This window comes from Corvus kubaryi, unplaced genomic scaffold (assembly GCF_017639235.1).
Source record: "Corvus kubaryi isolate FWS band 111438036 unplaced genomic scaffold, C.kubaryi_AGA036_p1.0 split3-73, whole genome shotgun sequence".
NCBI lineage: Eukaryota > Metazoa > Chordata > Aves > Passeriformes > Corvidae > Corvus > Corvus kubaryi.
In genome coordinates this window covers 13,190,300-13,262,388 of record NW_024582091.1, presented here as the reverse complement: position 1 = coordinate 13,262,388, position 72,089 = coordinate 13,190,300, and the positions used below count along the sequence as shown (strand labels likewise).

At 41.5% G+C, this 72,089-nt stretch overlaps 1 protein-coding gene and 1 long non-coding RNA gene across 2 annotated transcripts; both read right to left on the bottom strand.

Annotated features, from left to right (window-relative positions):
- Positions 1–24,943: 24,943 nt before the first annotated feature.
- SH3BGRL2 (SH3 domain binding glutamate rich protein like 2) lies at positions 24,944–64,426 on the bottom strand. Its single transcript, XM_042016650.1, has 4 exons — positions 64,252–64,426; positions 43,694–43,879; positions 30,305–30,385; positions 24,944–29,202 (listed from the first exon to the last, which is right to left on the bottom strand). The coding sequence occupies exons 1-4, from the start codon at positions 64,294–64,296 to the stop codon at positions 29,188–29,190; spliced, it is 327 nt and encodes a 108-aa protein (XP_041872584.1). The 5' UTR covers positions 64,297–64,426; the 3' UTR covers positions 24,944–29,187.
- LOC121658984 lies at positions 30,435–40,612 on the bottom strand. The gene is made up of 3 exons (XR_006014128.1): positions 40,521–40,612; positions 39,615–39,748; positions 30,435–36,761 (listed from the first exon to the last, which is right to left on the bottom strand). It is a non-coding gene; the product is annotated as an uncharacterized LOC121658984 (long non-coding RNA).
- Positions 64,427–72,089: the final 7,663 nt, after the last annotated feature.

The window sequence follows — 72,089 nt, the reverse complement described above, 5'->3', positions numbered from 1 at the left end:
ATAGCCTGACTGCTTATGCATGGGTATTTTATTCACAACGGTGCAGGTACCTTAGTGTTTAGAGACACCAGATTTGTGAGAGACATTGTACATATTACAGAAAAATTCATTCCCAGAGATTTTATATGAACTGTGAGCACAGAGGGAATGAAGGTAATTGTGAGACAGGGTAAAGTGGCACAAAAGCAAAAGCCATGTTCTGCAGCTGCAAAAAACATTTTAATTGTTGCTTTGGAGACATCTTGATACTGCAGTTGTGACCGTGAAATCAGCTGAGGTTTAGAACAGAATAACATAGTAGAAGGATAAGAGGATTTTGTGGGCTGCAATTTATTTATTTGAACATTTCATTGCTCAGAACTTACCCCCAGAGCAATCTAATATTGCCTGGAATAGCGGTCCACATAGACTCAGCTCAGCTCCATTGTATACCATGATTTAAAGAACAAAGACAACATCTTAAAGGGTATTTGTTACTGCTGCTCTAACACAGCTAAAAAAATAACATTAGAGAGGTTAGAGATGCTGCTTGATAAAATGGTTTTAGGCTCAAAGAGGGCAGATTCAGATTTGATATACTGAAGAAATCCTTTACTGTGAGGGTGGTGAGGGCACTGGAACAGGTTGCACAAACCTTGTGGATTCCCCATTCCTAGAAGTGTTCAAGGTCAGGTTGGACGGAAATTTAAACAACCTGGTCTAGTGAAAGGCATCCCTGCCCACAGTAGGGGAGGTAGAACTAGGTGATCTTTAAGGTTCCTTATCAATCCAAATCATCAGGGTTGTTGTTTTCCATTTGCAGTGTCCTTCCCATTATTCCCCACATAAATTGCCTTTACAGAGAGATGGTGGTTCACACCATGTCTCTGATAATATGCCATAGTCAAGCCGTCTGCTATGCCACAAAGGTCAAGTTTTCATATCTCCCACACCAGAAAGCACTGAGTTGATCAGACCTGCAAAAACCCAGAGGGAACACACCTTGATCTCTGCAGTTCAGGGACAAAGGGAACATGTCACGCAGCTCTTGCCTGGGTGTCTAACCCAACTTGCCCTGCTCCCTCTGTAGGGTAGAATATGGCAACAGAGAGTCTACATCACCCATTGCTACCTTCTTCTATGGTCTGAACAGGCCCCTTTTTGACTACTGACTGCTTCATGTTTATTTCTCTACTAATTAATAAGGATAGATACTTGAAAAAAGAAAGTTAGGATCTTGGCTCTCTGTAGTTTTGCTTTTGCTCTTGTTGTTTGGGGGTCTCATTCCAGATGATGGAGATGCCTTCTCCTGCCACCAAAAATCTAGTTCATCGTGTTCATGCTTGTGAGCAGGCTGCAGGAGTCACAGGAGGATGGAGATGGCCCCTTTTTTTTCACTGGGATACTGAACCCAAAGTACCAGAAACCATGGTCCCAGTCCAGTGCATTCGATGTCAGAAAGGACAGAGAATAATATCCAGCTAGAGCATCTCCTTCTGACTTCAGGTAAGGCAGGACTTTGTCACTTCCTGAGGGGTTCAGGGGGGGCTCTTAAATACACACATGCTTGAGCAAGATTCCTCCTCTCTCGTGCCCTTGCAGCAAGCTCACCCTCAGGCCAGCCCTCTGTAAGATGCTCAAACTCTCTGTGCCTCAGAAAGGCTGGAAGCAAGACCAGCGGTGCCTCTCTGCTGCTGCAGGCATGTTGTGAAGATAAGTTAATTAATGTTTGTGAAGCAGGCACATTACGAGGTAATGAGTGCCACAGGAAAAAATGTATTAGGAAATTAGCATTTGAGAACAGGGCTTGGCTAGCATGCAGTAAATAAGGCCTGGAGCCACACATTCAACAGCAAGGAAAAACAAAATACTGAGCAGCTTGGTCCCAAAGCAGGGCTGGTACTTCCTCAGTTGAGAACCAGGCTGCAGCCCAGTGGGAAAACCAAGCAGGAGCATCGAGGGCCTGGCACAGGCAGCAGCACTGCCCAAGAGGGGCCACTGCTTCTCCTCGGAGTGCTTTTAATGCAGCTCCACCTGCATGTGGCTCTGCATGAGTGTGTGTGTGATGGTATTACCCAAGGAGAAGTAAAGCAAAGCACGCTGAGATGAAGCTGCAACCTCCTACTCCCCACGAGCCAGGGGACAGTGCCAGATGGTGCTGGAGGTCCACAGCAAGATCTGGCACTGGCATTCTCTGTATTCCCATTCACATCAGGGCTGTCACACAGCCTTAAGCACTGTTGGAAACTTATACAAGAGAGGGTAATTTCAGCCTTCATCCTGTAACTAGTGTTTTATTTGCTGAAGGGGCTGAGTGGGGAAATGAATTCCAGCATAGAAATGTATTTCTGTGATGACGAGAGCTCACGGTGAGTTAATCATGCCAGCAGCATACTTTGCACTATTACCCAGCAGCCTTTGTCTAACTACCACAGCATTTTATTAGACTTGGAGCTTTCCCTTGGAAATACTGTTTGTATGAAGAAGGGGGGCAAAGAAAAGTGTTGTGACTGCAGTGAGCCAGATGTCCTGATTTACCTCTCATGGGAATCTGGATATCTAAAATGGTCAAGGAAATACCATACAGGTGCCTCTGAGATTTATTTAGACATTTAATGTGAAAACCACATTTAAAATCAGAGAGCGGAGGAAGGGAGAAATACTCTAATTTAAGTCATAAAAGAACACGGATTTGTTTCTGTGTCAATCTCACATGCAGGGGGACACACAGCTTCCCACTGGCACCTCAGTGCCAGCATGGAGTGGATGTTAAAGGCACACAAATACCTTCTCAGCAAAAGCTCCAGCTGGATTTAAATCCAATGAAGCCAGCTTTTGGGAGGAGTGCTGAGAGGGCAATAACAAATGATTCTATTAGCATTAATGCAGTCAGCTTGTGCTACTTATAATGTAAATATCATCTGGCTATAAAAGTTGCCTTACTGGCAAAACAGAGGTAAAATTCCCATTCATCATGCTTTAAAATAGCCTAATCACACAATATATATTTGTGATTAGGCTATTTTAAAGCATGATGAATGGGAACGATGTTCTTAACATAAAGATGATTAATATTGGGCAGGTATCTGTTATGTGTTTTTCTGCTGATGGAAAACATAAATATTTTGGCCCAAACATAAAACCTCTGAGTGTATAAGGAGGTGTAATCCACCAAATAATTTCTTCTATTCCGGCAGGGATTAGAACCTTTAAAAGCACATAAAGGAAATATGATTTTATCTTATTTACTTGAAGATTGAAACATACTACAAAAGCCATACACACACTTATGTTTTCACACTGTTGCAACAAACAGCCTCAGGGGCTTGAACTACACCAGTCCAAGAATAAAGCCTGACCACTATCTCCAGTCCTCAAATACTGGCATTGTTTTGATTTGGGATACTCAGATGCTTTTATTATTCAGATTATATTCTTCCAATGTAGTCAGTGGAAGAGCAGCCAGAAGGTGAAGGAAAGAACTTTTTCTGGAGCAATTCCGTGAAATAATAAAAATATCTCCTTCCCAAAGGCTATTTGAATGTAGGACTGTGCAGCAGATGTAACCCCCAAAGAACAGCTGCCCAACCTCCTGTGCCTGTCCCCAGCACATGTGGCACAAGCACTGTCCCAGTCACCACTATCCCACCCTCCCCACAGTCAGTGCGTTTCCTCTGGGGACCTCATGTCCCATCTCATCAATGGGAGGATTTTCAAATCAGCTATTTCCTCACCTGCCTTGTCTTCAAGATTCTACTAACCCAAGAAACTGCCTCAGAACCTCTCTGCTGAGCCAAACAGAAGACACATGTGCTCACTGAACATACAGAAGCATGGTTTTAAAACCCTGGCTTCCCCAGCTCAACCTGAAACACTCATCCTTAAAAAAATACCTTATTCCCTGCTTATTGATGAGGGTGAACCTCCCCATCAGAGCACATGCTGCTCTGCCTTAGGGATCGCTGACACAGAACGTGTCTTCCAGGAAACTGTGTGATGTGTTCTTTGCATCATGACTCAGACTATTGCATGAAAAATCAATTCCAACACATTATGTCATTGCAAGTAGGGCAGATTATGTATCTACTTAGCTCATCTCATCCCATCCCTATATTTTTTAATTCCTCTTTGAAAGCAGCGGGCTTTCTGCATTCAGCTGGAAGTTATGCCAGAATTTATATCACACGTGGGTAGAAAGCAGTGTAAGTTTGTTCATGGCCAGTTTGCATCACTTGTCCTTGTGCCCATGTAGTCTGTACTGGAATAACTCCATTCAGGGAGTCCCAGGAGGGATGAGAGTCCCATCAGCGATTCTTTCTCTCCCATTTTAACTCATTATTCTCATAAGTAGGGAACAAAGTTTGACAGATACCATGAGTATCACACAAAACCAGATCATTCACACAAATCACTTGGAATTATTTAGATTTCAAATAATGCTCGGGAATAGTGGACTATTGTTCTGAAGTTCATGTCAGAATAAAACAGCCCTTAACACCACTGTACTGCTCTAGACAGTGACACTTAGAGGCACTTGCTCTACAAACTACCATGCCTTGTAACTCTGCCTTCTGTGCCACTGAGTCTCCCCCTAACTCAAAGGACTCAGCACAACTCAGCAGGATAAGCAAGGCCAGCTGGTAATGATGTAAGTAAAAATAGCAGTGAGTGATGCCACTTCTCCATTTTGAGCACACCCTTGTTCCCCTGCTCAGTTCACAGAAGAGGTTGAAAACCACCCACTACCAGGCCCCACACCTGCTTTTTAAAAATGCAGCATGTCACATTCCCCTTGAACCAACAGGGTTGGGCAGACCCCAGACCCAGTGTCCCCTTCAGACAGCACACAGATGTGCCTGGTGAGGCTACCACATACCTGAAGAGAGGACAGGACCCCAGAGGCACCTGAGCCTCCCTTTGCTGCATCAGCCCTCCAGGGATCTTCCAGGGAACCATTGCCAGTACTGAAGTGGAGTTTGTTATGGATCTCCTGCAATTCCCAACCCAAAGATTTTCAAAATCTTCTTTATCATGTGGCTCACCATTATGGAAACAAAATGTTGTTTCAGACTAGTTGTTTTTTTCATGCAGCCATGTCATCCAGCACTTCAGATTTTCTGCAGGAAGGTTGGCTGTGTTTTCTTTGCTTTCATTCTCAGTTTACATCATATTTATTGTGTCAAAAATGTTCTTAATTAAGAGCTTTATATATAACGTCCATATGCAAAGGACTCTACCTCACCATGTTTGACAAAGCTGCTGACAGTAGGCAATAAAAGGAGATTACAGTGTTACAGAGGACAGAACTGTCACTGCTACCACTTTTCAGGAGTATGAGAATACATAACCAAAGCCTTACTCTTCAATAATCTCTCTGAAACAGATTGTTCCCTCTAACCTATTACATAGCCTAGAAAAAATTAACTACGTCGTTGATGTGGAGACACTAGAAGGATCACCCTCTGCTGCCCAGGGATTCCTCTGCACTTTACAGACATTTGTGCCAGTAATGCCTACTGCAGGGATGGAGAGGAAAAAGAAGGGTTTGAATATTAGGAGGCTCAGATAAACATATTCCTGGAGAGGCTTTTCTTATCACTATAGTCTGATAGAATAATTTTTACAAATGAGAGAGAGAAGGGAGGGAGAAAGACCATGATCTCTACCACCGACACCCCTGCAACTACAGATATAACTGATACAATTTTCAAAAGAGCATTAATAAGTATGGTACAAAAAAATATATCTTTCAGTTTGGCTAAATTTGTTCTGTACAAGGGCTCTCATAAACACTGCCTAGCTTCCAATAGATACAGCCTTACTGTAAATTTTTTTGCTCCTAAGACACTTGTGCACATGCCTCTGCCACCTGATTTGAGACAGACACTCTGATGTCTGTACCTTTGATGATAACTCTCAGCAACACTTCAGGTGTTTTCCTGGCTGAGGCTGGAGAAGATCCTAAACACCCACTGCCTTGGCAGATGGGGAATTCATTTGCTATTTCATGTGCTAGGCCTGGCCCAGAGGCATTCTGGAGAACACCAGCTGCTTTGAGCCTCTGCGAAACCCCACCGCAGAAGTGTTGCAGAGGAGACCATCTTTCCCATGCTTGGTTCCCCTTATGAATGAAAAGCACCTGAAAACCTGTAGGTATATGCTTAGGTAAATGCTTGAACCAGGACATGTCCCAAATTATCTCCCTGGGTCAAAATTGTGTGGTGGCACACATATTACCTCCCATGGTTATTTAAGGGGTGAAACACACACATCCTCATTGCCTCAGCTCCATGCCTAAGGTATCATACCTTCTGTCTCCTCCTTAGCTAGATGGATAGGTGTCACTAGCAGACTTCCTACTCTTCACATAAGCAGCAAAGAAGCTAATATTTATCATGCAAACAAAATTGTATGTGCCACTGCCCTGCTTTCCAAAGGTGCTCCTGTATGTGCTATGATTAATTCCATTTATCTGTAATTCGAAAAATTAGAGTTGAGTAGTGAAATTTCTCCAAAAGAAAGAGAAAAAACTCTGGGCTTTGCACTGAGGCTATTGTATTATAGTAACTGAAGATGAAAAACTTGTTGTAGTTGGGTTGGTAAGGACAGCCAGATACAGCTACAAGTCTTCCAGGCAAAAGAAGGCCAATGCTCCTCTAAAATTCTTGAATCTTTCCTTTGCTTCTTTCACTAGGAAAGCAAAAGAAAACTTGAGAATTCAAAAAGCGCATCTAAAGTCACAGTGAAATGAAATCCAGAATTGCCACACTTTATAGCTGATCACTGGAAAATAAGCTAAAATAACAGTATTTGGAATAAAAATAAGTATTGAAATAGGCAGTATGGAGTAAACTTTCCCTTTTTTCTTACTATCTCAGAAATAAGATACTTTACAAGGTGGTTGTTGCCTTTCAAGGAAAATCAGGTTCCAGCATTGCCATTTCTTTGTGACTTACCAGAAAAAACCCTCACAGGAACATCCAGCAAAGCAATCTGACTGTTTTCCAGCAGAGATAACACATCTTAATGGGGCAGTGCTCTCAGAAATGCTGAGAGCAGGTTGTATGCCCTGCTTTTATGAAAGATACCTTTCAATCACACAGCTTCCTTTTATGCTGCTTTGGCCATGGCAGTCAACTGAAAATCGTGCCAAATGGATTAGAAGAATAGAGTGACATAGATCCAACCTGAGAAGTGACTTTTTGAGCTATTTGGCAAGAAATGGAAGGTAGGACTGCAAAGATAACTGAATTTAATATTTCAAAGTTGTAATTATAAATGATGAGTGCACTCGGAAAATGGAAAATACTTTGAGGGAATCATCTGTCAGAGGAGGAAGAGAAGAGTGACCCAGCAAGAGCACAGGTGTCAGTGAGTTACCCAAAAATGAAAACAAGGGCAGGAGGATACAAAAACAAATATCTAAAAGACACTGACAAAGAGAAAGGGAATTACTCTTTCTCATTTGTCCTTGTTCCTTCCATCTAATTGCCTTTTTACACTGGCTTGCTTGCTGGGCTGTCTCCTTTCCTGGGCAATGTGCCCAGGTGGCCAAGAAGGCCAATGGCATCCTGGCCTGTATCAGCAATAGTGTGGGCAGCAGGACACCAGATTGTCCCCCTTGGCACTGGTGAGGCCACACCTCGAGTCCTGTGTCCAGTTCTGGGCCCCTCAATTCAGAAAGGACATTGAGGGGCTGAAGTGTGTCCAGAGAAGGGCAACAGAGTTGGAGAAGAGTCTGGGGCACAAGTCCTGTGAGGAGCAGTTGAGGGAGATGGGGTTGTTTAGCCTGGAGAAGAGGAATCTCAGGGATGACCTTATCACTCCCTACAACTTCCTGAAAGGAGGCTGTAGCCAGCTGGGGGTCAGTCTCTTCCCCATGTAACAAAGAACAGGACAAGAGGAAATGGACTCAAGTTGTGCCAGTGGAGGTTTAGATTGGATATTAGGAAAAAATTATTTGAAAGGGTTGTCAAGCACTGGAACATTGGCTGTCCAGGGAAGTGTTGGAGTCACCATCCCAGAAGGTATTTAGAAGCTGTGTATCTGTGGCAGCTGGGAACATGGTTTAGTAGTGGACTTGGCAGTGCTGGCTAAATGGTTGGACTGGATGATTATATAGGTATTTTCTAAACTAAATGACTGTATGATTCTAACTATCTGATTTTTTTTTTTTTTTACTGTTGCTTTTCCTCTTGATGCCAGGAAAGTGAAACATAGAAATACAAGATACTAAAATCATGCCAGAAATACAAATCTGGTAAACAGTCTCATGGAATCTAGAAGAGAAGTGAAAACACAAACATATAAATAATGTTGTATATGATATAGATAACATAATGTAAATAATAGAAATTATATACAGTGTAAAAAATAGATATATATGTGTAATTTTGGTCTTTAAATTATAGATTAGAAATAGAAAATTATTGAAATGAAGCTATTATCAGAATTAATTCAAATGAACCAGACTCACAGATGTATAAAGCTTTCTTTCCAATGGACAATTAAGAAGAATATCACTAAATAAATTAGAACTGTGAGGTGCCTGCAAGAAAAGGCCCATTTCTAAGTCCTGCCATGATAACCTCTGGAGACAGTTCAAAATAAATGAATAAATAGAACTAATCCATATGCTTTTGTTCAAATATGAATCTTGCATTGCTAAATAGCTCAGGGTCAGTAAAAATCAGTGGCTCCCATCTCAGTGTGTCTTCAGGGGAAATCTGTGCGAGGGGACCCTCAGGCGATTGGGGGAATACATGATAGCATGGCTTGGTCCATCATGCACACTGCTGAAGTGCTGGCAAGGGAGGAACAGTGACCCCTGAGGAAAAGACGTTGGAGGGGAGCAGGGATGGCATTGGGGACAAAATACTGGAAGGGCCAGAGGTCTGCTTAAGTATCAGAACTCGTATCAGACAGCTACTTGTGCCTACTGAGAAGGGGTGAACTGCCCTGGTAGATTGTGTACGGGTTTTCCCCAGGGGGATCTCTCAGCAGCTGTGCTCTGCAGTGATGCCTGGGTGAGTTGGCAGACAGGGAAGGGATGAAGTTTGCTACCAGCACAAACAATTCAGTCTCTTTATGAAGGTGAACAGGGTAAGACATGGTGGTACTTTTAAATTAGGAAAGGAGTTTTAACAGTAAAACTGTTACTCAATCTTTCACTAATCTTTACCAGATCCACCTTAAAAACAAACTCGGGCATTCCTCGGTTCCAACATAGGGAAATCTGTCCTTGTTCTCCACTACCCACACATGCTGGTTTCTCATTTCAGTGTAAAATGAGAAATAGAGTATGATTTCATTTCACAACAGCATTATTTTTTCTTAGGAAAAACCAAGAGACATCAGAAAAACCAAATAGGATAAAACCAACCAGGGACAATATCATTTCAAAGCCAGGAAAAAAAGTCACAGCACAGGTGGAAAGAGAGGTGGACAGTTAAAACTCTCCAAAGCTGAATCCAGTGAGAGACATTATGCAAGGGGCTTTTTCAACTGTATCATCAATAAAAGAAAAGCAGGATAAATATGGGCCTGCTGAGCAATTGTACAGGAGACCTGGTGACAGAGGAAATGGGAAAAGCCAAGCTTGATGCCTTCTTTCCTTGGTCTTTATGGGTAAAACCAGTCTTCAGGAATCCCAGGTTCCCAGGACCAGTGGGAAGGTCTAGAGCAAGGAAGACTTACCCTCTGTGAAGGAGGACCAGGTCAGGTATCATTTCAAGGAATTGGACACACACAGGTCCATGGGACCTGATCTGATGCATCCATCAGCGCTGAGGGCATTGACCAATATCATTGTAAGGTCAAGCCTGACCACCTTTGGAAGGTCATGGCAACTGGGAGAGGATCCTGAGGACTAGAAGAAAACAAATGTGAGTCCTGTCTTCAAGCAGGGGAAGAAGGAGGATTCAGAAAATTATGGGCTGGGCAGACACATCTTCATCTCTGGGAAGGTGAAGAAAAAGGACAGTGTCCTTAATATCTTTTTTGCCTTGATCTTTTCCAGTAAAACCAGACCTTAGAAATACCTGGGATTGGATGTGGCTTCCTCCTCAAAGGGAAGAGGAACTATAAAAGACCTAATATTACACCAAGTAAATGGTCATTATAGTGTCCATGTCTCAAGTATAAATAAATATTTAAATTGAGGAAACAAAAGGTTGTATAATGAATATTTTTAAAGATAACTTGAACAAGTATGAAAATGCATCATATCACACTGACTTTTCAAGATAGAGGCATAATTCTATTCCACTCCACCCAGTCAGTCCCTTAGAATTTACACTCATATATATATTTCTTTTTTTAAAAATCTAAATAAAATATAATGTATAGGAAAATTTGTGCTTCAGGGCATTCAATGAGCACCATGGAAAAGAAATCCCTGGCCTTTACCTGAATTTAGTGTTATTAGTTCTGCTGAAAAATGCACATTTGTTTCCTCCTGCAACCACTATTTGCCTTTTGTCAATTTTGTCAAACTCTCCAAATTACAGCGGATTATCATCACTATTACACCCATATTTCTTCTAAATGCTCACACAGACAAGGCAACCACACAACTATGATGCAGTAACAATAATTTTGAGCAGGGCCAGCATGCTGCCTTTGCAGTCTGAGACCTCTGAAATTTGTGTGGTCTCAGATGACCCCTTGGGCAAGGTCAGCAGAATCTCAGCCACTTGCTTCCCAACCAGCTTAGCCAGTAAGCAGATTATGGATGCACTTGGAGAGTTTCTGAGTGCTTAACCCAATGAGAGCCCTGCCGTGTTTTGCACTGCCTGGCCCATGAAGATGTGCAAGGCTGCAGAGGCTATGCCATTTTTGATGACAGTGCTCAGTGCTCAACTATTATCTGCCAGAACAGCTGGTTAATAGGGAACCATCCAATATTATTTGCTTATAAGCCAGCTCATAAATGATGAACACTACTCAGTCACTTTCTAAATCCATACATGTTTCGTCATCATTCATCATAAAGAGGAAAAGCCAAGTTAACGATGTATCTGTCAACAAATGTTTCACCTTACCTGCCCCTGCATTAAGAAACACCTATTGAATGCAAAGATGTTTTTTTCACAAACAAAAAGAATGTTCAAAGCCTCATGCAATACTTATTTTCTTTATTTTTAGCGTAGGCAATATGAACTTTATTATATTTATATTTAGGATGGATGATAACACTATGATTTTTTCCATTGAATGACTGCAGTTTTATCTACCTGTTTATAAAGCTGAAAAATGTAATGGGAAACTCTAACAGATTGACAGATTACACCTGGGTAATTTCCAAGGTGTTCCAGTTCTGCCACTCCTCCCTGTGCCCTCCCACTCCATGTGTCCCTGTAGTATGCTTCCACTCTGCTCTTCCCTCCCACACAAATCCTTTTGACTGATGGGAAGTCCAGTGGGTTATCCAAGGTGTTTCCTTCAGCATCCCGGTGGGCTTTGGATGTGCCCATCATCTTCAGCACTACCTGTAGGTGTCCATGCTCCTGCCAGTGAATTTCCCACCTCCTGATGTTCACAGAATGCTTTGTTGCTGCCTTCTCCTTGTTTTTTTTCCCCCCATTTCTGCTCTTCTTTTCACCACCCTTGCCTCCCTTTCTCCACCCAGTCTCCTCCCAAGCAAATTACCTGGTTATCCCTGTTTTGCTACATTTATTTCCAAATGCCTGACACCACTACATGTGCAATCTCAGCATTAAATGTCATTAATGATATGGTTTCCTAGGCACAGCTGCCCTTACAAGGCTCAATTCCCCAGAAGATCTTGAATTCCCCTTGAATTGCCTGGTTCATACTAGTTTCAGTTGGCTTGTCTTGGATGCTTTCTGAGACACAATATCTTGCCTGTGTCTCAATTCCCCCATTCAGCTTCAGGTAAGCTCAAGCACTGTCTTGTCCCATATAAAGTTTCTCCTGTAACATGTTTTTCTCACCTTGTTTTGTGTTCACGACACATCCTGCTCTCCCTTCCCTTCCCAGTCACAAGTCATTAGCCTGAACATGTCCTTGGGACACCATCCTGCTTCCTGCAGAGGCACCATCTCAACACCATCCTTGTCCTCTGCAACCCACAATGCTTTCCTGGTGTTGGAGGGACACCCAGTCTGAGCACTGTGCCAGTCCAGGCAGTGAGGCAGGGGCAGGGCACCGGGGCAGATACAACCTCCTATCGACTGGAGGCTACACAAAATGTCCCTGGGACTCAGGTCTGTCCAGATCTGTCACTGCTGGAGGTGGGTTTATCTGCACCAAGGTTTGTCCTTGAACAGATGTGCACGCTGCTGCTTTGTTTCAGGGAGGAAACAAATTTTCTGGGTGATAGAGCTTTATGGAATGAGGGCACTGGTGGACCAATGCCGCATTTTTTCCCCAGGGTCCCCCATGGAGGCACTTAGGCGGCACTCCAATAGCACCTATGCAGGCACTCGATCTCACCCTCGCAGGCAGTCGTGAACAGCCCCTCACACACACAGGCTGTGCACAAACCGGAGACAGAGGCGAGAGGGATTCTCTGCATGCAGTTCTAAGGCCTTTAATGCAACCAACACACTTGAAAGGGAACAGAGGCAAAGAACCAATAACAAACCCCACGTGTGTTTTTATCCCGAAGGGTCCCAGGGGCAGGCAGAGCATCAGAAGCCAATGGTCTGAGGGCCAGGGGCAGAGGCAAGGGTGAGTGACATAACAGGGGCCAATGGGAGAAGGGATGGGAGGGGGGAGAGAGCCAGTGACCAGTGGAATCTCAGTAAAGGGAGAACTTTCTAGCACAGTAGTGTGGGGGGAGACCACTTTGAAGTAACATGGGGGTTATAAAGTGGACTTAGCCAGTGTAATACAGCTTTACTGAGAATTGACCAAACGTGGGTTGGCTAAAAAGGGGAGTAAGAAAAGCAAAGCATTGTGCCACATTACTTGACACCTGATGGGGAAAATGCAGTTTTCCTTTGTAAGTATCTGGGAAAAGTATTTTCTATTGGCAGATATCTTGCTCAGAGGTGATAAATAATTTATTGTAGTAATTTTAGTAGGAACACAAGTTTTGGGAGACCTCTCTTATCCCTGCAGCTGGTCAATTCCCCTCTTAGGCACCTGCTGCAAATTCAAGACAAGCAATTTTGTAAACACGAAAATAGGATGTTATGATTGGGACACCTGATGGAAGGGTAGAGGAAAACATAGAAGAAACCTGGACTTCCTTAAGTGCAACAATTAAAAACAGGTGGTGATGTTTCACTACAAAAGCACAGGTGAACAGGACTTCATTTTTATTCCTATAATTTATAAAACATTTTATGAAGACAGCTGGCCACTGTGAAACAAATGACTTGCTCCATTGATTGATCTTCCTTCCTAACAGCTAAACTAGATGAAATGCCAGTTGAGCAGAAAAGCCTGAGTAAGCATTTTCCGTGTAAGAGGTTTCATTGTATTATCTGGTATCAAAAAAGACCTGATTATGTTCTTACCTAATATCAGTAAAGATCTGATTATATTCTTTCCTGATCTCTACTTCATAGGAAACATTTTTAAAGGTTATCATTGCTCGTGTCAGTGATATTTCTGCTAAGATCCGTGCCTCTCCTGCTCCCTCCTTTGGTGCCATGGCTGCATTCCCTGTAATCTCATCTAAAAGGTCCTTCTGTGTTGTTTCTAGTTCCTTAATCTACTGTGGTAACAAACCAGGGACAGTGGTAATATTTATAGAGGTAGTTGGAAGAAGGAGATTAATTAAAAGCCATTTTGAAAGGAAGATGGTCCCATTGCTTTAAAGACAAAGATATCAAGACCTTGCAGCTGTAACTGCTTTGGAAGGTTTACTTTCACTTTTAAAGCAGATGTCTCTGTTGTTATTTAATTAGGAATAAACTGGAATAGCTGGATGCTATGGGAAATCTGCTCAAAAGCAGATGTCATCCAAACTGTTTTAGTTCATGCAAAGCACTTGCAAACTCCGGAGGGTTATGGCCTCTTTTAGTTAAACCACAGAGCCTGTAACATGTAGTGCTTATTGTTTTATTTAATGCAATTCGTTAAAAACAATTTATCAGGGAACATTGAGATTGTCCCATTCCCTGACTTGTCTTGTCCTTCCCTCAAGAACAATTCGAGGATGTTCTGCTCTTTTTTGATTTGTAAAATCAGGCACAATCAGGTAGTACCTTATTAGCACTAAGCACATTTTCAGTCGAAAAGAAATGTAATGCAAATGCACAGGTTTGGAGAAAATCTTAAGCACAGCTGAGACCTTCAAAGTTCTTGTAATACCAAATTGCTTTGACTGGCCTTTCATTCTATGCTGAAATGAGTTTTTTTCACTGACAGATGGAACTTCTAAAATTACTCTAAGCAGACTTTTTCTAATTTCCCTCCATCCCCAAACTCTTGCCTCACAATGACTACAGCAAAGTTTTGGGCCATTTTAGTAGAGTAGTGAATTGAAGCAGGAAGAAAGCGTGTCACTGGAGGTCTGGGAGCTGTGACACTGGTGCATTGGAGATGGACATGGAATAAAATATGAAGAACTGTTATCTTTTCTAGAGAATACAGGATTTGGGTCCAGGATTAGATAGCCTGCATTCAAGTAGCCTTCCCTAGATGTCCATTTGCAATAATGAGATGCCTTGTTCACATAAGAACATTCATTTACTTATCTTAAATTGAGCTAAGCTACATCCCACCATTAGTATGTTTTCTAAATTGAATAAAAGGCTAAAGGATGAATTCAGTTTTTGGACTGTAATTAATGTCCACAGAATGATGACACATTTATTCAGTAGTAATGCGAACTGATGAGGTGGAGGCGTCTATAGAGTTGCTATGATCATGATGGAATTGTTAATGTTGAAGGGTTGTAACCAATATTTAAACAATTGAGAACAGTGCTGTTTATGCCTTGTGGCTGCTCTGACCATGGTTTGCTTTAACAGAGCTTGTGCTTCAGCTGGTTTGGGTTGTGAGAAAGCACACTGCTATTTTCAAGATGTGCCTGTACATCTATTGGTCCCTCTGCCTACATGGCCAAGCAAGCTTGCAGGGGCACCATTTATGTAAAGCTTCTGCTTCCTGCAAGTGCATCTTTGAACCCAGCAATAAGGAGGGCTAACTTTACTCCAGGAATTTTGGTGAACTTGTGTCTTTCTACATAACTTCAGTCTGGCTGTTCAGTAATGTGTGTAGGGGAAGCAACAGAAATTCAGAGGGGCCTGTCTAATTGCAGCCTAATTTTCTGTCTTGACAGCAGCAGCACTGAAATTCTCTGAGGGGTTTTTCCCATTTCTGTGTGCCTGTGCAAGGAGAAGCATTTCACTCTGCCTCTCCCCCAGCGGCACAGAGCTCCTGTCAGCCTCAGCAAAACAGCTGCTTCCCTGGAGAAACCACTCCTAGGCAAGCACATACTGCTGTGGAGCAATAAGGCAACTGGCTTAAAATTGCATTTTTTTACTTGAAAAATGTTTGGGGTAAATACTTCACTCTGCATATAATTATTAATCTGTATTTCAGCTTTTCTTCAATCTATTTCTAGGCAAAGTAGGGATGAAAACAGGACTTTATATAACCCTGATGAAAACATCTGTCAAGTAACAGGAAAGAAATAAGTACAAAAGATTTGTTAATAAAACAGTAAAACTATCTAGAGACATAGCATTACAACGAGGGAGCTTAGTGCTCTAATTAAACCATCTGCTTTTAGAATTGATTTCCTTTAGCAACTGGCTTGATTGCTGGGGCATCCCTGCCTAGCACTGAGCTGAGCCCCCAGACTTGCCTCAATCAGTCTTCCCTGGCTGTGCAGGCACTGTCCTTCACACCAGCTGGCTCAGATGGTGCAAAACGGCCCCCAGAGCCACCGTTCTCATGCAGGAACACTCCAACAAGGTGCCTCCTGTCCCAGGGGGTTGATGTCCCCTAAGCTGGGGCCATTTCTACCTTGTCCATATGCCTCCTTCACTAGGGTCTATGCTGAAACAGTAAATGACAGCCCCATCGTTTGGGAGAACAGGGAGGAGGAATAAAGTAACCTTCCTCCATCCACTGAAGAAATTTCCTTGGTTTAAAGATAGTGGCTACTGACTGGTTTATGACATGGAACAATAAATATTTTGGAGTTTTCATCCAGAGCTTAACTGGAAGAACTTTGCAATTTTAAAGCTTTGTGAAGAAGTCAATCCCTGTGCCATTCAGCTCTGCTGAAACATCATCAGGCGTCCACTGCCCAATTTCTTTTCCAAACATAACATGCTTTCACTGCAGATGAACAGGTTTTCCTGCTTTCTTTTTTGTTGTGTTTGTCTGCTTTTCCTGGCATGGTGGGCAGGAGAAGCAGAAATGCCATTTCTATTACCACAGGCATGAGGATCATGCTCATAGTTGACTTCTTTTTACTGAAGATCTTTCACCATTTAATGAAATAAAGTAAGTCCCTGCAAATGTCAACCACTGGGATCCAATGCTTGCAAAACAAATGTGCAGGAGCCTCCCCAGCAGGAAAGTAGGCAGCAGTGGGGGTGGCTGGCCAGAGCCAGTATGCAGAGCTGCTGGGAAGCAGTGGCACAGGTTACACATACTGCCTTACCTGCACTCACTGAACTCAGCCTTGTAAATCCAGAGAGCAAAGCTGCAAGCATGGGAAAAGCTAATTAAATGCAGCACTCAATTAAAATCCCTCTAAAAATTTTTATTAGTTTTGTGCAAAACAGTTTACTCATCCTTTTACTATTCTTCTCAGTTTCTTTATGAGGACAGACTGTTTAGGTGAGCTGAAAAACCAATGTGTAGGGTAATCCCTGAGCCTGGGCAGTTAACCCTTTATGTGCCAATTTGATGTGGTCTAAGCAGAGTGCTGAGCTCTGCATGCATGCTCAGCTACCCAGAGAGGAATCATAGAACCATAGAATACCGGGTTGGAAGGGACCTCATGGACAGTCTGGTTTAACCTTTCTTGGCAAAAACATCATCTAGGCGAGATGGCCAAGGACACTGTCCAGCCAAATCTTTAAAGTGTCTAATGCTGAGCAATCCACTATTTCCCTGGGGAGATTCTTCCAATGGCTGATTGTTCTGATTGTAAAAAACTTTCCTCATGTCTCTGGTCAGAATGTCCCCAGGAGTAACTTTTACTCCTTACCCCCAGTATTTTCAATGTGACTCCTTGTAAAAAGGGAGTCTCCATCCACTTTGTAGTCACCCTTTAAATACTGGAGCATGGAGCTTCTCAAGGTTGAACAAGCGCTCTCGGCTTTTCCTCATGTGGAGTCTTCCCAGTCCTTAAATTATCTTTGTGGCCTTTCTCTGGACCTTCTCCAGCCTGTCCACATCTCTTTTTGCCTAATGGGGACCAAAACTGAACACAGCATTCCAGGTGTGGTCTCACAAAGTGCTGAGTAGGATAATGACTCCTTTACTGCTGCTGGTGATGCCCTTGTTGATGCAGAAGCTTCTTGGCTTGAAGTGATTCCTGACCACTTCCTGGGGTGAAAGAACCCAGCCTAGCCCAAAGAGCTGCAAGCAGTTTAAAATAATCCCTCTAAAGCTTCCTGGAAAAGGGTATGAATTGCTGTTTGAGCCCTTTCTGTTGCTTTCTACACAGTGTTGGCAGAAAGACACACAGAAGGTGGTATGTCTGTAATAACTTTTATTTTCTTCCCCTTCAGCTGTGCCAAGAAGAGGAGCCTAGTGTGAAAATATGTCTCTAAAATTAAAGCTAATTTATCAGGAGCACCCCTAGTTATTTTCTTTAATTTTAAAAGCTGCCTTATGTTGCATTAACAGAGGCTTGAACAACATGTTCTTTATAGGCAGGCATAGAGTGCTTGTAACACAGATGGATGACGACAGGATCACACAATGCTCCTGGATGCTCCTCCAACCAGAGGGATCCCATCCAGCCCCCAGCCAGAGTCCAGTGGGGCAGGGGACACACCTTGTGGTGGAGCTTTTACCCTACAGCACCCAGCAGCACCCCACAGCCTCCTATCCACACTGCAGTAGCACAGGGTGCCAAGCAGTGCCCATGGACCCTGGCATTAGAGACAGAGGGCTCTGCCAACCCCTGACCTATCTCAACTGACTGAGTAAAGCCCATGGGCTTCACAGCCACAGTGGGTGATGGCTCTGCCAGCATGTTGCCCGTGAGGAAACTTCTGTTGCTGCGAGTTGGTTTGGTCAATCTCAAATTTTGTGTTTGCTGCGGAGAAGACGATAAGGCACGCACAGAAGACAGCAGTGCTGATGCCTCACAGACTACAAAAGATGCCATGTCAGTGTTCACACTGGGTAAAATGCTTAAAGGTGGCATGAGTTTGGAAAACCAGCAAGTTCCAGGTGCAAGTATCTCTGTGCCTGTGAGTGGTGCCGGGCCAGGGGAGGCTCACCATACTCAGGGTTTGGTTACCTCATGTTTCACAATGTACAGACTGTCTGTGCTGTCCTCTAGATGTCAGTGACAGCACATCCCAGCTCCCTGCTTCCATCCACACCCCATCATGGCTGGGCCAGGCTCTTCCCTCCTTCCCTTTCCCTAGCTTCATTGTCTCTGATACAGGACTGACACTCTGTGGCAGCACCAAAGGAGATCATCCTCCAAAGCACACCGAGATGGAAATCTGTGACTTCCATTTTTTGAAAAAGCTGGTTTCCAGTTTTCCTGTGGGTTGCCACTCCTTGGTAACACAGTGTCTCACTATGCACCAGTGGACCATCCAGATGTCCATGATAAGATGGCTGTGCTTTCCCAAAGCAGGTATGCTCTCCTCAGAGGTGATCAGGTGATCCCTGACCAAGATGGGGAATGCCACACCAGTGTGTGCTGATGGTGTTACAGCAGGACCTTCCAACAACGGATAGCTAAGGAGGTGCAGGAGAAACAGAAGGCTATTGAACAACTTCCTGTGCTAATTTATATGAGGCAAACTTATTATTAATGGAACTGCTGGTAAAATAATTTTCCATCAAAGCCTTTCTCAATGAAAAATGAGGTGAGTGAAAGTACACATAACCAAAGTCTCTCTTTGGGGCTTCTATCTTTCAAGAAAAATGTGAAAAATAATGATTGCATTGGCTTGTTTTCCATCTCAATATTCTACAAGGAAAGTGGGTGATGTTTTTCTAAACATCTCTAATGTGAAGATCTTCAGTCAGCACAGCGTGAAGACCATATTCACTAGAGACCTCATTCTCTAACTTCAGCCTTTCTTCAGCCCTCCACCTCCCTTTTTATTCCCCAGGATGTGAAAAAGGTCTTCAGAAAGGTACAACAATTACATAGTTTGCCTTTATTGATCCCCTATAGTGCTAAGTCTCTAAGAGCATCTTTTATAAGGACTGCTGCTGATTGGTTGAAGATATTGCTAAGATACTGTAATGCAGTTGGGTGGGATAGAGGAAGCTAAGAAAACCTGAAATGTTTTTCTAGTTTCAACTATCACCATCTCTGGAGTTGTATAAATTTTAGGTCATCCTAACCCTGAGAGGATGTTGAGCAAGTCTTCATGGTAAAGTAGATCCTGTAAAGTTACAATGATCAAAACTCTCCCCAGTCTTTATCTGGGAAAAGCTGCTGAAGCAGTCACCATTTCATGTTTTATTTAGGACATATGCAACAATGTTTTTCTTCCTATTATTATTGTTAAACATAAGAGCATACGTCCCATTGGGGTTTGGAGAGCATGAACTCCACAGCACCCCTTGGAGCAGTGATGCAGCTACTCTGGGGGCTTTTGGCTGCCACAGTGAGAGGTGTTTTCTCATGAGCAGTGCATTGCAATGGCAATTGATTACCCTGGGAAGAAGACCATCAGTATGTTTGTTACATTTCCCTTATAAAATATCCCAAAACTTCTCATTCATCTTCATAACCTTTCAGCTGGTGACACAAGGCAGGGAGAATGATGTGAAGCTGGGGGTGGTGGCAAAGAGAAGACACAACAGCACAGAGATTGCATTTGAAGGTACAAAAAGGTGTAAAGCAAGGAGAAAAGACAGGAAAATACTCTGATGAATGTGTTGGAATTCCAGGTAGGATAGTACAACAAGGGGTGGGGGATTGAGCTGTGGGAGCCTGCTGAGAGATGCATGCAGGGAGCAGGTCAGAGCAAACACCACAAGAGTGATTTTGTTGGGACAAACCCAGTGATTTTGTGTTGACATTAGGAAATCTAGGCAGCAGCACTGTGCTGGGGATGAATGAGAAGCAGCAGCAAAATCTGCCAGAGAAGGGGAAAAGGGGAGAGCCTGAGCCCTGTGCAGAAACAGAAGGCAGCATTCGGCTGCTGAAAGGAAGGAGACAGACTGTGTATGTGCTTGGGGAAAAGTGGCCATTGCCCTTGTCTTGCTCACCACAGCCCACAAAGAGAGCCATGACCACAACAGATCCCAGGCCCCTCACATACAGGGTTTTATGTTGGAGTAGCTGCTGTCTGCCAAGGGTAGTCATGTTCCTTGTTCAAACTAGTGGGGAATAGGGATTTGCCTTTACAAACATTTTTTAATATATATGTCTATTAAACTGAAATAAAATTTTTAAAGTTTTTTAAAAGCTAGCTGGCTAGCCATGGTCTTTCCAGATCTGTATTTCACTCCTGCAGCTGTTGTAAGTTCAAGGAGCGCATCCCTGGCTATCGATTTTTCTGACACCTTTGAATTAACTGAAGGTTAAAGTCTGTCAAGAGAATGTTTAATTCATGTATTTAGCAGGCACAGTTCTTTCATCTGCCAACACAATATGCCAGGAAATATGCTAAATTGGAGCAATAGCTCAATCAGGGCTAAAACAAGAAACTGTTAAACAGCAATGCTTCTGCCAAGACACTGAGAGCTAGTATCAGGATCATCTCTAATTATGAATTCTGCTAGCTGAAGTAATTAAAGAGCTCATTCTGGACTTGCTTCATGGAGCTTCTCCATGCTATTGACTAGTGGGAATCTCCTCATCCTGGCAATCTCAATTGGCCCTGGATGTCAGTGGTGCCATCAGGAGAACTGGACTCTGCACCAACTCAGCCACTTCTTCTACCTGACAAAAGCACAGCTAAGGCAGAAGAAACCAGCTCATATGATAGGTAATTCCTGCAAGGGAGACTTATTCAAATGAAAGAACAACCAGGACAATGAAGACAAGCTGGCCACGAATAAAGTTCAGCTGGAATTTGGAAGAAAGTTTATTTTTTGCTGCAAGAGAAGCAGGATTTTGAGACAACCTTCCAACTAGCACAGCAGAGCCAAAAAAAACACAGGAAAAAATATCAACCCAGACCCAATGTTGTGCCTTTAGCTGGAGTTGGGTAGTTTTATGAAATAGACTCTGTGGCAACATAGGAAACAGCATAGGTCTTGTCTCTGTAACCCAAGAATCTCCTCTAGGCTGATTATTTAATGCAGACCATGAAAATTGTTGCACTAAAATGCCATCCCCTGTGTAGGTTTCAGTAGGTTTCAGTGGGTGTGATGGATAACCACACTTTGCTCAGAGCAAGAATGTTCCAAAGGACATGAAATGGCCACTTAGGGCTTAAGTATTATAGTCCAGCTGGAGCAGCACTGATGCTACAGCAATTTACCTTAATGATTCAAGAGCATATTTCACAGCAATGCTGTATAGCTCTTTCAACCTAAAAGCCCTTTCATGGCTTAAACTCAAATTTATGCCACTCACAGAATACATCTAAAAGAAAAAAAAAAAAAAAAAAGCATATCCACCAAAACCAGGAAGAAAAACAGAGGATTTAGAGCTGTGAAAACCCAGAGGTTAAAATGTGCTGAAGGAAAATTATACAAAGAGTGCCAATGATTATAGAAGTCTCATAGTAGGAAGACCATTACCTCAGGGGTCAGCAGTGAAAGCCATTAAACAGACATTACGGGGTACAGTGTGGTAGGGCAGCAGCAGGATGCCCAGACTCTGCAGCACCAGTCAGAGGCAGTGCTTGTGGGACTTCAGCCAGCTCAGCAAGCAGCTTTGCTGTCCTTTGGAGACGGCACATGGCTGTGTCACTGCTGCAGGCAGGTGATATCACCAAAGGACTCTGCGAGGGCCATTCCCAGCAGACAGCCATTAGGCAATAGCTGAAAGAGGACAATATGGGTGGGTGGGCAAAGGAAGCTGAAGCAGAAAAACTAGAGCCCTGTCCAGATACAGCTTTAATTAGAAAATCTACCATTAAATGATAAAAGTTATGTATCTGAACACATTAGTACGCTGTTTGTATCATGCTCAAGACTGATTCAGCTTTCTTAGTTCTCACACCTGAAAGGCTGACCTCTTCACAGCCACATTCTTCCCACCTCCCTCCATGAAGCATATAAAACTGAAATTCAGAGAATCTAAAGAAAAAAGAAGGGAAGAGCTGTTAGCCTTAATATCAGGTTTCATGGGACAGATTTTGCAAGTGAGGGATGGACTGGTGCTTATGTGCTGCAGACTGGAGCCCGATGGTGGCAGCACCCATGCCATATCCAGCACTGTGTGTGCTTTCCTTGCAGCTTTGCCCTGTGAAAGAGAAGTTGACACACAAATTTGCAGGAAAGAAAGAAAATTGGCTGAGGCTATCTTGGAAAAGCATGCAGAAACCATCAAATCCGATAATTAGCCTTTTCCTATTGGGAAGGTGTGAACTGGAAGTATTTAATGGAGAGGAGTAATGGGGTAGTAGCAGGTGGAGGAGCAGAATGGGACAAACCTGAGCCATTATCTTCAGCAAACCTCACCTGCTACAGCTCCATGTTATTTGTCTGGACTTGCCCCTGGGCTCCTGATCACCTTCTGCAGGTTTGTCTCCATGCCAGCACTGATCTGCTCCTCACTCCTCCACTGGTGAAACAAATCCCTCGTGCCTAGGTGCAGGCAGTGGTGGTCTGGTCCCTTTGGGAGTCAAAAAAGTAGTCATGGCTTTTGCTTGGCATCTGGGGCTGGAAGTCCTCTTACACCCTCAGCTCTGGCACTTCACAGTGATGTGATTGCAAAATCTTGCTGATACTTAAAGTCACCCAAAGAAACCAGGCAAAAAAAGAAGCTACTAACTTTTTTTTCCTTTGGGTTCCCAGCAAAGTAACTCCATCTGCCAGGTTTATTTGTGGAAGATGCTGTAACACAGAGAGACGTTGTCTCAGCTCTTATTTTACCCATCTTGATATTCATTGATTTCAGTGGAATTGGTCTTGATCTCCAAAGAGTTACAAAAGAATGATAAGCACTGGTTGCTGTGCGGGATGGTTGAAGGGGATAGAACCCGGACCTGGAACTGTGTGCTTTCCCTGGAGAGTGAGGTTCCTCTCCTGAACTAGATGTGTGTACTGTGCACAGCTAAACTGGATAGGGCAACCAAGCAGCTAGAGATTGGCACACATTTCTCAAGGTCTCTGCTTCTCAACTCCCTGTTTCCAAATCAGAATGTAACAATTTCTTTCTTGTCTTCTGAACACAATTTTTCAAGGCTCCAGATGACCTTTTCTTTACAGTACTAATTCCTTAAACCTATAATTTTCTGTTTCCCAAATTCACCAGGGGATTGAATCATATGCAGTGGGAACCTGTGAGGAAATCATATAGAGGACTTGCACCCAAAATGTTTGCTTGTGCTGCACCATGCAGCCTGAGGAGGCTACTTCATATGAAACCATCAAGGCACCTCCAGTTACAGCTTGGTTGAAGTCTATGGAATGAACAAGGCAAGTCCTTCTGGCACCTAAAAAGCAAATCAAGCAAATGAAAGTTCAGGAGGACCTTGTCACAGCCCAGACTGACTGCTCTGGGGTAGGAATGAGATGCAGACAGACTGGCACACACACACGCTTGTATGTGTACAAACACAGCCAGGACTTTCAAGCACTTTTTTCCACTGATGCTCCCCTGGCACAGGGAGCAGACGCAGAGCTGGGATGCACGGAAGGATGACAGCCAGTGGCAAAGCATCCTGCACCGTGTGACCTTTGCCTGCTTTCTGCTCTCAGTGCAGTCTGTGGCAGCCAGGTGGGAGGAATGGCAGTGCCACTGGTTTTCACAGAGTGCAGGCTGTGATGCTACATGAGCAAAGTGACCCAGAACATCACTTCCTCTGCAAATCTAGAAGCTCCTGCCCCCCCCGTGCAGCAATATCTGCTTCTACCCACCATGACATAAGAGCTGAGCTACTACAGCTCCACTCACTTCAGAGCAGTGCTACTGATCCTACATCAGCTGAGGACGGCACTGCAGGCATTTCAGGTTTTCCTGTTCCATCTGTACCTCTTTTATGCATCCTGCCTAAAGCAGGTGGCACAGAACCTCGCTCCAGGGTGCAGCAGAAGTCACAAATGGAGTTTTCACAGCAGCACTCACAATAGACAGTGGGCAAGTTTTAGACAGGAACAATAAGGTATTAAAAAATATTTACTAGACTGAGAATCAAGGAAAGACTGTAATGATAAAACCTGTACCTTTGGTTAGCCACTTAACTGGTAAAATGTATTTAATTACCTTCTATGGATTGGCAAAGTGGATAGGCAAACCAGGAACTCACATTCTTTTCAGACAATAAAAAGCAGTGAAGGTTTTAGCCCTAGGAACAAAACTTCATTGTGTGAAAACTTCCTGGCTCCCAAGTCCAAGCCACCCCAAAGGATCTGCCCTTTATTTCTGTGGTATTTATCAGCTAACCCAAATATAAAAGCTGGAAGACAATAAATCATCCCTTTTTTCTTTTTTTCTTTACTGCTCTTTACCTGGGGAGACTCCAAAGCAGCAGGTATTCTGGACACATTGCAATTCCCATGCAGCCCCCGGGGTTCAAAGCCAATTAACATCTTACAGAATCAGGCTCACCCATCCCAGGTGAAAAGTTCTGCAGTGCTTCCACCTGCAGAGGCTGCCCAAACCAAAGCACCAGGCTGTCACCAGAGCGAAGTGCAGCAAGAATAAAGACTCACATTTTTTCATTGTTTCTTTTAGCACATACAACACAGTGCAAAAGTCTTTTCTGAATTACAATTTTTTATTAGATGAACACAGTTTAATACATAGTGTGTACATGACCTAGGATGCAACATGCTCCCTCCCCTACCGAGTTACAGAACATTGATGCTGTGAGGGGGAACAGCAGCTCTGCATTTGTGACCTCCCAGGGGTGTTACAGGTGGCCGGGAGTGGAAGCTGTGCACACAGGCAGGTCTACACAGGACAGGATGACACACATGAGGAGGAGAGAAAGATTAGGAAGAAGGGAGTAAGCTGGATCTGCCCTGGCTGAAGGACTGCTCTCAAGATGATGTTCTCTGTTCTCCCTCCCAAATTCCTTAGGGAGCAGGAGGGTGAAGCATAGGCCATGATGCAGCTGGAGTCCTGGAAAGCAGTGCTGGGTGGTGTCACACATGGCACTGCCAGCCAAGGGCCCCTGTGAGAGCCACTGCTCAGGGTGCCAGAACAAGCCGTGGGCCATTCTGCACTGGGTCTTCCACTCCTGCTCTCTGTGCAGGGTGAACATATGGGGTTCCATCCTCCTCCCATTCATGCCAAGACCTAGTGAAATCAGTGAATAAGTCACTGAAGATTAATGAGACTTGGCATTTTCTTGGTGATCACTCCACTCTTGCACTCCTGTGAAGGGCCACAAGGCCGTTTCAGGGTCCTGCTTCTGAACCATGGTATTGCTTGAACAGGACACCTCAAATAAATGGCCTGATGATGGAAAAGGACAGGGAGGGACAACCAAGAAATCCACTGAAAGCTTGGCAGCTACTCTTCACTTCAGTGAGTTGGGCTGCTCAACATTAGAATCAGATACTTATCTTAAAGTAAGTGTAAACTTATGGGCTTTAGTCCAGGTTCACGTCCCTTGGAAGGTTTGGTTCTAAATAGTCAACAAAAAGGAAAAAAAAAGAAAGTCACCTAGGAAAAATCAAGAGTTCAGAAGACTCATCAAAAACTGTTTCAGTCTTACAAAGCACGTGCCTTTTGACTCAGGCCTCAAAATAAATTTACTGTGTTATTAAAAAAATAGCAATATAGAAACTACCCCTTTTTCAGTTCAAAGTTTAAGCACATCTAAGAAGACCCTACAGAGACAGTCCTTTTTCTGGCAAGGCACTATCCAGTAGTGTGTGGCACAAACAAAAATACCTCTATCAAAGCCACTGATACAGTGAATGTGCATGTGCATGTCAGCCCACACAGCAGCTTTAGCTAGGTACAAAGATTAACAGTTTCACTCACACTGCTCTCCATTTTAAAAAGTGGGGTAGTTATCAGTATTAGCTAGACATTGGGATCATTTGGTTCTTAAGCATAACTTTGTATGTCAAAATTTTAAACAGAATTAAGGATTTCCTATTTCTTTCAATAAATGTCTCTAGTTTCCCCAGACCTTTTCAGTTACCTGATAGTTACATTTCTTTACTACAAAACTGATTTAAAAAATTCCAGACCATCTCACATAACAAACTAGAAGTCTACTTGCTTTAGTTACAAAAATAAGGCTGTTGTACAACAGACAAAATTCACATCCAAATATATATACTTCTTTTTTTTTTTTTTTTAAACTAGCCATTTATAATTCAAAAGCACATATTCTAAGGGACTTACACTGCCAATCCATACAAGCAAGCAGGATATCTTTGGAGCTAGTGTTGCCCTTCATACAACTGATTATGCCCACATGTGTGCTCCGAAATAAGCCAGGTTTACTTAACAGCTGAAACAAGACTAACTCTCCACTAAATGAGAGCCTTCTATTCTACAATTATCAAAATTCAAAAGGAGGTTTGTGAAACTGATTTCACCCCTGGAGAAATCAGTGTGGTTTTTCCTTTCATATCAGTAAGCCTGGGATTTCACCCAGGATTACTCATGTGCATATGCTTACACACTTCAGTAAGTTTTTCAAACCTGGGACTTCAGGCAGTTCTCAAAGTTTACAATGTATCAAGTACATGATAAATCCAGGATGGCTTCTCTGTAATCAACTGCAAAATTACATAAATTTATATCTGTATTCATTTACAAAGTTAAATACTTTTTTTTTTAAGAATAGTTATATTGAACTTGGTGAAGTTAACAATGTATAATTACACCTCATGTCATATTCCCTTCCTATAGTTCAAGTCTCATGAAAATATGGGATTGGTTACAAGAATGTCACAGTACCTTAGCACAGACAACATAATTCTTAAAAATGCACGTACATATATCAATGCCCATTCAGGATTCCTTTAGAGAAGGTGCTCTGGCAAAGATTTGGACCAGTAAATACAACCATGGACTTCAAATCTGTGTGTGCTCTTGCTCCATCCAGCCCTTTAGATGAACTGAGGAGCCAGGTTTGTTCAGTCAGGTAAGAAGAAGACTAAGAGGTGATCCAGTGGTAGCTTTCAACTATCTTGAGGCCATTAAAGAAAGAATGGTGCCAATCTGTTCTTGAGAGTGCCAGAAAAACACAAAGCAAAGACAGCAGCCTCAAATTAAAGCCTAGGAGTCAAAGCTGGACTTCAAAAAATAAAGTTTTCACTAGGAAAGCACTGCAGCAATGTCACAGATTACCTAGAGAGTTATGAGATCTTCATCTCTGGATATTCTTAATGCTCTGCTAGACCAACCCATATCTGATCCAAGCTAGTGTGGTTCTTAAGCCTGATTTTGACAGTGCTGGACCAGATGACCTTCAGTTGTCCCTTCCAGCTGACATGTCTAGTATGCCATGGTTACTGACATCAACAGAACAGGTGATTTTTTTTCACAGTGTTGCTTCTGTTGTGGTAGTGTTGCTTTCTGACATTTTTTACAAGTCTGGCTTCCTTCAAACCACATGGTCTGAGTGATGCTGTGATTGCAAAGAAGCTTTTCCACACAGGGTTGTCTTTCATTCACCCAAATACATAAGGACATTGACTGTGATGGCACTACCTTGCCAGTATGAAATCCCTTGAGTAAAAGCTACATTACAGGGTAGGTGTTATTTATGTAGCCAGACTTGATTCGAAATGCGTGATGCAATTTTACTTCTGTCTAGAATGCATCTTGTAATGGTTATTGGCAATTCATGGGCCTAAGTTCTGCTATGTGGATCAAAGCAGTCCCACTGGAATAATCTCTACCTCCTTTACTGGGCTCCTGTTGCTCAGCTGAGCAACCCCTGTGGCCTCACTCAGCAAAGCACACACTCAGCTTTCTCACTGTCTTGGAGGCACCTCCACATGACCACATCTGGGGATACAACCGGGACAACAGATAGGCAGGTTAGGCATGCTCTTGAACCACAGTGGAGTGTTTAACCATCATGGGACTAAAACCTGGCTCTCAAAGCATCCCCCTGACTCTCATGTGGCTTGTGGTGGAGCTGTGTGTTATCGAAGGTAAACTGAAGGTTTTGGCAAAATTTCATTTTAAGACAGTCCAACTCTAGAGCTCCAACACTGCATGTTAAGACTTTCTCAGTTAAGAGAGAACTTCATATTATCATTAGCTATGAGACCCCTTTAGTTCTTCAGAACTCCCCAGTACCACCAAGTATTTTACTGAACATTTCACCTGCATTTGGAAACATGTCAAAATATTTCACTTTGGCACCTCCTTCATGATAGCAACTTGTTTTAAACAGTCAGTTGCAATGTGCATCATTAGACAAATCAAGTCTTCATTAACGAGATTAGCAGCCCATGTCTCTTAAAATAACCATGATCTAGAATAAGCATCACAGTAAATAAATGTAGAGCAAAAATACAGCAGTTTTTGGCTTAGACTGAGATCTCAAGATTGATACTTTCTATCTTCTGGGTCGTAGCCAGCCCAAACATCATAACAACCACCAGCACTTTAACTATCATGATGAGCTAATTTGAACTACAGTAGTGGGAAGAATTAAAAAAGGTAAGGAATATGACTATATAAGTATACCCATGAGTGATAGAAGCCCTACACTTCCACTCATTCTCAAACATACATGTCTGTCAGAATATCAGGGCCAGTTGCAAAAGCAATCCAAAGACAAAAGTGAAACATCAACAGTGAGCATTTTTACAAAGGAAGATGAGTAGCCCAGCCTTAATCCTATTTCATGTGAGTGTTATTAGCTCCACATTATTGGAGAGCACCATCTCATGGCAAGCAGACTACTACTAATGATACATGTTTGCTCTATCACAGTGATCCATTAGGGAAGCTGTTATGTGCTGAAGAACGGAGTCATTCATTCAGGAATGTGCTTGTTGATACTTCATGTGGGCTTTCTAGGGTTCTGACTCCTATTGAAAAGAGAAAAAATAAAGAGTATTATTTATTATTCTTAACATAATATTAATGTTATGAATACATTTTCATCTCCTGTACCTGTGACCTTTGCATATAAGGTGACCCTAACCCTGGACCACAGAGGAGCTGAGGATGCATCTCTCTGAAGTACCACCAGACTGAAGCAGAAAGTTTATAAAGACACCCCTCCAGGCCTCCAACATCATATTTTCTAGTAACAGAGCTGCATAGAAGCTGCTATTTCAGATTGCTTCAGAACATCATCTTTTTCCTAGGACAAGTTCTCCGAGCTATAAAGTGAGGCAGGCTGCCAAAATAACCTGCTTCTGTGGTTCTCTGCTGAGGCTCCTTCCTACTCCTGTCCCTCAAGGGGTCCAGAAATAAATGAATTCCTGGCAGAAGAAGAACTCTATAGATACCCAAGAGCTACCACCCAGGCCTGAAACAGGACTAGTACCAAATATATCTATACAGTATCCAAAGGCAGAAAAATCCTCCCCTATGTGTCTCATCTACTGAAAAAAGGTGCACCATGCAGCCTGTTTGAACAAGTGTCCAGACTTCCATATGGCAGTAAAATTTCCTCTATTATACTGCCCTCAACAGAAAGATGTTACCTGGCTTTGTGTTTTGACCTGTATATATGTGTTTGCTAAAACTGAATTCAAAAAAGTTAATATAACTTCTGACTGCTCCAGCATTTCAGCATTAAAAAAAAATTAATTAATGCCTAATGAATAAATGCTGAGCTATTATGCCAGGCTGCAGACAGTCCAGTGATCAAGATCCTAGTTTTGTCTCCTTTTATAATTAAGCCAGTTGCTTACAATTTAGATTGATCATGTGAAGGAGAATGTAGTTTTTAAACTTAATTTATCTACTGTCCCAAATTACTCCCACATATATGCTTGTTTTCATTTAAAATGCTTTACTCTCCTTACAACCATTTTGATTACTTCATTAGCATGAAGCTGATATGGACAAGGTATGGATCAGAGCAGCAGTGCTTCCAAACACACAGGGTTCCTTCCACTCAAAAACATTCAATCTCAACACTTCAAGAGTTCCATGAAAAATCTGCAATACTACACTGACCTTTGATGCCAAAGTTGGTTTCAGTCCAAGAAAGGAGAACACAGTGTTGCTCTCCTTTGATTCAAAAAAACCATCATAATCCTAGAGAATTAAAAGAAGATGAGTCAACATTCGTATTTGTATTTTCCTAATTGATATTACCACACCTTGTATTAGTCTAAAGGGTGACATGTAATAATGCTCGGAAAAATACTGATACAAACCTAAACTGCAATGATATCACAAACTACAGACTACAGTGGCAAAGAAAACCACATCAATTCTCTAACTTCAGCATCTCTCACTTTGACAGAAAAGTATAAGCATGTACTTGCATCAAAAGAAACTCTATTGTGGGTATATTTTAAAGGTATGTAAGTGCCTGGCAATGCAATAAGTTTCTGACCAAGTTTTTGTCTTTTAGCAAACAAAATACTTCCTAACATGGAAACCCCCAAGAAGTCTTAAGGCAGATGAACTCCTCATTCCTTCTGTGGTAGAACACAGACTTCATCATCACTGTATCCCTTGAAATCATCAATTATATCTCAGTCTTGAACAACATAGTTAAATATGTTACCATAAATAAACTCATTATATATAAAAATAAAGAACAGGCTTCATTATCAAGTTACTTTTAGGAGTTTTGATCTCAAAGTGTTACTAATACTTTTACTGTTTTGGTTATTACATTGGGCACCTCCTACTCTTGTATCATCAGATGAGCTGACAATACTCAGTTTTCAAGGGGAAAAAATAGGGAAAATCAGAGCACAGTTTAGTGAATGGATTTGGCACATGGCAAGAAGCTTCATGTGCTCCTCATGGTTTGGCAGAGATTTCTTCTACAACCACTAGCAAACGATAAAGCATCCAGCTTAGACTCTTTTCCTCCACCACGTAATTGCAAAATGGAAATATCAATCCTTACTTAACCACTCCTGACATGTAAAATACTCTGTAAATGTTTGGAAATTTCAGGTATGTGCTTATCACTTCATAGCCATTATCTCTTAAATATTCAAGATTAGTAGTTATGCTTAACTTGAAAGTATTCAACAAGATATTGACTGTGCACGTACATGCTTTCAATATAGAACAAGAACAGGCAGTCTCAGTGCCTCCACATGATTCCCATCTGTGCAACAGCCATTCCCAATGCACCTGACCCCCAAAGTTAGCACTTCTTTGGCTCCTAAGATCTATTCTCATTACTTTTTGAGAGCTCTTCTCTCAGTGTTAATTTGTCCTGGATTTGGCTGGGACATTAAGGTGCTTTCCCTGAAATTAGACCTCAATTTTCCCCCAGCAGCAGCTGCTTTGCCCACTTGTCTCCATCCACTCCTGCATTCTCTTAAACCTCTAACTTCTCAAAACAGCCCACAATTACAAGAGACCATGGGCAATAAACAGAAGGTCTAACTGAAAAGAAAAAATCTTTCTCTGACCTGGTTAGTCTTGGAAGGAAATCACAGGATATGCAAAGATTAGGAACCTTCTTTTATCTTCCAAGCAGATTGCCTAACCAATATTCATTTGTGTTTACATTTTGGCTTCTCACATCCTAAGCAAGAAGCAAAAGTGGTCTGGGAAAGCTTTCTGCTTCCCAGAATTCCTTTGGATTTCCACAGTGTAGTGTGAATCCCCAACAGCTCTTCATTCCACCTGCCAGACCCAACTATAAGATACACCAAATTATGTCCTTGCAGAAGAGTGACAGGTATTTCATTAAATAACTTTTTAAGGAAAGAGTGTGCTTGTAGATAAAGAATTAACTTCTCTTCACTCTTTTTTTTTTTCCTCCACCAACATAAATTGATTGTTTGGACAGAAAATACATAGACACCAAGCAAGGATAATACACCTCCCATGAGATCCATAACTATTCTACAGGTGAGTGGAATTTCTCCTAAAACCTTTATGGTGCACTAGATGAAGATGCTTTTTCAGCATTTTAATAATGATGTACTGCTATATCAGTGTGAACTGGGATACTCTGCAGATGCATAATTATTCAAACAGCCTCAGCCCCCCCAAAAACACACCCCATAGCTGCATAGGGGCAATTTCCCAGCCTGACCCTCTATAATAAAAACATCTGTGAAATGCACACAGAGGCCAGCAGGAGTATATAATGGTCCTCAGATATATTAGCTAACATAAGTAGAAAGAGTAAACCTTCTTAAGATGACTTTTTGTTGTTTTCTTCTTAAAACATGGCATACGTTAACTTACGAATCAATAAAAATTTCCAATTAATTACCAGAAAGCAAATCCAAGTAAAATAGGCAAATCAACTAAGCCATGATGTAAAATGAAAGATTACTGAAAGGAATCCCAGCAGTGCCATGGATTAAAAAGGGACAACATAATCACTGAATACCTAGAGGTATATATATATATATATAAGTAATACTGAAGCTCTGCAGAAGGATGTTTGATCAGCCCTTGACCCCTAAGAATGAGACTTCAAAAACTGCATGGACACTGTTAAACCTAAAAAGGTCTGTTCTGACTCTTCTAAAGCAGATGAAAACCCATGAGGGACACAGGCTCTATGAGCAACACACGAGAAGACAGCGCATGATCTACCTGAGAAATAACCTTCATTTGCTCCACTGGGTTCATGGACAAGTGAGTCACACTGTCTCTGGAGCTGAAGGTAGGGCAGCAGTGGATGAGTACAACCCACAGGAAGAAGGACCCTTTCTTTAACATCAGGGCCGGTCTAAATTGCCTGAAGATGCCCATTACAGCCTTGTAAACTACCAGCAGCCAACCTGCAAGCATGCAGCTGTTGTGGCAGACACCTTTTTGGGTCCCTGCCAAGAGCACTCTCCCTCCTAAGCACACGGCCAGTCTTCACTAACCCCCAGACATTTCTTTCTCTCAACAGTTTGTCCAAGGAAGGTTCTGTGTTTGTTTGGGTGAATCATCATCTCCCAGCACCATTTTCAAGTTCTGGCATTCTCCTGAAGTCTCTTAATCCCAGTACTTCAATTAGCTCTAGAAGTATCACTACTCTAGGACCATGTTTTTTTCACTCTTTGTTAATAAACAGGTAAGCAAACAGAGCAGAAAAGGACTCAGAGACTGAAAATAATGTCATAAGGAAATAGGCTGCACCTGTGGCTCTGACAATGACTTTGACATTCAGCTAATCCACCAAAATCTGTGAACATCTGTTTAACCTAACCTCTGTAAAGCAACTTAATAATAAAAAGCTGTTTTCAAGTAGTAGTCATTTTACTTTCAGAATTATCAAGTCCTGATTTAGTATTTAGTTTTTCCCACATTTTAACTGATTAACAAACCTGGATTCACTTACTAAAAAAATTGTGAAGGTTAAATGGTGAGCTAAACTGAGTAAGTCTGTGTTTGAAAGAGCACAAAACCCAGTGGATTGCTTCATTTTAGAAGGACCTGAATATTTAAGAACCTCAAGAAATTATCCACCAGAAACAATCTCCCTGATGTTTTGAAATATCTGCATTGCAAAAACGTATTTAAATGCTATTGACACTTACTTTCATGGGTGGTGGGGGAGAAGAAACATCAAGCTTTTAGATAAAGTAGAAGTAGATTTTAAATAGGAGAATTTTCCTAGTGATGTCTGCAATTAAAACATATGATCTCAAAATATTCAAATGTGAAACAAAAAATGTTATAAAAATGCATAATAGTCCTCTAAAAATTTTAAGAAATCACTTTAGCAAAGTAGTTTCTTAAGAGTTTATTGAGAAGTATGATCTCAATGACTCAATGGCTGTGCTTTGGCATGTGGTAGGAGTTCAAAGTGGGCATCCCTGGCTTTTCCTGTAACACAGGCGAGATAAAAGATGCTCCAAAAACACCCTGCCTTTGATCTTACCATCAGAAGGAGAGGAAGTCTGTGCAGATTTGGTCCACATGTAAAGACACTAAAACCATGGGTGAGGACATGAAAATTATGATCTCAATAAAGAACATCACACTGCTACCAGCAGTAGATGCAGAGGCTGAAGAAGGAAAATTGGGCAAGCTCAGTGAAAGCTGAGAATTTCATACCCAGGCAGGAGCCCAACTCCAATGGTGACCCAACGGGTTCCATTTGGGAAAACTCTGTGGGACATTCTCCCTCCCACAGAGGAAGGACGCCACCATTCACTGCTTTTGGCAAGGCAGTGGTTCCCTCTTTCTGCACCACGCTTCACCACCAGCAGCAAGTTACCACAACCCTCTTGTCACTGTCCCAAGCAGCTCTACCCAGGCAGTGCTGCGGCTTCGCTGGGATCAGTGGGGCAGCGCTGTCCTGCCCCTGTGCAAGGAAGTGGCTCCCACTGACAATGGAAGGCACTCAGAGAGCAGCTGTTAACCTAAAAATACACAAGTATGGTAAACTGCTACCCACTGCCCCACTTCAAAAGGCAACTATGTGTACAAATATAATTTTAACTGTAGCATTTTAAATTATGAAGCTTGGTGCTTTCCAGAGCTGCTAATCACACTTCACTAATGTATAAAATTCTGGCAACATCACTAGCTGATTAAAACTGACTAAAAACTGAGTACTAAAACTAGTAGGACATGGAGACAGTGGACGTGAATCATCAGCGATGCAGATGCTCAATCCCTCTGGAGAAGCTGAAAAGCCAAAAATACAGATGATAAATCCCATAACCGAGGGTATGAAATGTTACCAAAAAAGATGAATGTCAGGAGAAAAAAATATGTCTCAGGATGGTTTGAGGGGATAAAGAAGGGACAGGAGGATAAAGAAGGTAAGTAAAAAGCTATTTCAAGGTAGAAAGGGTTTTTTAACAGGATAACAACTAGCTGACTGCTTCAGGCATGGCTCCTCACCCTTAAAGTTGGTGGCAGGTCCCCCACCCACCATGTAACCTGAGCAGGATACAGCCTCTGTGTTTTAACACCAGAACAGTTACAGCTCAATATGCTCAATGAGCTGCTAGGAAGTGGATTAGCTGACCTAATAAGCTCTTGCTTTGTTGAAAATAAACTGAAGCCACTGTAGGTGAGCTACTTGTCTGTAGCTCACCTATAAACAAACAAAATCTTGTTGACCTTGTGTGGCCTAAAGCTCTGCTTTGCTTTCCCAGCTTCTGCTGAGTGACTAAACTGGGATAAGGAGACTAGCTGTGGCTGCAAAGGTCTTCAGGACCAAAGTCTCCCCAGACGATAATGGGAGGAAGGCTAGGAAGGCTGTGAAGCTCACTGTGGTGGCAGGACGCTTGGTACTAGATGACACATGGAATCCATTTCCAGAAGATGCTAAATGTTTCCACCAGAAGGTTCAAGTTCATGAAAGAAAAATGTAGTAAGAATTACTAAATATGTTAAAGTGACATTTATTTCCGAAAAATAACTAGAGACAAGGAAAATACTCAAGCATTTTATATCTTGACTTGCTTGTGGTCTTTCCTAGGCTTATGGCCACAGCTGGGACAAAACTGGGCTTGATGGACCTTCAGTCTCACACATGTAAGGCCATTTATATTAATCTTAAGGGGTACCATACACAAAGTTTTAAAATTATCATAGAATCAGAGAATTACTTGGGTTGGAAGGGACCTCAAAGATCATCTAGTTTCAACCCCCAATAATCAGCAAAGCCAAGCGATGTTGTCCATTAAGTAGGATGATAAAGGGGAAAAAAAATAAACCAAAACTACCCAAGCTTCCAAGCCTCACACTTACACAGCTTTGTTTTTAAAATTTGAATCTTTGTAGTTTATCCTGAAACTAAGAGGTGCTGTGGCTGCTTTGCACTTCTTTAAAACCAGATTAATCAAAGACAGGTGAACTTTGTTAATGTCTACATTATGCAGAAATCCCAAAGATTATCCACTGCCCAAATGCTACAGAAAACTAGCCTCAGCTTAGTCTCTGAGACACTGGACAAGCATTCAGGAAATCTGACACAAATGTCTTAGGTCCTTCTGGCCTTCATGTGGGTTTTATGCTAATTTACTACAGCAGGAAAACCACTGGTCCTTGGGAATTCTCTCCTCTTTAGAAATCCCATTTCCAGGATAGGTTCCCTCAACAGCAACTGCCAAGTTCACAAAGCTCAAGCTGGCTACAGCACTAGCTGTATCCCAGCCATGATGATCACTAGAGTTTCAGTGTGCTGTATTCCTGGTGCTGGGAAACCAGATCACTATAGTGATGTGATTACAGACACTGGCATGATTAATTTGGCTCAGGATTTTGTTAAGCAGGTACACTCAGGCTTGTTTAAATAAACACTGTCACTGCTGGGAGACCAAAGACTGCACACCAAAGTTAAAATTGGAAGTTCTACAGATCAGCATAACTTATTAGCTGGGTTTCAAGGAACACAACAGAAGCGGGAAGGCATTGGTTCAAAGTAAAACATTAACACAAAGTAGATTTCACTTACAATTAGCAATTATACCTTCATTACTGCACTGAAATCAGAACAACATTACATCTAATGAAGTTTCAAAGAGAGTAACTGTGAAGAAAATTATTTCCAGTAAGTTTCTTTAAACAAGCAAGTTGGTTTTGTTGCTGTTTGCTTTTAGTTGGCAACAAGAGTGAGCTTGTTAAACATCTCAGACAAATCTTTATTGCTTACCACACCAAGAAGCAGAAAAACAAGAAACCCACCCAAATGTAGCTTGCACGGCTATTCCTACAGATTGTTAAAGTGCAGTGATTATTGGACAACACTTACAGATTACTCCATTGGCATGCTGTTCAAATTCATTTCTCTTTGTCACTATTTTTAATATAAGATTATGATCTCTCTATTCTTATAAAAGGGGCAACATAATTGGTTCTTCAAGTAATAGCGAGGAACTCATAATTTAAACACATTGAATCAGCACTTGGCTACTGACTGAGTTAATACTGTATGCCATTGAGAATGAGCTGTTAACATCCCCCCTGAAAAGGGAGTTCAGTTCTCCAGAACAGATGACATTCATTTACTGATCAGATTAGGATTACAATGGAAAACTCTTACACAGCACAGCTCTCCTTGGAGAAGGTGTGTGCATGTGTGAGTCTCTTTTAATATTATATAAATATACAAATAAAAGAAGATCTTGTCTGCACAACACAGGACAAGCTAAACATGACTGTTTTCATTACCTAACCTTCTGATAAGATCTCTGCACAGGATTTTTAAAGAGCTTATAGAATTGACTCTACAAAGCAACTTGTTACTCTTCTACTAAAGGCCAGATGTTTATTTCAGTAATCTGTTTAGTTGTAGCCTTCCAGAGACAAAGGATTTAATAAAAGGGAGCAGATGTCAGCCACAGCTCTATTGTTTGGACAGGACGTGACAAACTCAGGCTGATGTGATGTTTGCCATTCATGCAGCAATGGTGTCAGGGTACACAGACATCAACTATCTAAGAACTTATGTCCCTCACCTCCAAGGCAGGGAGTCCAAGTGCAGCAGGACTTCCCCTAGACAAGCACTGAAGGCCTCGAAACTAGTGCCCAATGCCTGCCTGGGGTAGGGGAATATTCAGGGGAGTTAGTGGCAGAATCCGTAAGTATTATGGATGGCAACAGCTGTCACCTCCACCTTTTGTGCCCTTTCCAGCTCATCATGTCATATTACAAATTGTTTGGATAAGAATATTATCAAATCAGACCCATAACAGGAATTTGAGAAAGATGGAAACATCAGGGAGTTAACTATGGTAGTTACATGAGGTAATGACTAAAAGACACAAAATGACCATGTTGCACAGAAGCTCTGCATGCACATGTTTTAACGTGGACACAAGTGGAACAGTAGTGGACTGAATTACTTATTTCATCCTGGTTGTTCTCTGACAACAGCCATGGCCTTTTCTAGATATTGTTCCAAAATACTGCTACATCCATATTCTGTGCAATATTATGTGACTTCAAAGTATTACTGCCACTTATTAAGATTTCTTGGCCTTTCCTCATATATCATTGATCCTAAATTTTAGAACTAGCCTTTTAAAAAGGACTTTAATTAAAGTAGGCACAACATCTTCAATAATAAAACCTGTTTCTTCAAGAAAACATGGCACAATAGGAAGTTTCTGTTCCATGGAAAGGAGAGTTAGGATCCTAAACAAAAATTGTTAATAATTATGTCATACTTGCTAATAAGTTTTGCAGAATATCAGTGTAATGAATATAAAAATGAAAAAGAAATGTGCACTATTTTCTACTACATCCTGTAAAAGTAACAATTCTAGTTTTACACCAGTCCCTTTTAAGTGTTTTAAAATACATTAACACCCTACATTATTATATTTAGGAAATAAAAAAATCTGCAAACAGAGCAAGGTATTTCCAGAGATGTCTTTGACAGCAACCATCTTTATGTGAAGGGATGATTTACAAAATACCTGCTACTTCCTTTTGAAACAGCTATTAATGAAGTTTATTTAGTTCAAATAAAAACCATGGTGTTCAACAAGAATGTACTCTCTCTCCACTTCAGGGTAAACAGCAGCACTACAATACATTACTGAAATGAGTCCTGACCTCACTGAGGAAGATAAAATTCTCCGATTATTTTATTTTTACTTGCTGAGCTTCTACTTTTTAAACCTTGACACTGGGCAAGCTGGCTATTCTACACTTTGCCTCTGGTAGCACACTTCCCTCTATAAAGTACATATTACACAGAACTAAAGCTCTTTTCCTCAGGACACACAAAAGCAATGGAGCAGTGGATGGCAAAAGCATAGGCATAGCCTGAAAGTTATAACCAGACCTTGCAAATGGTCTGAACAGAATCTTCCTATCATAGAGAAGACTCTTGGGCAGGGGTTGCTTTCCAACACCAGGTCTGCCTTCTATATTCCTCATTTGAGACAAGGCCTTAATCAGGAAGATAAACAGTGCATGTCACTGGCCTCTAGTCACGTTCAGCCTAGGGTTTGTGGATGCCTGTGAGCCCAAAACTGCTCCAATACAACTGCAAAAGGTAATTAAGAACAATTTCACACACAGAGCTTAAATTTGCCATACAGGAAACTCTGCTTTTGATGGCAAAAATAATTAGTCAAGAAAGTTTTAGCACCATCAACCATTAACAACTGTTATATGATCTCTGAGCAATTCACATTAACTTTTATCTAGTGAGATCATCCCTCTTCTAAAAGCAGACCTGGACCAATAAGGTGCTAAGTGAATCAGATAAGACATCTCCAAGGGTGCAGAGAATCAAATGCAGACTTGTTGGATACCAAATTAGCCTCACAACTGCTCTAGCTCCTAAAGTGAACACACTACAGCAGGCATGCAAAGGTGAATTCTGCCACGTTGTTTGAAGATCTAGAGATAGAGTTCAAGCTCTCTGTACCTGTAGGCACATGATTAATAACAAACTCCCCAATGACAGGCCAGGGCAGAAAATCTGAGGTGGCCTCTAGCCAGTTTTGTTAAATTCTCTTCTTTCTTTTATCAGTGACCAGTTACTTATTTGTAATGTGACACCTACAAAAAAGGAAGAAAAAGAAACATGTATGCATCTTTTCATGATCTTAAAAAAAAAAAAAAAAAAAACAGAAGAGAATGATACATAACAATGCAAAGAAATGAGTGCCACAATAATTGTCTGTGCACTGAATAGTTTCCCAAGAACACTGCACCTCTTTCAGCAGCCTATCTTATTTCTTTGTTGTCTATACGCCTTTGCTGTTTTGTTGGAGCTGACACCCATATATTACATTTCAGGGAAGGACAATAAATACCACATATCTCTGTCTCTACTGTTGCCCACTAGGCACTCTACCAGGACTTACCATAACACTCTAAACCATAAGAACAGCTTCAAAGGAAAAAAAAAAAAAAAAGAGTCAGCCTGCTATGTAAGTATTTTCCCTTAGGCTCAAATTCCCACCCAGAGACAGATTTCCTTTTAATTTTGGTTGGCCTAAATTTCAGGCAATCTCCCTTCAGTGGCAGATTTCTGCATATAAAACTGTCACTGGTCAAAGTGTTAACTTGCAGCTTCACAACAGTGCAGTTTCGCTGGGAAGTGTGTATTTCCAGTCTTCTGAAAGATCCAGAAGTCACTTCTAGTCTAAGAAGAGTTGTATGCAGCTGTGGAGAATTCAAGAAGAGGGAGGTGTGAGGCACAGGCCTAATTTCAGACATTCAGTTTTCCAGCATTTCTGGCTTACTGCTTAAAGAGTTGGGCTGCTGCAGGGCACTGCTGCCTGGGTAGAGAACCTTGTAAAAGGATGTTATGTAGATACTCACATACCCAAGAGCCATGTCACTGAAGTTCACAAGCAGGTTCATGCATCCGATTTGTCTGAAATGTACACACTCCTCTCACACACAATTTTATAGCAATGCCACTAAGATGAAACAACAGACTGTAAAGTCACAAAAAGATGTAAATTATCATATTGCTGGTGCTCTAACATAGCACTTGTGTGTTAACACAATTATTTGTGTTCTCATGTGCTTGCAGCTCTTATCTTGTTCACAGGAAATAAAAATTGTTCTTGCCAAGTACTTTATTTCAAAATGGTTTAGCATAACTCGGTACTGAAAAATGGTCAGCACATCTCAGAAGACTGAGAAAAGGAGAAGGTAGATTAATGGTTAATGTATCTGCAATTACATCAATTCAGAAAAACCACAAGGTCTTGCTCGCACTTCGAAATGTGGAGTTTGTCCCTTGGTACCAGAAGAATCCCTCCTCCTGTGGTACAAGACACTCTGTGAACCAGTAAACACTGATCATCTTTTTGTACCTTTCTCCCCTCTTACATGAGCTGTTAGATGTTCAAATGGTAGACACAAATCCATTTTGGATACTTACTGAAACCATTAAAGACAAAAACTTCTTCTAGCCTGAAGTTACATCCTGAAAAGTGATTATTTCAAATGGTGATGATCTACCCAGGAAAATCTCTTCTAAGATTGTACATTGCTGAGGTTTTCTACTAAGGAGAAAATGGGAAGAAAAGAAATCCCAAAACTCTTAATGCTAATACTAACACAGAAAAACCAGTATAGCTATGAACATAACATTGAGTCATGGACATCATATGCTTGTGAACTTTGTCCTGGGTTGCAGTGTATTCTATTACCATCCCCATCAGCTGTTGAAATCAGGTGGGGCAGTGTTTCCTTGCCTCCTCCCCCCAGACTATCTTGCTGTTAATTGCCCATCATTGTCCTGCCGCCTGACTCAGAGATAACTCCCTCCGGACTATCTTCTGTTAATGAGCCTAATCAACACTTGGCCTCATGACTCGTTACCCCATTGTGAGATGCTCCACCCAGAGGGAGGAACCAAGAATCCCATCGTGGATATAATCTGAGGCTGAACACCAGAGACCCTGGCTTCCCACTGGATTTCCAGAGGACAGGAGCTACACAGCCACCATTGGACTTCCTGAGGAAGAGCAGACTGTTTTACTACAGGATCACCGCTTCAGAGGACTGCAGCCACCATTCTACCAGACTGCTACCACCACCCTGCCTAACAGGGTGTCAGGTTGTACCTTGACTCTGTCAGTTTGACAGTGTTTTCTTTTACCTTTTTTTTTCCCCTTTTCTTTAATTTCCATTAAATTGTTATTCTGACTTAGTGCCTCCCACTGGTTTGTTTTCAAACTAGTACACTTCTATTGAAATAACATGACCAAAAGAAAAAGTGTACCTATTTTGCTTTGCACTGTCTAGCCCTCATACCTTTAGAGGAACAGCAATGGACCTGACCAGTTTGTATCGTAAGTGTGAATTGTCAGCAACAATGCATAAGCCAGAATAAGTACATAGAAAGTCTGTGGTAAGACTGTAGAATGCAGAAAAACAGAAAGAGTTTTTTAATAGAGAAAAGTGGATTAAAAATTGACTAGACACAAATCAGAAATTATAAACTACAAATTTCAAACTCAACTAACAGAAAACTCAGTGGGTTTTTTTTTCAATTTAAATTACTTAATAGGGATTCTGCTTTAGTTATTTATGTCAAGATAAACACATGAAAACACTCACTGTGGAAATGACAAAGAGAGACCAGATGTGCAAGATTTGCTGACTTTATCTAATTGTAATATTTTACCCCCTTTCCAGCACTAACCTCCTTTGCCTTCTGCATAATGTTTCGCTCCACTCTATTACCTAAGAACTTCATTAATTAATGCAGCAGGTGAACTCATGAATGTTGGAGATCCCACACATACTTTCCCCTTCATCCTAGAAAATATAGTTGCTTTCAAAGCATGTTTACTCTTTATAGATGTTCATACAGACAGTGAAGTCTAGTAATAGGATTAACTCTGCTCAAGCAAAATGGCTATCAGCTCAGCAGACAGATTAATGAAATCATCTCACATGTTGCATGACATCTTCTGCCTTGCTAATTCCAAACAGCGATTTCTAAGACTAAGTTAAAACATTCTATAAAGGCAATCTGAAAGGGTAAGAAACAACAGCTTAAAATGTTGCATTTCCTAGGCAAACTAAAATCACACAGAACAATATAAAGGTTGTTATTTGTAAGTGAGGGGCTGATCCATAAGGGAGGGTAAAATTCCCTTCCATGTCCCAGATACATTTCTTTGATTGACTTACCTTACCTGGAAGTAAGAAGATAAGAGTTATACTGTTGAGATAAACAAGTAAGGCCAATACAAAGCACATGGGAAGGATGTTAAATACTTTGCTTCAAGAAGCCAGTTAGCTGCTGCATCATACCCAATCTGTTTGTTGCAGAGGATCCTAAATCATTTTTAATGTGCTTCCTGTACTAAGATAACAGTTGCATTGCAGTCAATAGGCTCTCATCAGATCTGAGCAGCACTGTTGAATCTGGCAGGGACTAAGCCAGAACCAGTTTGGATGTATATATCAAAGGCTACTGCTTCAGCTTGCACTGGTGGATGGAGAAGCTTACACCAAAAAAACAGCCCACCCATCAACCTGGTGTCAGATTTACAGCAAATAGTGCTCATTTATCCTAAACACTCTGATTGCATAAAGATGCTCTGAGCATAAATGAAATTTACACCATGACAGCAGCAGAGGAGCTTAATTACAATAAAACTCAGTCTAGCCAATGTTCTCATTTACTGCACCAAAGACTTCCTACTGAATTTTTGTGCTTAGACTACACCCAAGCAGCAAGAATACCACAAATCCCCAGCTTACAGTGGTCTCAACAAGGCACTTTACCATCAACAGGCTGTACATGAAGCATGTGACATTACCAGTTTTTACATTCCTGGAGGGAATCCCCTAGACAGCTCTAGGACTGACAGAAGAATGAACTGAATTTTCCCTGTATGATCCTTACCTGATCCTATTGCCCCATTAATTCAGATTCTACTGGAGAAAGCTCAACAGCAAGTCCCATGTTCAAATGGCCAGCTGAGTGTACTAATATATTGTCCACTGAGAACCATAACAGCTACTTACCCCACAGTACCGATCATCACTGAATATCTGTGGTGGCAGTGGGTTGCCTTGCGCAGGCTGCCTGTCCTCAGGAATATTTTTATACATCCATTGTCTCTTCTCCTCTGACATGGTGATATCCACTTCTTCGAACTCTATGCGATTGGCTTCCAGAAACCTCACCACATCCTGCTGCCTCTTCTTTATCTAGATGAAAGAAGGAAAATTTAAAAAACCATAGTCAGAGCAAGTCCTCCATAACACAGATATGCTTACAAATCTGAGAACATTCTTCCTCTCCCATTCCACTTTCACAGGATCACAACTCAGAAAAACAAAAGAGAAAATATTTTTTTCAGTTTTAAGTTCATAAAAGTTAAGCACTTCTGTTTCTTTATGTGTTGGCAAAGATTATACTTCCTCATCTCACTTCTATAGGGCCGTATGTTTAATTCAGTTGTGGCAGTTTCAGCCTTTACCCTCCAAAGATGTTTTTAAAAAGCAATCTGTAAGGGTCTCTTCAGAAGTAGAAGCTAAAAGAGGGTGTCAGTTTTCAAAGACATTAGGGGCTACGTTTTTAAAGTATACAGGCACCTAAAAATGCAAGCTAAACAACCTGGCAAGTCCCAGAAGAATTTACTCCTAAACATGTTCCTTGAGATGAACATGTCAGTACATCTGAAAAAAACCCCCCACCCCAGCTACACACATTTTTGTTTTCCTAGATACCTACACATTTTTTAAAATGCAGCTCAACAGTTTCCTGAGCAAGACTTGTTGAATATTTAGCTAAGAGTGTCTGTCTGCATAATACACATGCCTGAAAGTAAGCATGATGTCATCTCTTGAAAATGAACTTTATTGCAAAAAAAAAAAAAAAAAGCATGAGATTTGTATTAAATGTAGGGGGTTTCTGCCCCTCCAAGAGATTATCATCTTTATACAAAAGCCTAACAAAGGCAGAGCACTGGCAGTTTTTAGCTCATTGTAGTTAAGACTGGTTGTACTCAATGATCTTAGAGGTCTTTGCCAACCTTAACAATTCTGTGATATTTAGATCAGCCCTTAAGAACTAGCTGGGCTTCAAGCAGATACACTCAGGTAAAGACAATGTCTGCCTCAAATAGAACTTTATATCAAGACAGCAACCTTTGAAATGAAAGTCTGTGGGGCCAAGGAAAGTCACCTGGGCTCATTCAGCTGAGTCTGCTCTGCACTCCTTTCAGTCCATACTGTACTTTTTGCATCAACCTAAGGAAATTAGTACCTTCAGAAAGGAACCATAGATTATGTGCTGTATTTTTTATAGCTATCATCACAGTGTTATTTGAAAAAAACAATCAGCTTTAATAATTTTTCAGTATTCCTGGAGTGTCATATCTATGCAGTTGCTGGCTGGCATAAAGCCCAGGTGGATGAATCATGCCTGTGGGTATCATATGACCTAGATACTATTTGGAAATCAGAGGATTTTCAAAATGCATGTGCTAGTTGCTCCTGTCACACAACAGAGTCTATCTATCTAAATGCATCACAAAAATACATAATTTTGGAGGCAATACTGATGGAATCCTTATTTCCTTGAAGGCAATAAGAAGGCAGCCATCCCAAGAAACTACAAATACAAAGCTCTCACACAATTACTGTCTTTCTTAACAAGTCGACTGCACAGTAAATTTGTGTCACGGTATCTTATTCTTTTTCCCTTTTTTGCACACACTGGTACAGTTTTTTAGGCAGATGTGAAAGGATCACTTTCACAGAGAAGGCAGCTCCTCAACTTGCATGCAAATAACACATTATCAACAACAGCAAAATCACTGCATCATCATTGCTGGTGGTACCAAAGGCAACACACCTTTTACTACATCCTTAAAAATTCCAAATGTAGAAGTGAAAGACGAAAACAATTTCCTCTGTTTTTCAACCAAAAAGAAGCTGCAAACGAACACAAAAGAGACAGAGATATGCTTAGCACGAATATTAAATATCTGGTTAATCAGAAAGGAGATGTCTAAAATGATGCATGGGAGAGGTCATTTCCTTAAAGTGAAGTGCTGTTAAAAGGCACATGAAATCCCTCCTGCACTGGTCAGAGCAATGAGCAAACTCCAGAGCGGCTGGGCCAGCCCTTTGGCCCAAGGCCAGTTGGCATCCTCCGGCCAAAGCTATTAAACCTGCAGCCTCTCAAAGCTGCTGCTTGCAAACTGTACACTGGGAATGATCCTTGGCATGCTGTAACATCTAAATCACGGCCACGGGCTGCTTGTGAGACTCTAAGTTAGCCTTGGCCAAAGCTGACTGTGCCAGCAACCATTCTTCAAACAGTTCCAGAGTACCAGAGCCCTCCATTCTCAGGGCCAGGACATGCACCAGTACAGATGTATCCACACAGGCCCATTTTCATCTGCTTTCTTTCAGCAGCCTGTAAACTGAGCAACTTAGATTTAGTCATATCCCTGTTATTTTACAGTTCACATCATGAGAATTCTCCCACAAACATGAATTTCCTAATGCCTCATTTTATTTTTATAAAACTAATTAAGATGTTGAAGTGAAGTAAATTGGGGTTGTCAGTTCTTTTAGCCATAAGCCTTACAATTCTCTACATGACATCTGTATGAGTTATCAGCTGTGGATGTACCAGCTGCATAAAACTAAACAAAACAGCCTGAAAATTTCAAGCCAAAAAAGTTGCATTTTCTCCTCCCCAATTTATTTGATTCAGGCCTATAAACTGAAACAAGAGCATTAGTTGTATTTAAAATCCTATTAAATTATGCCTTGTTGTTTAAGATGGATGCTCAGAGCATCTGTCACAACAGAAGCCAGCTGATTATTCCCCAAGAAAACCACAGGACCTTTGTCTCTGTCTGCAACTGGATCTGTGCCGCAGAAGTGCGTCAGCCTCACAATCCTGCCTGCAACTCTCATCTGTGCTTACTCGGAGCCCTAAAAGCTCCCAGCGTTCAGCCACAGGAAACACGGAGCAAAGACAACACAGCACAAAGAGCAGTGTCAGTTCTCACTTCCTCACTAGTCTGTCCGGTCAAGAGCCCAGTGGACAAAACTACATCCTCATCTGACAAACTACAGAGGTGGATGGTACTCTTTGTAAAGTATCTTGCTGCTACCAAGGCTTCCAGAGTCTGATGCAACTGAAAAGACCCTGGAAAAAATAATTCTATTGTCACAGGTACCATGTTCAGAAAAACTTGGTTTGTGGCTATTCCTATACCACTTTGGAAAAGCTTTTGTAGTCTTACATGACAGACTCCTCCAGCATCAAAATATTTTGGGTTTAATACCTTTCAGCACACCAGAAGACACTGTAAAATACATCTTCAGAACATATACCCACTGTGACATTTCAGAGGAAAGTTTTTATGTAATACGATCCTAATCGATCTTTAAATGCAGTGAGAAACCTCTGATGGAGTTAATAGTCTGCTATTATCGTCCAATATTGCCTCCCATATTTTTAGCAGGGTAATTCTTTTCTGAACATCATTTCTCTGGGTTTGGTTTTATTGTTAATCTATATTTCTATTCACAAAACTAAGACAGGAAAAAATCCACAGTGACATCTAAATTTTATCCTTTTATTCAGACCTGGTATCTTTATTAGGATTAAAAAGAAGCAAAAATAGGATGTCCATTGTGATATATAAAACTGCTAAAATGAGCTAATCACTTAATCAGTAACCCAATTTATAAAGAAAGTTGACTGTAGCTAAATTACTCTTTCTGTCATAGTTTTCATTTCTTTACACTGATTTGCAACAGGTAACAGAAGGATACATTTTCACACTGCTTTGTAGAAATATTTCAGACATACTCAGTTCTGTCCAGGTGGGACCAGTGCGATTATCTGTTCTGATTTTCAGCATCCCTGAATTAATTCCTCTTAGGAGTAAAGGGTTTCTTTGGACTGTTTTCCTTTCTAAGCTCCATTCCAGAACTGATAATAACAGAGTATCTGCTGGTCTTTGCAAATTGGTCCCACAATTTATTGACTGTCTTTACTTGAAATATTTGCTTGCTTCTGTTCAGAATCCACCTCACTTGAGCCACTTCACTTTTCATGTCTTTACCCAGACTAAAAACTGTTCTAAGATTTCTGTTTCCCACACAACTAATATCAGATCTCCCAGCTAAGCTGAACAGTGATCTCCAGTAGCAAAGAAATCATATGGCTCATTTAGTAGTAGAATGAGAAAATGAGGATGTTACCATTATAAATCATGTCCAAAGTGGAGCAGAAGTTCAGAAAAATCAGATTACATCCTCTATCCAAAGATCCCTGGAAGCTTCTCATCCCTTCCAACTAGTGACAGTTTCCTTCTTTTTTTCCCTGTCTGTGCTTCCTGAACCTGTTTTCAGTTCTCCTGTCCTAGACAGGCTTGCCTACTGACAGCTGCTGAACCAGAGGAACATAGCATGTGGTCTCTTCATTACTAAATGTCAGCTGCATTTCATCATTCTATACTCTTTCAACCAAGATACTCAATACCCTGCAAACATCTTAGTAGTCCAGGATTTATCTAACTCAGGATAAATGACTATTACTTCTACTCTACTACATGCAAGATGACTCAAGTAGCAATATTACTAGGAACTGTGCCATGATTAAAGAGAACTTCTCTGCCTTTTTTCATTAGCCCAGTTAATATAAATGGAACCAAGCAGACACATTCTCAGTTTCAAATTTCTTCACAGTGTCAACAGGAGGAATGTTGCTCAGTGTCTGGTGCTCAAAAAGTGGATGTGGAAGGTTGGTCTTCTGTTGTAGACTCTGCCCCCCACCTTCTGGAGGTAAGGCATTCCTTGGGTTTCTGTGCTCCTGCCTGCAAATGGAGGGAATGACAGCAGGTACCACTCCCTGCATTGGCTAGTGACTGAGACGTGTAGCACTGACTGTTTTACAGCCTCATCCTCTTGGAACTGCAGGAACTGAAAGCCTAGCCGGAACTGTCCAGTCATTCCAGACAGATCCCAAGAACAAACAGCCATCTTTCTAACACAAAATCCCACCCCAAAAAAACATTCAGACCACACATGGTGAGAGAGAACAAAGCCTTATGAGATTATCTTCCAAGCTGGCTTGTCAGACCACAAGCACATTTGAGAAGCCTGACATTTAAAAAACAAAAACTGAACGCATGTCTAAGTTCACCTCAAATACTTGTTTCACAGCCTGGCACACCTGTGCCTCTAAAGATGGTGATGGTCCTGCTCATTTTCTTCCTTCTTTTTAATTTCGTTACTCTTTCCACACACCTACCCTCACTCCAGAACTGCATCAGCCACGTTATCCACCCACTGACTCAGCCAAAAACTGCATGTATTGCATTTGGCAGGGGCCAAATGCAAAATGGCAGTTTGATGATACAACTCAGCAGATCTCACCACTGGCTGTCACTGGAATGACACAATGTTCCTCCCTCCTGCCAAGCAGCTCCTGCAGCTTTCCTTGCACAAGCATAATGCAGGAACCAGGGGAACAAGGGAAGGAGCATCAATAATGTCAGCACCACAATCTCATCAGTTTATACCAGTAACAAAACTGCATCCTAGGAAAATGGCTCAGCAGTGGCTGAAGCATGACCAGTTACAGGTATTTGAAATATGAACTGCATAAGCAGCATTTGTGTTACATAAACACAAGCTCAACTCACTCCCACAACTGAAAATATTATATGTGAGCCTCTGTCTTTACAAGTCATGCAAACAGAACCAAAGGGACATTTGCAGTGTAAAATGCAAATGTAATATAGCTACTGCAGAGGATTACTTATCTTCACTTCTCACACAGATGAGGCTTAACATACACTCCCAGGTAATGAGATACTACGCTCTAACAAACAGATATAAGCCCTAAACACAGTAAACGAACAGAATCTTAAACGGTGTTAACACATCCTCTTCTTATGTGTCCTCTATCTTTCTGCTCTCATAAAGAAGCAATAAAAAACTATCCCATGGTTTCACAAGGTTGAAATGCAAATCCTCATGGTCCTGTTACATTTGAGACCTGTAGTGACAGAGATTTTCAGCCAAATTTCTCTTTTCTTTGCCTGACTTAGGAAAGGAGAGCACAACTGACCCCTGGCAATTTTTATTGCAGTGAAATGGCAGCACTGTGACAACTTTACAAAGGTTCATATGATTAATTCATTGTTTTTGGAACAGAAGAATACTACTCAGCTATGTACATATGAAAAAAGGATGAAAAGCTGTGATGAAGAGAAGAAGGTTAATAGTGAAGGAAATTTTAAAATAAAAATAAACAAAAATCAGCACTGCATAACTATTTCCAAAAGTAAAGTGAGTGGCTCTCTGCCATAGCAAACACTGCATTGCATCTGACAGAAGGAAAATACTGCCTTCTCATAACAGGCCTCCAAATAGCTAAAAGCACCTGAATACTTCATCCTCAAAAAAAAAAAAACAACTTGTTTCAATATCCTAAAAACTGACCACAGAACTTTGCAACCAGAAGAGAAACAGAATGGTGTGTGAACAGTGGCCACATGCAGCCAGCACTGCCCTGGTCTCCTGCTAGCAGCAACCTTCCGCTTGCACACAGAGATATAATTAAGGACACACAATATGAAGCACTCTGTTGAACTGGGAGGGCAATCTGTTCAGCTTTATGCAAAATCAGTCTGCAGGTCTCTGGGAGCTGCTGAGACACTGCTTAGCCAAGGACTCGGCATACCTTTGCCTCTGTGCAATGTATGTATGGTAACTTCGAAAAGAATCCAGTATTTAAGAAATGCCATTAAAATTTGAGACAGGTTTGGTTTTTCAGAGACTCTTAACCATGAGCAGTGAGCAAAGGAAAACATTTTCTATAAAGCTACAAAGATAGTTAAACTGATCCATGCCCAATGCCTGCTAGCCTCATATTTTCCTAGCCAGATGTTGCACTGTGATAAATGCATTTAAATCTATTTCTGTGTATGCACATAGGTCTATCACGAGGTGAAGGGAAAAGTTTATTATTTAAGGCAGGTTATCTGAAATCATTGTTCTCTCTGCAAGTAACAGAGTAACATTCTGAAACACAAGAGTCTTTAGCAAGTATAAATACAACTATCACTGCCAAAACCACAAGATGATGGGAGTTTGCTCAGGGGTTTACTAGGTATTGTTTCAGTAAGCATAAAGGGAAAGGGAGAGACAAAAATGGAAGAAATGGAAAAAGGGGAAAGACCAAGAAAGGAAAAAGAGAATGTTCTACAGAAAAATCACCTAGAGACAATGCCACACAGGGTGCCTTTGAGATGTGCGCAGCTGAAAAAGTCTCTGAAGTCATACCTGAGTCTACTTCTTTTGAATTCTTCTGTATTTTGGGAAACAAGACTTGCCACTGATGTACACAAATGAAGTAAGTGATTCCATCATTTTCTTATTGCAGTAGGAACAATGTGTTCTTACAGTGTTGAAAATCCACTTACACATGAGTCTCTGCTGGACTGCACAGGAAAACAGATGCTATAAACCTCAAATTTTGGCTCATTGCTTCCTCATCAAAAGAATGCCATTGATGCCAGATCTACCTTCCAATTAATGGTGTGAATTTTTTTCTATGGCATCAATGTGGAACTAAAAAATACAGCATTGCGGTGGAAATAAAAAATGGCTAAAGCAAAGTGAAACTTGAAGATTTTGAAGCAGGAATTGAACCAGAACTTCAAAGTCTCACTGAGTGTACAGGCAGCTCCAAATTAGTGAGGCAGATTAAGAGCCAAAGGACTCCATGCAGACTGAGTAACACAGCCAGAAGATTCCCTGCCCAGCCTGGCAAGTAGCAGGTGACTGCCAGATTAAAGGTCTGGATGCAAAGTTGGTTGTTCTAGCAGGGGAGCTTGCAAAGCCTGCTGCCAGTTTAGACTATAACCTACAGGAAGAGCTCCGTTCTGTGGAATTACACTATCCTGAAAACATTTCTATTTGACAAAATGCATGCTTGAAATGGTATTCTTGCCACAGATACAGGATCTTTCCTAGTCATAGGTATTTTCTTGGGAGGACACTCGGAAAGCGCGCTGGTTCTTCTACGGTTCTTCACCTCTAACTAAAACAGATGGCACATTACCAGAGCTTGCTCATAACCTGATCTGATTTTAAAAATGTCTCAGCCAACAGTGAGCAAAAAGCCAAAATTATTAGAATTATGTATTAGGACCTTTTTTTTTCTTTTAAACAAAGTTGAGGATCTTAGTGGCTAGCACAAGAGACAAGAGAAACTTTGAGCAGCTTGAAAGATGTCAGGGATTCGTACAACATCCTCAGCTATAAAGAACTCCTGATGGAACCATCCTGCAGGGGTAGACTATTGTTTCAAAAGGCTAACAATTCAAATCTTAGCTGGCAGCTAACTTCTTTCAATAGATAGATGTTTTTGTTTGCAATTTACCATATGTTTCAGTAGTTGAAGAGAGTAGTTAAAAAGAGTCATTTTCATGCATTTTTTCTGCAGAAACCTTTCAAAGATGCCAGAGAATAATTTAAATCTCCTGTTTAGCATTCTACATTTAACTCATCCTCATACTACTCCCTTTTGTCACAGTGGCATATTTATAGCAAGTATTTTGCATCACGAAAGAAACCCTTTCAACAAGCAACAACTATCTTCCTTTTCAAAATACAAACACATAAATACAAGTATGATAACTGCAACCCTTATTATTTCAACTACTTTTCAGTACCTACAAGCTAAATGCGAGTTTTTCTCTGATCTCCATGCTATATTACATTTATTCATGTTTATTTCTTCTGATTTCTCCAAGTTTTTTGATTCTGAGGAATATCCTTTGCTCCCCTGCAAAGCTCCAGTTCAGCAAGGTAGATGAGAACTGTCAAGTCTAAACTATTGGAAACTCAGCATGCACTGATGAACAGAAAGTCAATGTTTCAGTCTCACAGTTCTGCAGAGAAAGCAGAGTGGGGAATAGTTTGGTGTCTTGCACATGGGAGTCCAAAACTGCTGCAGCTAAAAATCTTCAGGGATTTAGAGATGTCGCTTTGGTGTGTGCATCAGATTGCTCAGTAGAATTATGATTTCGTGAAGGGAAGTAAAACATGATTAGTCCCTTTTGTTTCTTTATTTTCTTAAACTGTTAAATATTTGGTAATCGACTAAAGTTCACTGAAATAACATCAAAGAGAGCAGCTCTATAAGCAGGTTTTGGAAAGTAAGCAAATGCTCTAACACTCAGCAATGTGCCCTGGCAGCCAAGACAGAGATCCGCATCCTGAGGTTCACCAAGCACAGCATCACCAGCCGATCCAGAGGGGTGATTAACCCACTGCATTCAGCCTTGGTGCTGCCTCACCGCGAGTACTGCGAGCAGTTCTGGACCCCACAGTTCAAGAAGAATGTGAAGGTCCTTGAATGCTTCCAGAGGAAGGCAACAAAGCTGGTGGTGGGGCTGGAAGGAATGTCCTGTAAGGAGCACCTGAGGGCCCTGGGCTTGTCTGTTCTGGAGAAAGGGAGGCTGAGGGGCAACTTCATGACTCTACAGCTTGCTGAGGAGGGGAAGTGAAATGGGAGGTGCTGATCTTCTCTTTGGTATCCAGTGATGAGATGTGTGATACCTGTGTCAGGGGAGGTTCAGACTTGTCATTAGGAAGCCTTTCTTCACAGGTAGTCAAACACTGGAACAGGCTTCCTAGCTTAAGACACATTTGGACAATGCCATTAATAACATGCTTTAATTAACTTCTGGTGAGCCCTGATGTGGTCAAGCAGTTGGATTAGATGATCATTGTAAGTTACTTCCAACTGAAATATTCCATTCTACTCTAAATTCTGCAAAGAAAAATAGAAGTTTAAAACCAAAAAATCCCCCTAACAAGACATTCACAGACATTTTCTATTATGTAACATGTTTATCACCTGAACTCTGAAGATGAGTACAGAGAATTGACTTTTTTTTGTGACGAGGTGAGTCAGCAGAACACAGAAAGTGTTTGAACTAGTTCCGTGTATTTATCAGTCACATTGTTTTGTCACAATGAATAAAGCATTCCCAGCTGTATTTTCTGGATATATTGCAAATGAGATACAAAAGAAAATTTTCAGCACTAAAAAAAGTAGGTCATGTTTCTTCCTTCTCATTAGCTTTAAGCATCAAAACCCAGTGGCATAGGAATATTTATCTATCAGAATGGATAAAAACACCTAGCAGTCCAGGAGACAGAACAAATAATTACCCTTGTTTTGTCTGGGTGGGGTCTTAGTTCTGCCAGCTCAAGATTCAAGTTCTTCTGGCCATCTCCTACCATAACCATGACCTGCACCCTCTATATTTTGTCACTTAGGACCCACAGCCCAAGACCCAGGTACATCCAACTGCAGCTCCAGCTACTTCTGGAACAAGAGCTGGTGGATGCAGAGTGTGGGTCCGTAAGATGCCAGGTGCAGCAGTCTCCTGACAGCAAGGCAGAGGGGTTAAGGCACATCAAGGCAAGCTTGAGGACTGCAGTACTGTCTAGCCCTGCAGTGGCATGCTGTGTTTAATGGAGAATCCTTGTGTTCCCACATGAACACAAGGTCACAGCCATATTTCTCCCATGCAGGTACTAATCCTGCTCCATGAATTTGGGGAAATGGTAAGTCCCCTTGACCACTTGGAAAAAACATCTAGCCTTTCCTTAAAAAGGACTATGCTTGTATTCTCGTTCTCTCACCTTAAACAAGTGGAGATACTACGATTCCAACATGTTCCCAAGAATTTCAGAAACAGTTTATGAAATAAAGTTGTCGATGCTTTCGCTATTTTCTCCTGACAGTTACTATCCACACAGCACAGATGTGTCATTCTGCCAACTACAGATATACACACCCCTGACAATGCACTCTATAATAACAGCTGTAACAGCAGTGCAAGTCATTCAGAATTCATTGTGCTAAGTTTTTGTGGATATTTACCAGTTTCCTCAGCACTATATGAAATTGCAACAGAAAAATGCATTTGTGGCTCTAGATAAATGTCATATTTCAGATAAAACTGGACTATATTACTGCAACATTCTCTCATGTTTTTGTAAGACTAGGAGGATGGATTTTCTAAACCAGGGCTGACTGCCACTGCCATTATTCAGATCAGTAACAAAATTATCTTTGACTCAACTGAGCAGAACAAGGTTTCTAACCTTATTAATAAACATCAACATTATTTCTCTTTCAACAAATGCAACTATATCTGTGTAGCTTGTGTGTTTTTGCAGCTCTGTATCTGTAAATTCTCTTTTCTTTTATACTTCTGCAGACCCGTTTCTTAGTGACAAGGTGCATCCCCAAACACAGCAGCCATCTGATTGTTATTCCAGAAACTGCAGACACATCTCCTGTAAGGTCAAAAGGAATCACCTCCACATAGCCAAAGGTATTGCTGAATACCACACTGCATAAACCCACAGACTTTCAGAAGTCCCTGGGGCCTGATGCTGGGAACCTTTACTAGAAAACAGACCTTGCTGCAGGCAGGCCAGTTTGACTGAGCAGGAAGGGACTGCTTGCACATCAGGGCCATCATAGCAGTTGTCTTCTTTGATCAAAGACTAGTTTTGTATCTCGTTTCTAACTAATTTTAGCTTCCTAGCTGGTTCCTACTGAAGAATGTGATGCTATCTACATCCTTCAAAGGCCACTCCTGTCTGTTTCTACATAAACCTATCAGATCACTCATTAGAGATGTTTCAGAAAGGCTGTCTGACCTTAGGAGATCCAGATCCAGATCAAAGGTTTAATGCATACTTCAATTGCATTTCTTTAGATTGGACAGGGATGATAATTTCACTAACCCTGCAGCAATTTAATGACAGGTTTCAGTTGCTGATGCGCTACTGTTCACCAGATCAAAGGAAGCTTCCTTTTAAATGAAGATAAACAAAAATTCACCTGATGTTCTCTGAAAAACACAGATTAAGAAACCAGTCTTTAATTGATTGTAATGTTACTATTAAATGGTTCCAAATAATCACTCATAAAGGTTTTAAGAGCACTGATAATACCCAGTATCATCCACTGCAGCATATGAAAGTGCCAGGAAACGAAACAAACTTGTGAAAGTTCTAATAGCATTTACACTGTTAAATTCTGATGAATTTTTCTGAGTCACTTTCTCTTGCTTCAAGTGGGACCTATCCAGTGGGTTCAGAGGACCTGTGCTACACAGACTGGTGAAAAGAATCACAGCAGGCCATAACTCCCAACACAGGAAGGTAAACAATCTTCTACCTTTTTGTAACAGCACAAAAATCAAAAAGCGAAAGGGAAAGCATGTTAGCACATGTGACTGGAACATACACAATCATGTTTTGCTTTCCATTTAATATGAAGCACAAGTTCATGGTTTCAGGTCTCTTCTCACAAACAAAAGCTCTGAGGGTAACCCTGCTGGCAGAGTTTGCAACAGAACAATCCCATGACATGGGACATCCAGAAAGCCAGGAACTGCCTGGAGTTCTGCAGCAGGCAGAAGAGCAGCTTTGAAGTTACCAGCAAGGAGGTCTTCAACTGCCCCTTCCATCCCTGTCAGATAAAAATCTTTGTAACATTGTTTACACTGATGTTACCTTTTCCTAGGTAGGAAGGGAACTATTTTACTCCACTGTATGTCCCCATTAGCCAGCAGTCATATTAATGGGTATCTTATGTTGGTATAACTATTCTGATATTCTGCAAACAACTCATTAGCTGAAGTAAGGTACATAAACAAAGCTTTTAAGTACAGGCCAGACACATGGAACAACATAGAATAGAGATAGGTGAGCAAGCACCAAGATTTCAGCCCTCTAGCTTACACTGAAGATAGACATCCACAGCTGCGATAAAGGAGAAGGCATTTTTGACACAGCCCCAACAGGTGCTGACATATCTTGAGCATCCTAAAGGCACCAGGACTTTATTTCTCTTCTGGGAATGCTAAAATCAGTGGTTTATTTTTACTGAGGGATAATTAGCATTTATAGGTGATGCAAAGGTTCAAGTATACATACATAAACATATATATAGCCATATCCACACATATACATATATGGATATTTGTATCTTTCTGTATATGTGTGTGTATGCGAAAGTACATATCTACATACACACATTCAAACAAAATGCAAGTTGACACACATGCAAATGTCACTCCCAGGCATTAACTTCTGGAATTTTATTCCTTGCAATAAAGTAACGAACATCTTGTCTTTTCCCATACTGTCTTAGTAGGAATGATAGGGATTAGTTATCCAGGGATAGAACAGCAAAACCAACAATAACAAACCCTGGAACTCTTAACTGTGGAGACAAGGTCTGTCCTACCTCAGGGAGATGGGCAGCAGCAGAAGGGCATACTGTCACTGATGATTCACACGACTCTCCCAACAACCTGCATCTCCTATGAACTTCTCTTCAGAAACCAGCTAGCAAGACAGTTACTCCCTTTTCTCTGTACCAAATTAAATTACAGTGAAGTACAATATTAAATTTAGACTAAATAAGCTTGTTTACTGATGTAAAATCAAATTGATTTTCCCTTCCCCTACTAATGAGATAGAAATTAACTTGTTTTGAGAAGGTTCCTCATCGCTGTAGCTCTTATGACCACAAAAGGAGGATATACACATGCTTTAGACTCAGCCCCATCAGAATGGTGATAGATGTCTTACAGTAAAGTAGCACACCTGAATGGAAGGACTGCCTCAGCTTTGAACAGATTTAAAAGATTTCACCCCAAAATACTTCACAGATGGAGGTCTACAGCCCACATAAGATAAGAAGGGAAGTTTAGTGTCTGTGTTCTCTTGCAATAAGATAAACTACGTTAAATGAATTGCCTGTACAATGTTTGTATTTCAGTCACTGCTTCTGCTCAGTCACCAACAACTTTGAGTCATTCCTTGAAAGATCAGGTCACACTTTGCTCATCTACATGAGACAATGAAAAATCTGATGTTTTCAGAAATGACAGGCAACAGTGACTTAGGTTTCTGAATTGAGTCCATCTGCCCATCCAACGGGTGCCAAACAACATACCAACCCCAGGAGAGAAGATTATGGAAACAATCTCTCAGCTATTGAGGAATTCGGAAGCTCTTCTGAGCTTTGGCAGCTATCTGCAGGCTGTTTTCATTGACAGTCACAGGTAAGAAACACTACCACCACCTCTACATTTACCCTCACCTCACCAAGGAGGAACTTTGCCAACTTAAGGGACTTGCAAAATGTTAACTGTCTTCTGTAAAACTTATTAAAATATTAAGCTGTTAAAAAACACTGACCTACTGGAACATGATCATGGTTTTTTGGATACAGGAGATTTCAACTAGGAGTAGATTCCAGGGAGTACTGTGTTTCTGTGTTCATTACTCTTCTCAGCAAGCTTCCACACTGAAAGGAAAACAAAGATTGCAGCATTTCCTTTTGGACAGACTCCCTGAGGGGGCCAACACTTGAGGCTGCAGGTGAGGAAGCTGTTGCCCTTGGTGTACCTGCTAGTAAAGAGATACAATCTGGGTTACCAGCTCAGTGACAATTCTCTATCTTCAAGCTGCGCTCAGATTGATAAACACAAAAGTGATACTGATTTTATACAATGAAGAACTTCCTTAAATGCTATTTTTCCTCAGCTCCCAAATTCTGGACATTCCTGAGTAATTTGTAACAAATTGCATGCAAGTTAGCTTTTACTTCAACACTCTTTTTCATTTATTATAATCAAATTCAGTTATATGCAACATCCAGCAAACCAAGGGAAAATTCACTGGCACTACGATCAGAGTCAGGAAAAAGAATTTCTAGACTTTAACAATATGGATGGAAAATTAAGGAGAACATGTCACCATCAGTGAAGTATGCCCATCTGGGGACTTGCACATTGATACTGCTGTACTCCACAGAAAAACAAAGAGGAAAAGTCTTCATAACCTCAGTCAGAACAATACCTCCTTTGAAGTTTTATTACAGCTAATTGTAATCAAAGGTCAGTAACCATCCTACTGCACATGACTCTGTGTAGTCCAAAGCATGCTCTTTAAAGTAGCATTATTTCTGACATGATCTATCTGCCAAGAAGAAATGCAAATATTTGAAAAGCTCTAGAGCATACAAGAATGGTGCAACAGTTAGGTACTAAAAACCATACACAAATTCAACTGGCATCCTTGTGACTAGAGTTCACACTCAGTTCCCTCCTGAACACATTCCTTAAGCGATCTGAACTGCTGTTCATAGGCTCACAGTTCTCTCCATCACAAGGCAGGAGAATGCAACTAGAGTTTAGACTTATTTGCAATACAGACCTGACACCTAGATCCACAGATAGTCAGTCCTTAAGGTGAAAACCAGCAAAAGCCTTTAGCACTAACCTCCCTGCCTCACAGAATTCAGAGTCACGAGTGAGGCTCTCAGGCTCCCTATGCCACAACCCTGCAAAATAGGACTGACAGAAGCCAGCAAAGATGAATACGAGCCACCTGACCTGATAATAAGAAACTTGAGGAAGGATGAAGGAACTAATTTTGTTCATCAAAGGGACTAGATCCAGAAAGTCCCCAGATCTCTCCTATGGTCTTCATATAATTGCTAATGTCCAAGATGTGGATACACTTTGTGTCCAGTCACTGAGCAAAGATCCAGCTTTTTTCTTCCAGTATCACTCCTGTGGTCACAGCAGCGTTCTGTAGGTGCACAGCCAAAAGCACCACCACCTTGAACAAGTGAATTGACACATGTGGGATTCATAAATCAGGCTTTGAGGATCCAATCCAACCAGTGTATCCTCAGCATGCTGCCAGATGTTAGACAATACTGTGGTTAAGCACTTAAAATACTGCTACTTCCCATGTAAATATTGCAGGATCACTTCTGAGTATAAAGATTATTGTCTCATTTCTGAAAAGCTAGCTTACCTGCTGCTCTGATCTGATTTTACAAAATTCAAATATTAAAAAATCATGATAATATTTATAATTTACAAAGCTTATTATTTTACATTATAGGTAGTTGAACTTCGGTAAATCACATGCAACAAGTTGTAAATCCTCCCAAATGACCACGATAACTGATACTGTGGTCTCAAAAGGTACTTGTATCACTCAACCAAATCACTTTCAGTTTTGACTGTTTATGCTTTTGGGGTGCAGAGAGGCAAAAAAAAAAAAAAGTTCAGATGGTGGATATTCTAGAAGTGACATATTCTAAGTTAACTTATTCCACACCTCCAATAAGAAGCACAACCTTTCTGAGAAGTCCTGTAAGAAATGTTGAGTTACAATGACTTTTTGCAAACAAGGGTGGAGTTGAAGTTCATCATCGATCGGAAACCAGCTTATCCTTAAGAATGCTAGCACTGTATTTGTCTTCATTGCATTACCCAACAGCACATGAACCAAACAAACATGACTACAATTATTTTGACATTCCAATGTTTTATAATGTGATTTAAAGGAAACAAAACAGGAAACAAAACATCCAATTCATTTGACCTCCATAATACGCTTAATCAAAAGCAGAGCTTTAGTCTCATAAAACCAATATTTGCTATAGAAACAATTTAACTATAACTGCACCCATCTTATCAAGCTTCCTAGTAAAAAATCCATAATGCTCTTAAGTCGCAAGAGTCAAAGTCCAAGTTTTGGTCATTTTAAAAAGTCTATTCTTTTCAGGTTGCTGCTGTTCCTCCCCAAACTCTTGTGTCCTCCCAAACATGTTCTCCTGAATAATGTGGCTGAGCAAGACTTATCTTTGTGCACTAAAATGAATTCATTTCAGCGACGTGTTTTTCTCATCTTGTGAACATACAAAAATGTCAATGGGAAAGTGTTTCACATCTCTCACTAGTCAGAGCAGATTCTAGCTGCTGTGCCATTATTTCCCTAATTCCCCCATATTATCTGTTCAGCTCAACAGATGAAGCTTCAATTAATTAATACCACAAAGGAGAAAGTACAAATGAGGCCGTTGTTTGAACTTTCTCCATAATTTGATAGCTCTTCAGTGATATTCCCCTTACCTTATCTTCAGTCCTCTAACTGCAAAACTGAAGTCTTCTCTGGTTTGGCATTTCTAGGTAACTGTAGGAATTCCAGACTTAAAGTTATTTAGCTCATACTATCACCTTCCCGACAAAGGTAGAGCTGCTTTAACACTGAAAACCATTTAACTATGAGTCCATACATAGTACAGTAGCACAAGTGTAAATTTTTATTGATAGACTGGAGAAAGTGAAACACATAAAATTACAGTCACCTTGGAATGATTTGGTGAAAAACACAGGCATAAACTATTTCCTGAAAACAGTGAAGCACTGCTGAGGGAGAAAAGTAAAGGCTACTTTTAAAGTAACCTTTCTCTTAGGCACAAAAGAACATTGATTGTCCTTATCAGGGAGGAGTAGCAAAGCCTGCCTCCCCAGCCCTACAAAGAAGTGCATGGAATTCGAGACAGGGCTTACCAACACAAGTAGAAATTCAGGTCAGAAAGAGCAGGAGACAGTAAGGCTTGTAGAAACATGCCTGCCTGCCTATTCAGAGGCTTCGCATTGCCATTCAATTCAATCTGCCTAATTCATGCTTAAAACAACACGACGTGATTTAGAAATGTACTCACACGCACAAATGCCTCTCTCCTCCCTTCCCACAAGAAGGTCTCAGAAACTTCTCTACAGCGTCCCTACAGGCTAAACCCACAGTCCAGCTTCCCTAACACTGAAGATCAACGTTGCCACTCAAGCAACAACTGCATTTTGGGATTTGTGAGTTATTTTAAGCTCATGAAGCATTTCTAGTCACAAGTTTTATTAAACAAACAAAAAGCAGTTACTACCACTAACCTCCCGGGGGTCTAAGAACTTTCAGGTGTTTGGAAGATGCTGCAGGGAGAACTCCAAAACCAAATGAAGGGAAAATTCACATTATTCTTGGCTCCTTCTCATTCCCTTCAATTACTTCCTTATCTCATTTTTTGGAATGACCCTCAAAATGTTTTATGCACTAGACTCTTAGAATTATGTGTGACAATTATATATTTTTATCTTCTTTAGCACAAAACAAATTACACCAAGTATCAGGATCAATAAATACTTTAGTAGCTTCCAGAGAAAGTTACATTTATGCAAACTAAAGCCTTTTCTGAGTAGACAACCAGTGTATTTCTCAGGAACATTTCAGCCAAATGCCTGTCATTTGACCAGGATATTCTGAAGATTTCAGAAGGAGTCATACACAAAGAGTTTAGCTCATTATATTTGCCAAAACAGAAGCTTACCCTAGAGACTACATGGACTTTTCATTTTAAAATAAAGACTAATTTAACAAAGTATGTCTAGAGAGATTGGGAAAATTAATTATATCACAATGACACTGCTTTTTTGTCAGTCAGTATTACATGTAAAAGTTTTTGGTCAATTACAGCAGGTCAGATACTAATCTGAGAAACATCCACTCTTACAAGCAGCTAGCCTACAATTTGACTCAAGCTAACCTAAAGGTAGAAATTAAACCATGGATTCTGACATTTCTAGCAGGAGAGAGAGTAGGATCTATATGGGGTACTCATTTTTCTTGACAGGGAAATAATCTTGTCTCGTGAATTGCACAGGATCCCAAAAAATAGCTGATGTAGTGCTGAAGGCTGGAGGAGATGACAGCTGTTTGACTTAAACACTTTTTGCTTCCTCTCACTAATGTTTTGTTCTAGAAGGATAATAATAAGTTTAAAACTTCCCTTAAAACTGTTTAGAGACATGAAATACAGTAACCACCTTCTTCTCCAGATGCAGATTTCCATGTAACTAGCTAATAATAGTGTTTTGTCATTTTCCTCCATCGCTTAGCCCAGATCTAAGGACATCCCCTGCAAGGCCCACAGAAAATAGAAAAGCCTCCATGATGCAACACTGAGAACAGCAGGAACCTAGCCCATAATTAAAGTTCTTAAATGCTGTGATAACACAGATGAAAGAAAAAAAAGATATGTCACAGCTCTGGCCCTTTATAACAGTACCTTCAATCACTGAATCATCTGTTCTGGTCTTTAGGCTGCACTCAGATGTACTGCTGTCTAGATGAAGAAAGTTTACTATCACCAGCACGCAAACTGTTACCCATATTCTGTCATCTTCTTGCTGTCCAACCCAGAAAAAAAGTCAGCAAGAGAACAGATGTGCAATTTAAACTGCTTGTCAAACTCAGATTTGGTGTGCTGGGTTAACAGATAGTTAAAAGGGTTATTTTGCTCTGCTAACTGCATATGTGCCTTGCAGGCAGACAGGGTAAGGAGAGAGAAGAATCAAAAACTCCTATCAGTAACCTCCTTGCAGACTGGAGATGTGGGTGAGCAAACTATTGTGGCGCTTTTCTGCCCCTCCAACAAAAACAAAACACAAAGCTATGTATATTGTTCAGCCCATGAGGCATGAAACAGAAACTAGAACTAGCCTACCACAGCATGAACCAACTGCCCATGCAGGGAAGAAGATGTTTCTCTTATGGATGCTTGATGGACATGGATTATAGAGTTCTGAAGATGCTGTGTTTACTCAGTTGGCTACTGAAATGGATAATTAGTTTTTATTAGCTGTAATACAGCCACTAAGCATTTTGAACACTTCATGCCAAAACATATCAGAACACATACCTGTCATTGTGCCACTGAACTGAAAACTAGATCCACACAGTAAAAGGCTGAAGGAACTGAATACACAATAAACCTTCAGATAGGAAAGTGCTACATCTTTCTGCAACACAAAAAATGCAGCTGTCTTCACTGCTGAAGCATAAAGAATATCAACTATATCTAAATCCTTCTGATGTTTCTTATTTAAGAACGAATTCAGTAGGATGCTTACACCCAGATTTCCTTAACAGAAAGCTGTCACTTTATATGAAAATATGGAAATTCATAGGTCACATGCATAATTAATTTAACAAGAGAATGATGTACGAGCTTCAATTAAACAGAGAATGCAGTGAAGCCCTTCAAAAGCGAGTTTGAGAAGAGCTGTACCTATTCCAGAGTATTTCTTAATGCAGAGAGGTGCTGGTGGCCTGAAGTCTGTCCCTAGGCTCTCCTTGTATTTATCTGTCCAGCCTGCCGTGGGTGGCAGGCACCGAGGCACCGCACCTGCCCGGCTCGGCTCCCCTCGGGACGGTCTCCCCTGCACCGCGGCGCTGATCGTCTCCCAAGAGGGAAAGTTTAGCCCCGCTTAATGACCTCTAAGACCCTTTAAACACAGCCAAGATTAGTCCCCTACAAAGGTTTCAGGGTGCTTGGTTTGTCAAAGGCAATTTAGGAACTACTTAAGCTCCGGCAGCCTTGCGGAGGAGAGTTGTCTTTTCCGCCCCCATCGCACACGCAACCGCGGCAAATTCACCGCCGCGTTCCAGGGCAGCTCACGGACGGACTCTGGGGTCCGGGCCGGCGTGCGGGGACAAGCTCGGAGCCGAGGGCAGGCTGGGCAGCGCGGGGAGGACGAGCTGCCAGCCCCGCGCAGTCCCCGGCCCCGCAGGCTGAGCCCTGCCCGCGGCGGCCCCGCGCCTCTCCCTCCTCCCCGCCGCTCGCCCCTACTCACCGCCACCGAGCCCGAGGAGGAGGCGACGAAGACGCGGATCACCATCTTCACCTCATGAGCCGCGGAGACAGGAGCGGTCGGGACGCGGCAGCGAGGCTGCGAGGAGCCGCTCCCCCGCACGGGACGGGGCCGGGGCCGCCCGGCTCCACCCCGCCGCCGCCCCCGAGGATGGCCGCCGCCCTCCCGCAGCACCCCTGCCCTGTCCTGCCCTGCCCTGCCCGGCCCGGCCCTGCCCGGCGAGCGCAGCCCCTCTCGCTGAGCCGGGTCCGGCTACCGGCTGGCAGGAGGCAGCGATAGGGGCGAGAGGCGGGAGTGTGTGGGCGGCGCGCAGGGACCGACGGGCGCTGTAGTCCTCCCCGGGCGGGGACAGCCGTAGGACGGAGCCAGGAGGGAGCCTGTCCGCCCCCGGCTGCCGGGGAAATGGAGGCATGCGGTAGCCTGCCCGCCCCAGCTGCCGTGCCCCAGCGCCCCGGACTGCCCGGTGCCATCGTGCGTCTTGGAGAGGCTGAGATGGGCTTGTGCCGCCCTCCAGGTGCGCTGTCTACGGGCCGCAGTGAACAACGCCTGAAATTGCTCCCCACCCCCGCCACTCCTCGCTCCCAGTTCAGGCTGCTCCTGGTCCTCCCACCCCATGCGGAGCCGCCAGATCTGATCCGCTCGGTCTGGGTCTGGCCCCTTGGTCGCTGCTTACTGCGGCAAAGGGTTGGAAAATGAAGCCGTTCTGGACCGGCATTCCTTTCAAGGCAAGCAACAGGGACAACGCAGGAGAGGTAGGACACTGGGCGAGAGTGCCATATGTCCCAAAGGAGTTAAACAGCACTGCCCATTTTCACTCCCTGGTATGGATGTACAGTTCCCAGTATTATCAGCTGTGGAACAGATGCTATTAATCATCAGGATAAGGAGATAACCCCAAATAACCCTTCATCACTCAGATCATCTGCAAGTGACTGAGGGGAACTCAGTCCTCATCAGCTTTTGGGTCTGAGAGGATGCAGCCTGCCTTTAAATAAAGTCAAGAACCACATAGCTGATATGTTACTACAGTCATAACCCTCATCCTCTTACTTCCCTGCGCACAGCCAGATGGTTACTCATTCCCTTTAACTTCCCCTTCCCACCGTTTCACCCACTGATGAAGTGTGCTGTGTCATCCTCCTTCGCACCTTTGCATTGCCACTGCCCTCAGTGAATTTCCACTGTTCAGACAGTGCACAGACCTCGACTTGCTGCTAAATATGTCCTTAAAGCTTGTTGTACATTTTAATATTATTTATTTTGAAATCCTGAATTCCTTGGGGAAGGTACCTAGCAAGAGCCATAAAATACTCAGTGTTCTCTTAGAGCTTGATTTATCTTGTGGAAGTCATTGGAAAGATTTCCACTGATTTCACTGTCCTCTGGACTGAAGCTTAATATCAGGAATATAAAGTCCTAAAATGGGAATTCAAGTAGCAATCTTGGAAAGATTTATGCATTACTTTGCTTTTGTGAGAGTGCTTGTTGAAAGAAAAGGAGAGTAAACTTTATTGGAGTACACTTAGGTACAAAGGTTAAGATTTTCTGGCTTCAGTGCTCCTGTCTTCACTTGAGCATAACACTGGGAACCACAAACCAGTGAACGACCAGTGTTTATTGTTTAATTGCTGCTGAATGACCAGGGAAAGCAGCAAAGGAGACAAACTTGTTTTTATGTTGGTTTATAAGGCAACACCAAGCAACTTGTTAAAATTCTGTGATAGGTGAGTAATTACAGGAACTTGCTGGAAAAATCCCATTACCTTACTCAGTGAATTTCCTTCATGCTGCAGGATTATTTCTGACAACAAATTTTCCTGTATTTCTTGAAGTTTCCTTTAAAAGGTGGAGGTTCTTACTTCCTACTTATTTCTCTGTTTACTCACTACTAGAAAATATTTGGTTTAATATTCTGTTTTGGCCGTACTCCCATTTTATGAAACAGATAAAATCAGGGCAACTCACTGCAGCTGGTTGTACATGATTCGCTCACAGCACTAATATGTAGCTTTAACTATAATATTAATAACTCCTGCTTGCTAATAATATATTTCATAAATACAGCAAAGCAGAAAAAAAGAGCAAGACTGATTCTGAAGGGTGCTGGACATCTTTAACTCTCATTAAAAAGAAGAAAAGAATGTTCCTACATCTCAGAGATAGCCTTGACACGTAACCAATAACCTAGAGAAAGCATGTGGCAATGGCATTATATGGAAAAAGCATGAGCTGTAAATAAGAAAATTAAGAATTCTAATGGGAATGTGAAAACTGTAACTTAAGATTGTTTCATCTTCCTATAAGAATCCTCTATTTTCTTAGCTCCAAAAGCTACAGATTTAGTCTCCTTTCCCATGTGGAAAACAGACAACTTTCATTTCAGTTCACTTGAAAGTGTTTATAAGCTGCATAAATTCTCAAAAGCTAGGGGAAAAAAATGGCAGACAAGACAATGCACATTTTTCTTTTTTATTGTTTTTAGAGTCTCCCTTCTGTTCCTGCAGCCCTTGGGTTGATAGGTTCCTACAGTTTGAATGTCAAAACAGAGTCTGAGCAGCTAAACTCATGGCCAGAGCTGATAGACTCAAATTGAGCTAAAGTACCAGAGCTCATGAAGATCTTCCCTCTATCACACTTGAAACAGCTTTAGCCAAAGCTTCAGCATCTTTATTCCACACGTATTTAGAGAAATCATCAAAGAACTGGGGGCTCCCTGCCCACATTCAACTTGAAAACAAATGCAACAACTTAATTAAAGCATCCTTTCAAACAGTCTTTGGAACTGATTTTGAACAATCTCAGCCTGTATTTCAAAGAATTTTCTTGTAATTCTCAATTTTTAAAGTATATTTATAATATTTTGGGCTAAAAATTTTGCACCTATGACTTTCCAGTATCAACTTTGATGCAATGTGGGCATTGAAAATCCAGACAGCTTTCTCATGTCTCTCTTTTGCCAGTCTTTCCATACACATAAAGAAGCTAGTTCGTTGTGGAAGTAAACCAGAATGTTAGGAAAAATAAACATTACACTGAGAACCTTGTAGAGCAGCCTCTTACTTTATGTGGCTCCTAAGCAGAGAACTATTCCTCTGTGGAGTGTAAAACCTACTGGACAACACCATGTGATGTTTTGCATTCCCAGGTGGTGTACAGGTTAAGACTGGACATCCCCTTTGTCCTGCAGCTGCTGCTGATAAATGTCCTGAGGCCATGCTTCTAACTCCATTTCTATTGTACAATTCTGGACACTTGAAGACAAAATGGTATGAGCTTTTAGTTAAGTAGAAGAAATGTAATAAATTAAAAACATTGCTAAAATGATTTATGAGCAGTTTCCCATGTTTACAGGAGGTACAGGAAGGCTGGGGTTGACAATGTGAATTTATGGGGGGCAGGGGTAGTTTCTAAAGATTTTGTGGTAAGAATGATTCATTGTTATGCCAGATCTTCATGGAAGATTAAACAGAACTTTACTGCTGCTAAGGTAACAAAGTACACACAAAACCAAGGCTTACGAGTATATGGAAACAGAAGTATAAAAGTACAACTTTGAATAAAGAACATTGTAGTTAGGATAAAAGATGATTGTAGCAAGATGCAACAGGCATAGGATAAAAATATGGGAGAAACAGAATGTTATGTTCAGGACTGAAAAAAATGGTTAAGATGGCTTTATTTCCACCTGAAAGAAGCAGTCTGTCTGAGGGATTTTAGAAGTTTTCTGGTTTGTGGGTTGCTGGTACCAATCAATTATTTCTCTGGGTTCTGTGGAATATTGCTAAGAAACAGTGAAGTCTCATAGACTCTGCAACAGTCCAGATACTTAAAATTTCTAAAGAGGTCTTTATCACTTTTTAAAAATTCCAAGCATCAAAACATGTTGAAAATTACAGATTTAGAATGCCATTAAAAGCTCTGAAAGTTCAGATCAATCTTTTTTGGTAGAAATGTGTCATGGTACGGAGCAGAAAATGTAGTTAAAGGGTAGAGAAAACACAATGCTCCAGCTTCAACAGAGCTACAGAGTATCATCACCTGCTCTTGCACTGCAGAACAGCAGAGAAAGATAACTTAAAGGCTCTAAACCATACCAAATGGCCAAAGTAACGTGATATAAGTACAGGACTGTTTCTCTTGTTGTGTAATGGCACTCGGCATGGTGGCTGATAGCCCATAAACATTTTGTCCAGACACAGTTTGAAAGCATATGAAACAATACTGCTTGGAGCCTGATTCTCTGCATACATCCTAGAAGCCACTGCAGTTTTAAGGTATTGTTTTATTCACAGAAGTAACCTCCAGGGTACATTTTCTCAGTTGTGCTTAAATGCCTGCAGCTGTGGGCTGTGCATACTCTTATGAATCCTCCTCTACATGCACAACAGGTCAAGCAGCTCCCAGTCAAGATCACTCTATCCTTCGCAAATTTTTTTTGGATGTTTTATTAATCATTGATGTTTCTCAACAACAAACTCCGTTTCATGCAAGACTCTGTTCTTTCCAGAACCTTCACTGTGGCCGGAGGTTAATACTCAGAGCACTTCTCAGCTTTCCCCACAGTCAGATTTTAGAGATAACATCCCAAGATAAAGCTCCTTCTCTTTTGACTTGAATTACTCTGAAACTACTACAAAGCCCACGTGTTAAAGCGGGTTCTTGGCAAGAGACAGAGCCGGAACAATTTTGAGAAAGGTTTTGATTCTTACATTTATAAATTTGTGGCATGTTGAGGAGGGCAGAGAGGTACAGCTGTTCTTCATTTCAGAATTATTTCTGTACCATCTCTATAACAGACAGAAGAAAATAAACCCAAACAAATAAAAAAAATAAAGATTCCAGGGATCTTGAGTAAACCTTCCTTTGTGTCATTTAAATCTGAATGTACCTGGATAATTACAAAGCTGTATGAGTCCATTCTTCTCAGCTGCTGCCCTTTAGCTGAAGTCACAATCTGCTGCTCTTTAGTTGAAACATGACTAGTTTTAGTATCTGTGGCTGCTTTGATTCTCTCCATGAATTCCTAATACTTAGGACCTTTGGAAAGAAAAATATTTTCCTGTGAAATTCCACATCTGATATAGGTCAGTCATCTGACTTGCTCAGTCAACTGAACCCAGAGATTTAAACATCTTTTGTGTTCTCTATTAAATCATTCATCATTCCTTAAACTTACAGCTATGTTGTGTAAGAAGTTCTAGAGTTCATTTTCTACTTGTGTCTTTAAAGATCCACTGTTACTGAAGTTGGTGGCTCCAACTGAGGAGCAGGAATCCAGGCAGGTTTCGGTCAGTGTCAAGCCTTCTATGCTGTCTACACTTTCAGAACAAGATACTGCAAATAAATCAGGCCCAACAATGTCAAGTTCAGCAGGTTTGTATCTGTATTTCTGCTAATTTGAACAACCTTTAGTAATCTACATTATTGCACAAGGATGAGGGATGAAAGCCCCCACAAATCTCATTTCCCCATCTGCAGTTCCAATGAAACCTAAATTAGCAAGCACTCAAGATGTGAAGTGCACTCAAAGAGCAGCCATAGAGCATTACATTCTTGCCAGCCCTTTCCAGGAGGAACCTTCTGCCAAGCCCTTGGAAAAACAATCTACCACCACATTCATTTTGGCTTTTTTTCAGCTCTTTTCCCATATCTGTTCAGTTCCACTCTGACAAGGCACTTTAGAAGACTCATTTCTTGCAGGATGCAGAAGTGGGTCAGCAATAATATTTACATATACCAGGACAAAAAGTGAGTAATCTCGTGGAGAATAAGGAGCAGTTGAGTACATGATTTTTGGCAACTTTCCTAAAGTGTATGCACTAAATGAACTAAGAATAGTTACTATCTTTATAGTATTTAGGAGTTTTTCAGATGTTTCACAGAACAGAGAGGTGGAGAAACATCTCAAAAGTGGAAAGCTGATGTAAATTTGAAGATAAAGATTATGTGTACACTGCATTTCAAGCATGGGTTCAAGCCTACAGATGGAGGCCACTCTCCCACTGAGGGGACACAAGACTGTACTCGGTCACAGGTTTGAGATGATCTTTAGGAGCCATCAGAAAAAAATCTTTTGCCCACCGGTAATCCTTGTCTCAGAGGCCAAAGGCGTCCACATGTGCAACGTGGGTCGCCCAGGAGTCTGCTGGCCCCTACCCTGTCTCAGGTGTAGCCCATCTCTCTGCAGAAGATGACACAGAGCTGACAGAGCCCTTCCCCACAGACAGGAGGCATAACAGCAAGAATTTAACTCCATAAAAGCAGTGCAGACAGCTGCAGCCAACCTGCTGGAATTCTTCTAGACCAGGGGAGTGATGCCCTGACATTGGGCATTGCTGGCTTCTTGGGCAGGGCCCAAGGAGAATGAAAGAGTGGAGAAGGCACATGGGTCCTGTTTATTGAACTGGAGAGAGGATGACCCAATTTGGAGAGGGGACTAGCAAGTGGGAGCTAAAGCTGGTCGAGGGAGAAGACAGAAAAGGAAAGAGTGGCAGCAGTGTTTAGGGATGTGCTGCAGACAGGCTGTATTGACCTACATGGGAAGTGATTGCAATGTCATAGGCTGTTTGGACCAAGATGACCCTTTACTGCCTGAACAGAAGCTGAAGAGATGTGGATTCAGAGCAGGAGCACACAGAATGGAAACCAGGTGCCTGGCCTGGCACCATCAGGTCGGTGTAGATACAACCTGTGCAACCAATACACAGAACAAAGGAACATGTAGGAGGCAGTGTAAGCCAAACTAAAAGACAGCCAAATAAATGAGAAACCATATAGTGTGTCAGGTGATGGGTAGAGAAACCACTGTCCTTCCATGCATCGCCTTACAAGTCTCAACCCAAACTGTTTTAAACACGGACCTGCCTGTCAAAGTAGACAGACATTTTGTATTCTTTGGTAGTGTAACCCTGGAAAATTTGCTAGTATGTGTTTATTCCTTTTAGATTTGTAGACCAAAGTTTGTTACATTTTGCATTTCCATGTCCTGTTTTCTGCACACTGTTTTCCCTGATCAGATCTTTGGTGCAGCTGCTATGCTCAGAGCTAGCTGAGATTTATTTTCCCCTGCTATAAAGGTACTGGGGAGGTAGCAGTTGGAAAGTAGTATTTTCCATAGAGGACTAATTAACCTGCAACTGTTGTTCAGTTGTAAAATGTAAAGTTGTGAAAATGCTAAGTGGAATTTTTAGCACTTCCCAAAAGTTAGCTACAAAACTCAGTACTGTTATCTCTGGCCACATTTGATCTTACCATCTCTTCTTTGCAGAAAAAAAAAATTACATTCTTTACATCCATGTTTTTCTGCTGGGAGAACTGCTGGTTGACACAGTAAGTTTCTATGACTTTTGTCAGTGAAGGCTCGGCTTAGGCAGCTTCCAGACTATTCAGAGCACAACTTGGATGCTAAGAACAAAAAGCTAGTACTGCCCTGTTTGTTTGGGGTTTTTTAATTAATTAGAAAGGGATGATGAAAGACACACAACTGGTCTTCACAGGAAATCTGTAAAACAAGCATGGCAAACCAAATGAGAAGCTATGAGAGGTTAGCAAAATTAATCTTGCTGCAAGAAATATTATTTCCTTGATTCATCAAAACCGTCTTCTCAAGATACATACTTTCTATTTCACTAAGCAGCAGACATCATGCAGCCAGCAGGGTCAAGTCTGATGCTCTGCTAATGGCATGGCAAGGGCAAGCATGTCAAATCTGCCATTGATTTTTTCTAAATGCAGCTAGACTGAACTAAAATTACTTTCAGAATAGCAGATATAAAATAAATAATGAAGGTATAGCCAAGCAACTATGCTGCTAAACCTAT

What these genes read in the sequence shown, in the direction of transcription:
- SH3BGRL2 (XM_042016650.1), bottom strand. Translation starts at nt 64,296, where the DNA reads ATGGTGATCCGCGTCTTCGTCGCCTCCTCCTCGGGCTCGGTGGCG. An exon ending in CCTCCTCGGGCTCGGTGGCG is followed by an intron (nt 43,880 to 64,251) that starts GTGAGTAGGGGC and finishes TCTTTCATCTAG; the next exon opens with ATAAAGAAGAGGCAGCAGGA. An exon ending in GTGATGATCGGTACTGTGGG is followed by an intron (nt 30,386 to 43,693) that starts GTAAGTAGCTGT and finishes TTAATTCTCTAG; the next exon opens with GATTATGATGGTTTTTTTGA.